Genomic DNA, 72,089 nt, shown 5'->3' with positions numbered 1-72,089 from the left:
GTTTGGCTCCATGTCAAAAAAGATAACTTCAAATGACATTGATATTTGTTCACAATACAACACAGTCCTTGTAAAATCACTTGTTGTGACCATAATGAGTTCATGCTTGATCCTTGACTTCCTTAAGTCTTCATCTAATCACTAATGTAAAATTATTACAGTGTTATGGTCCTCCCTTACTTTAGTGATCAATTGCAAAATATTAACATCCAATTGACATTGATCTAACATTCAATGCCCCAAAAATAAACATAATATCATTGATGGTTTTACCTACCACATTAGGAATAAGGTTAGTACACTCTTCATACTTGTGAAAATAGGATAGTTCCTCACATAGGCCAAGTTTTTTATACATTATCAATTTCAATAAAATTTTATATAATTTCTCTGTAAAATATTGGGGACCAATCTAGAGGATCCCTCACACTTAATAGGGCCCATTACTAAAAGGACAAGGACATCTAGTTTATGCATAACAAGTTCTATGACATTTTTTCTTGTTTCATGCCAACATACATGCATCATCTATGCCTACACCCAAGTTTTCAAATTCATGAAATGAGGGAATTACTATCTAATCTAGTTGGATATCAATGACCACAAACCTATTCCACTGGCTCACAATATAATTTTCTATTTTGGTAGTTTTATCTACAGTTTTGAGGTCTTGAAATTCTGAAGCCATTGTTAGGTCTTAAATGGAATATTTTGGGGAAATGGGCACTCAATAGTCATAGATCTTTCCAACAACCTATTTTACACACCAAACAAAAATAATATGCCAAAGTTACAACCCTAGGAAGTTGACATTCCAACTTACCCCATCAAGGCTCACAATCCTTTTGGTGCTTCATCTCCTAGGGTTAGGTACTTGGATATCTAGGGTTTCTCATTACTTATTTATGATAAAAAGGCCTTTGAGCATCATTGTAAGACAATTCGACGAAGGTGTGTAGCTGTCAAAATTCTTCTCAGAGATAAGCTACCACCATTTGAGCTAATTTGTTTTCATTCTACATGTATATAGTTTCATCATTTTACATTTATTAATAGAAGTGAAGTTTCATATTATCTTTTTGTTTTGGTTATAAATTTGTATATCATTTCATTCCCTTCATAAATTCAGATCAGTTGTATCAAAGAATTATATTATTTATTTATTTTTCTATGCATGTCCTCAACGAGGTTGGGATATAAGGAGTTGGTACTTGAACTACTTGATCCCTTGCAAGACCATCCTCATCAATTGTGATGACCTCCCAGGGTAGAAGAAAAGAAATACAAGGGAGCAGGAGATCCTATTAAACTATTACTGAAAGGATCCTTCGAGCGACAAAGGAACAAGATGATAGATAATTTTTTTCTATATCCTTCAATGGATGCAAATAGGCGACACATATTCATCAAGTTGCCTCTTTGGAAGTGCCACCCCCTTTAGAGTAAAAGTTAATTTTGATATTCCTATATTTGAAGGAAAGATAAATGCATATGCTCTAGAAAAATGGTTTAATATGCTAGAAAGATATTTTTCAGTCCAATTTTTTTTCAAAAGAGAAAATATTACCTTTGCACTCCTTAAGGCCACCCCACATGTGAAGGATTGGTGGGAAACTTATCATGAGAAAAGGGCCACAGAGGAATCAAAACTATTTTAGTTGCACCCACTTGGGACTCTTTCAGGGATCTTGTTAAGGAACAATATTCCTCTGTTGGAAGCTACAAAAACTAGTACATGAGATGGACCACACTACAACAAGAAAGGGATCAAGCAGTTCCAGGGTTCAAAAATATATTTCATGCCCTATGCACAAAGTTGAGTATCAAAGACTCTAGGTGACATATTTTTGGAAAATGTAACTAGGTTCGGTCTTCGTAATGTCTATTATAATCATGATTTGATGTAAAGAGAAAAATAAAAATTTGTTATTATTATTTTGTAGCATGGGTTTCATGCTCAAGATCATTTTATTTATAGGTCAAGCACCCATTGAGTGCTTCTAGGGCTTTTTCATAAATTCTAGGTGTCATAGAAGTCAATGTCATATGTAAATACCCTATTGGGTATATTGTATCATGTCAAGAGAATTTATGTAAGTCAAATTGAGTCATAAAGACCCTCGAAAATCAGGTCAGCGTGGCTACAATAAGTCAACCTACAAAGCGACAAGTCAGCCTCATGAAAGGGTTATTCAACAACCAAGAGAAGACTATATATAAGAGTTGCTTGACCTCATTTGAAAGGGTATATAACAAGTTTGATAAATCAAGAGAAGGATACCTAGAAGGAGTGAAGAGAAGGAGACTAAAAGAAGAATAAAAAGAATATTTTGAGTTGTTTTAGGGCTATATCTCCCACATGTGCGAAGAGTTAGGGCATCATTGCAGTCAACTTTTGAAGACGAAATTTGGTATCATCCCAATCAAGTTTGTAGGCCGAAAAATTAAGGAAAGGAAACCTAAAGAAACAAAGGAGAGAACTCAAATTTTCCCTAAAATCAGTCACATGTACGAATTCTAGAAATTTTAGGTAAGCCAAAAATTGCAGTCCTGAAGAAGCAAGCCGAAATTCTGAAGAAAGGATGAAATTTGAAGTATTGGAGCAAGTTTGACTAACGTTGACTTTGTGAAAGAAAATTTCATCAAAATAATAGGTTTAATTGGTCTTGGAGGGGTCTTTGTCAAGGGTCATATGTCTTGGAATTCGTCATTTGAAGATTCTATAAGAAGAGAGAATTATTTTGGGTTTTCCTCTCAAGAGGAGAGGTTTTGGCCCTGGATAGCAACCTACATTTTGTGTCCTCTTGTCTATTTGATATTCATACGTTGGTAGATGTTTTATGATAAGAACAAAATAATAATTAAGTGAAAGAAGAAGCTAATATCAAGTACATAAATTTAAGTAAAAGAACATCACAAGAAATTATCAAAGTAAGAGAAATCGCCTAATCTAGCTACCCTATATTTATCATGGTATCAGAGCTAAGGTGACAACAACAAAGAAAGGAAACTTGAAGAAGATCATCCAATGGAAGAAGGATACACAAGGGTCGAGCACAAGGGGATCATCAAGGATAAATAAGAAGCATCAAGGACATCAAACCATCAAGGAAAACTAATATCATCAAGGAGGAAAATCCATCACATCACAAGAATCACATAATCACAAATCTTGGAAGAATAATAATACCTATAAGACCCATACCTTAATTTAAAGAAGGAATATACACTTGATTTATTGGGAAACTTTAACAATTCTACAATCATCAACCAAATGAAGCAAGGAAGAAGCATTGTCATCATCATCAAATTCAAGGTGATCTCCCTCTCATTAAATAAAGGATCACATCTCAAGCATACTTTAAGGAAGATCAACTCCCCATCTTGAAGAAGAAAGCATTGTCTTTTGAGGAAAGAAAATCATCAAGAAGGCATTCATCATTAAGGAGGAATCTTCAATTGTAAACATCATCAAGAAGGCATCAAGTTAAATATATCATCATCAAAGAAGGTATCTTCATGACAAGTAAGTACTTTATACTTTATGTCTCAATCTACAAACCAAATGAATTCTTTTTGCAAGGGGAACAATAAATTGGTTGGAACCTCGAACTACCTTGCATGGAAGAAGAGAAGAGAATTGCTTTAATTCTCATGGAGAATGAAGTTATTGAATATGTTAAGGGCTCAATCACCAAACCATCACAAGATAAATCTCAAGCTCTATCAAATTATATAAAATGAGAAATAAGGGCTAGATAACCTTCAAATTGAGCTAACTGAGTACCAATACCTTATTTCTCATTTTATAATGATTTGATAGAGCTAACTGAATTTGAACTAACTGAAATACCTTTAGAAGTCTCAAATACCTTGGAATGATTGTCCAAGACTTTTTGGAGTTCTAGAGAAATAGATGATTTCAATGTTTGATCCTCCAATGAACATAATTGTGCAATTATGTCCCGTTGTTCTTTATTTAGAAGCTTTGTCATGCCATTAGAGCTGATGCCTACTCAGTTAGCTCATAGCTCATCTTATCATCCTCAATCTGATGGGCAAACTGAGATAGTAAACAAATGTTTGGAAGGATATCTTCGTTGCTTTGTATCTGATAAACAGACACAATGGGTCAAATGGTTGCCTCTAGCTGAATGGTGGTATAACACTTCCTTCCATACAGCAACAAAAATGACCCCATTTATGGCACTTTATGGGTACCAACCACCATCAATCACATCATATTTAAGAGAAAATTCTAAGGTTCAAGCAGTGGAACATCACATTGAACATCAACAACAAGTCCTCCAACTCTTAAAGGATAACCTCGTGTTGGCACAAAATAGAATGAAACAACAGGCAGATCAACATCGCAGTGAAAGAAGTTTTGATGTAGGTGATTGGGTATTCCTACGGCTACAACCATATAAGCAAATGTCCCTAAAGCAAGCTAAGAAGGATAATAAATTATCACCAAAGTATTATGGTCCGTACAAGGTGTTGGAAAAGATTGGTACTATGGCATACAAATTGGAGCTTCCTGCAGCTTCTCGATTGCACCCAGTTTTCCATGTTTCATGTTTAAAGAAGGTTATAGGCGACAAGCTCCCAATTCAAACAATATTGCCAGAACTTGACGAGGAAGGAAAAATTATATTGGAACCGGAAGCAGTCATAGAAACAAGAACTCGACAACTACGAAATCGATCAATTTCAGAGTATCTTATCAAGTGGAAGAACTTATCCGCTGAAGATTCCACATGGGAGGATGAGAATTTTATGCAGAAGTATCCAGAACTGCTCAAGTGTTGAGGACAACACTTTTTTGAAGGAGAGGGGCATGTTGGGTCCCTATAATACTAGTGATTACCCCATTACTATTGTAGTTATACCCCTTATTTATATTGTTGTGCCCCTATTACCCACATATTGTTATTTCTGTGCCCCATAGAATCCCTCTATTATTATTTTTGTGGCTTTATATTATTATTGTTAGGTCGGCTGGATTATATTGTGACTCCTTAGACTCCTATATATAGAAAGGAGGTTTTGTCATTTGTATCATCCAAGAATTGTTCATTTATGTAATGTAAAGGAGGTTGCCCCCTCGAAGAGGCTGAATTCTAAGGCGTTGATCTTTCTTTTCTATCTTTTCTTGAGCTGGTTTCATAACATCATTTTATTCCAGGAATTATTCCTCCAAACATCAGGCCTTATAGATATCCCTATGCCCAAAAGAGTGAAATTGAATGTATGGTTGTAGAAATGCTAGAGGTTGGTATAATTCAACCTAGTCAAAGTTCTTTGTCTGCTCCAGTAGTATTGGTTCACAATAAGGATGGATCATGGCGCATGTGCCCAGGTTATAGGGAGCTCAACAAGCTCACTATTAAAGATAAATTTCCCATTCCTGTCATTAATGAATTATTGGATGAATTACATGGAGCAATTTACTTCACCAAGTTGGATCTTCATTCAAGATATCATCAAATAAGAATGGAGACTGAAGACGTTCCGAAAACATCATTTAGAACTCATGAGCGTCATTATGAATATTTGGTCATGCCTTTTGGCCATACCAATGCACCTTCTACATTTCAAGGTTTGATGAATTCTGTTGGAAATAATACTTAGAGTGGGGGTGAATAAGTATTTACAAATCAATAACTTTTTCATTTCCATAATCATATTTATATACGCTACTTCAGTGAACGGAACTTGCGTGTGCACGCAACTGTTATTAAGGAAACCAACATATATCCAATGAACTTATGATTCAGTTAATTCATCACATGTTGATCTTTGCATCAGTTCTTTTTTAAACATTAAAGAGTAACCATGTGTAGTAATAACAAAATGAACCATCACACATAAGCAACACACATGAACACCAAGATTTAAGGTGGAAACCCAATGTGGGTGAAAACCACCTGTTGTTGTCGTCTTTGTCTTCTTTCAATAATAAGAAAATATGTTTACAATCTTGTACTGGTGCAGACTCATACCATTACGTAGGCACCCACCTGTAGAAGGCTACAACCTTCTCTCATTCTCCAGCTTCTTCTAGAAGGGAGCTACAACCCCCTAGTTCTTGTACTAGCCAATATGTTTACTAATATGTATGCTCCGACCTATAGAAGGCTACAACCTTCACTCGTTCTCCAGCTGCTTCTAGAAGGGAGCTACAACCCCTTAGTTCTTGTACTAGCCGATATGTTTACTAGTATGTAGGCTCCAACCTACAGAAAGCTACAACCTTCACTCGTTCTCCAACTGCTACTGAAAGGGAGCTTCAACCATGTGATCAAATCACCAGCCACGACTAGCAGGAAGCTTCGACTTCCTCACTGAAGGCTCCAACCCTCAATATCCTCCAGGGACCATGTTTCATGAATTTTCAGACTGGATGCTCCTGGTACACAATACTACAATATGAAGGCCATGTTTCATCCAATTTTCACACTGGACCTATTAGTAACATTGAAGCTCAAAATCAATCACCACTGCAATACAACCATCAAATACATCTACATCAACCAATCACTGAAACCCAATCATCAATCTCTAATATAATTGAAACAATCAATCACTGAAACCTTTGAACCTCTGAATCAAACAATCATTGAACCTCTGACACAACTAAATCAACCATTCATTCAAACTTAATCAAATTCAACCAATCTACTGGAACATACAGATTACTGTAATCAGTACACAGATTTGAACCCAGAACACTGCATCAACAACCAGAACTAACTGTAACCTCAAAAGGCATGTGCCAGAATGTGTACACTCCTTCAATGAGAAACCCTAGGTGTATACGCTACTTCCATTTTCCCAACCTGCGTATAGTTCTAAATACACTAATCATAAAACCTCTGAACCACAAACTGTACCAATTAGTGACATTCTGAAGATCTACTGTCATATTACAGAGTTCTAAATAGATAGCAACAAGGATCACCCTTCTTTCTCAATCAATCAATCAATCAGACTCAATTTCCTTATTCATTCAGTTCTACTTTAAGATCTAAGAAGACGTCATTGACAAACAGCAGTAAAACAACAACACTAATCTGATAGATCAATCATCCCTGAACATCAAGCTTTTCTTTTGCATACGCTACTTGGAAGAGCCGAACCAACATGTATACGCAACTTCATCAAAGTGAACCAGTGTATAGATCTGCAAATACTTACTTATAACTTCGTTGCAATTCCAGACTTCAGACATACCCAGATCATCACTTATAAAGGATAAAACGTGCATTAGCAATCAGATCTAGCCTATCCATTATCAAATCTCATAATAATAAGTCATTATGATCTTGATCCATCATTAGATATCATCCATCATCAAACACTCAGGTCCATACTTAGTTCAGATCAAGCAAAGCATCAGAAACCCATAACATGCATATTTTCTTTTGATCTAACACTTCATAATATATTCATTACTTGTACATTTAGCCTTTGATATTCTCCTCCTTATATACTTAGATCCTTTGTCATTACCTTTGACCAAAACCACTTAGGACCAATACCTTGGACCAAATACCTAGGGTCAATACCACAGACCAAATACCTCGGACCAAATACCTAGGGTCAATACCACGGACCAAATACTTCGGATCAAATACCTCGGACCAAAACCTTGGTTTTTCAATCATGTACACGCTTTTCTTCCTATGGGAGTGTGTGTATACGTATACGCTCTTTTTGTTCCATGGACTAACGTGTATACAATGTTTTGACTAAGAGGACCTGTGTATACTTCTTAAACTGCTTTTCATCAACCTTTTCCTTCACCTTCTTTCTTCTGATGAAAAGACCTTAGTTCCATCTTCCTGTTCTTCTGTACCAATGCCTTGTTACCTTTGAATAGACCTGTTACACTCTAATTTGCCATATTACTTTTGAAATGATTCCTTTGAAATGCCATGCATTTTGTCACATCTGTAAACACAACTACCATGCATTTTGTCACATCTGTAAACACAACTACCATGCATTCTGTCACATCTGATATCTCTCATGTAGATTCATCTAGTTACCATATACAAGTGAGTTGTTCTACTACAAGTGGGTTGCCATCAAGTACAACACATGCATCATAATGCCAAAAATAACCCCCTTTGGACTTGATGGCAACCATGTTGGTGTTAATTACTGCAAGCTGTAGAAACTATTAGATATAGCCAGCAACACCAAAATACTCTCCCCCTTTGACATCAAGGGCAAAGGGCGGACCAAGATATTCTCCCCCTTTGATATCAAGGGCAAAGGGTTGACCAAAATGAAGACTTTCATATCTAAACAACTGAATATTGATCATGCTCCCCCTAGGCACATGTTGAATTCTCTTATTAAACTCCCCCTTTGTACATGTTGTGATGCACTAAACCATCCATGCTCCCCCTGAGCACATGCAGAATCTGCAAAAATATTTTCCAAAATAATAACATGACTCTATAACTCAATTATGTGAGTTTGACATTCCTATCACCAATGACTCATACATACATCAATCTCCCAACCAAGTGGGGATATACCAATTGTTTATACATGACTGAAATATAGAAATTATTACATCATCCTTCCCATGCATAGTGGGGGTACAAATTACATCATATGACCAAAAAGGACTCATCAAAATACTATGACAGACAGAGACAAATTATTACATCATGGGTCTTTATATGACCTTTACATCGAATGATATACATGACATTTATAACAGAGACCAAAGATCTAAACAAGACTATGATAGTCATCAGCAACTATCATACACCATATATGATCTGCTCCTTAAGCATCTGTTAGCAACATCCAGACTAGCAACATGTATATGTCCATCATCAGTTTTCAAGATATGACAAGGTAAATATCATCAACCTGTGACAAAGTATGCCGCATATAGATATCAACTCATCCTCTTGATCTCATCAAGATCAACTTGCTTCATTTCCTTAGAAGAAAGAGCCTTATCATAACCTTCCATGTCCAAACAGTAACACAAAATCATTCACATCATATGTATGTGAAAACACCATAGTCATTATCTATAATCATAACATCATCATCAAGAACTGCATGATCTTTCCACAAGAGCCCTCAATATATCAACCATGTATCATCACTAGGGAACATCCCACATTTGATAAGCATCAACCATGATAATCAACAAGTGTGAGTATCAAACTTATCATCATAAAGTAAGAAGTCATCATCATTAAGCCATGTCTCTGAATATCCATGTCTTCAAATAGCCATGCCTGCAATAACACCATTCTCTTGGCCAACCAACAATATTTATCAATATGCAACTTAAGTAATCATCCATGTATCCAACATACTGTATATCCATCAAAGAGATAGCAATATGTATCTAGCAAACCATGAGCTCATAGTCATTTGTAAATCTTTCTTGATACCATCAATAACAACAATCCTCAACCATGTGAGAGCAAAGAACTATAGGAATATTGCATCATAACTATACCATATGAACTTTATGCATCTTTGAAGGCGTGATGACAACAACATGAAAGAAATGAGTGGCTCATCATCAAATAATGAAGTTGTGTACTCAAGCTTTGTACTTCTCCTTGTCCTTATGAAGATCACCATGTAAGCATCATATATGTACTGTATGCATCATCAAAAAGTCATTCACAATCACCCATAAATCTGATTTGAATAACAACTATGTAACCCCAAGCAATACAAGTATCATCATCATAGGCAACTCATAACCGCAACATAGCATGAGAAGCATAGGATTGATGTCTTCATAGGTACTTTAAAGGATAACATTCAACATGAGGTTCGTCTTTGGGAACCTAATTCATTGGAAAGGGCATTTAGGTGGGCAAGAAAAATTGAAAGCGAAATTATGGAAACAAGGAATCCCACCACTCATGACTATAATTATGGAAGTGTTTCTTTTCCTAGCCTTCCACAACCTACAAGGTTTACACCACAACAATTGGAAGAAAAAAGAGAAAAGGGGCTTTGTTACAATTGTGATAGTAAATGCACTAAAGGTCATAATTATTTTACATAGAGTATGAAGACGAGGAAGAAAATGATCAATAAACATCAAAAGAAGAGGATATACGCCAAGACCCAACCCCAGAGAAAGAAGAAATGAATGCGACCATATCTTGTAACATTGGCAATAATTACCAGTGCTCAAACTCTCAAGATAGAAAGACGTATCAAGAAGAAAAAAGTTCAAAAATTGAAAGATCACATCGAGAAAGAAGAAATGAATCCAACCATATCTTGTAATGCATTGGCCGGAATTACCACTCCTCAAATTATCAAGATAGAAGGACATATCAAGAAGAAAAATGTTCAAGAAGTGAAAGGTCACATCGAGCATCAAGAAATGAATTCGACCATATCTTGTGAAGCATTGGAAGAAATTACCACTCCTCAAACTCTCAAGATAGAAGGACATATCAAGAAGAAAAAGGTTCAAACAGTGAAATATCACATCGAGCATCAACAACAAGTTCTCCAACTTTTAAAGTATAACGCCACTTTGGTGTAGAATCGAATGAAACAACATGTAGATCAACATCGTAGTGAAAAAAAAATTGATGTAGGTGATTGGGTACTCAAGCAAGCTATTTATGAGAAGGAAATGTTGGCAATACTACATGCACTTAAGAAATGGTGACCTTATCCAATGGGAAGACACTTCAAGGTAAAAATGGATCATGATAGTCTTAAATACTTTTTAGAACAAATATTATCTTTAGAAGAATAGAAAAAATGGGTCACAAATATGTTGGGTTATGACTTTGACATCATCTACAGAAAAGGGAAAAAAAAAATTTGTTGCAGATGTACTCTCAAGAAAGGATGAGGATGTGGAAGCATTGTTTTGTGTTATTTCTATTATCCAACCAGATTGGATATATGGAAGAAGGACAAAGAAGTGTGGCCACCCGTTACACCAAAAACTACAATCCGTCCTCTTTCTATAACTTCTTACGAAATTCCAATCTAATACTCAGAGAGAAAGTTATGCCAATTTTCCCAAGGTCACATGTTTGAGATGTAATTCGGGAGCCTGCAAAAACCATAACTTTCATGGATCATATCTCTGAAAATATAGCGAGACAAGATTTGAAATTCGGACCCGAGGATCATCGAGATTTCGGCTCAAATGGATTTTTTTTTAGCTTCTGAAACGTCGTAGAAAAAAATTTATAGTGAAAATTCCATGATGACCTGTTTTGGAGCAGCGAAACCCTAGAATCCAAAGCTTTGATACCAAATATTATGAAACCAGCACACAAAAATATAGAAAAGGTAGATAAACGACTTCAAAATCAGCCTCTTTAAGGAGACAACCTCCTTTAAATTACAAAAACAAACAATTCTTCGATGATAAAAATGACAAAACCTCCTTTCTATATATGGGAATCTAAGGGGCCACAATATAATCAAAGCCGACATAACAATAATAATATAAGGGCACAACAATAACAATAGTGGGCTTCTATGGGGCACAATAAAACAATATGGTGACAATAGGGGCACATTAATTACAATAAGGGCTACAATGACAATAGTAATGGGGGAATCGCTAGTATTATAGGGACCCAACACATGGAAATCAATCCCATTGAGCTATGACATAAGAGATATGGTCATCTACATTATAAGGTCATCCCTTTTCTTATCCAATTGGTTCATGGCATCCCCAATATGAAGTTAGATCATGAAGGTGTGTGAAAGGGATGCTCTTTGAGAAAGCATACAAGAAATCCATTTCTGAATAGAGAAACTAGGTCTAAAGAGATACTAGACCTCATTTATTCTAATGTGTGTGGGCCTATGTCTAACAAATCACTTGGAGGTCATCTCTACTATGTAACATTCATTGATGACCTTTCTAAAAAGACATGGCTCTACCTTCTCAAAACAAAAGATGAAGTGTTTGAAAAGTTCACAGAGTTTAAGTCCAAAGTGGAAACCCTAATCGAAAGAAAGATAAAAACTTTAAGGTCCTACAATGATGGGGAATACACTTCTAAAGAATTGATTACATATTGTACGAAATCAATTATTGAGAGGGAATTCATTGTTCCCTATTATCCCGAACAAAATGGAGTGGCCGAAAGGAAGAATAGGTCAATTGAAGAAGGCATTCGAACAATGCTCCTTGATCAAGACCTACCAAAATTCTTATGGGGAGAAGTAGCAATGACAATCGTGTACATTCAAAATAGAAGTCCTCATATAAGTCTTAATAATACAACACCCGAAGAAGTATTCATAGAAAAGAATTCGAGTATGGATCACCTCTGAATCTTTGGAAGTCTAGCATACATCCATGTTCCAGAGGACAAGCAAAAGAAGTTGGATTCTACAAGTATCAAGGGAATATTCGTTGGATATAGTCTCTCCTCAAAAGCATATAGAATCTACATTAAGGAAGGAAGACATATCGAAGTAAGTAGGGATGTCATATTTAATGAAAATCAAGGCTACAAGAAATCAAATGATATTCCTATTGATTCTAATGACAAAGAAATTCTAATATTTGAAGAAGAAGAAGATCATCATGAAAACCCTACTACAAATCAAGAAGAAGGACCAAGTGAGCCTATTTAATCTATGGTCATCCCAACCACTAGGAAAAGGCTAGATTGGTTAAAAGCTACATTAGAAGATGTTGAAGGACATGAAGTTGCGAAAGGAACCTTCAGGGAAAGTAAGAGACCAAAAAGATAATTTGGTTATGCTGCATATATGACAAAGTTGATTGAAGTCTAACCATCTACATTCAAGGAAGTTGCTCATCAAGAAGTTTGGAAGAAGGTGATGTAGAAGAATATCAATCCATTATGAAGAATGGGGTTTGGGAAATCAACCTAATAATAAATCGGTTGTCACCTCCAAATGGATCTATAAGATCAAACATGTTGCTGATGGAAGTATAGACAAGCATAAAGCTAGATTCGTTGCAAGGGGTTTCTCTCAAAAGGAAGGCATTGATTATGAAAAAACCTTTGCACCGATAGTAAGGCACACTACCATTAGATTTATGGTTTCATTGGCTGCTACAATGGGTTGGAATATCCATCAAATGGATGTAAAAACCGTGTTTCTAAATGGGACCATTGATGAGGATGTATATATTGAACAACCCGAAGTCTTTGAAGTTAATAGCAGGGACTCTCATGTTTGCAAACTTAAGAAGGCCCTATATGGCTTAAAGCAAGCACCTAGGGCATGGTATGTAAGGATGTATGCATATCTACTTAGAATTGGGTTTGTAAAGAGTTCCGTTGATCCAAATCTCTACATCAAGGTCGTGAATAATGAGCTCGCCATTATTCTGCTATATGTGGATGACCTATTCAATGTGGAGCGAAGAGTTCAAGAATGCAAGAAGATGTTGACAACTGAATTTGAAATGAAGGATCTAAGATCGATGCACTATTACCTGGCTCTAGAAGTATAACCGAAACCTAGGGAGATATATTTGGGGCAAGGAAAGTACATTATCAAGTTGCTGCAAAAATTCAGGATGATGGATTCCAAGCCGATGGCTACTCCTATGATCACCAATCTCAAGTTGAGGGACTTTGACTCTAGTCTCATGGATCCTACCTCCTATCGTCCATTGGTGGGCTCCCTAATGTACCTGGTAAATACTAGGCCGAATATATGTTTTGCAGTAAACATTCTTAGTCAGTTTCAGTTGGAGTCTCATCGTGATCACTGGGTAGCTGCCAAACACATATTGAGGTATCTTCATGGCACTATATATCACTGCCTAAAGTACGATAGTAAGGAAGTTAAGCTAATTGGTTATACAGGTTCTGATTGGGATGGCAGTGAGACCGATGGAAGGAGCACAATTGGAGGATGTTTTAGTGTAGGAGTTGTTATGATTTCATGGATGAGTAGGAAGTAAGATCTTGTTGCTTTAAGTAGTGTTGACGCAGAATATGTGGCTGCATGTGAAGTAGGAACGGAGGCAGTTTAGTTAAGGAAGCTTCTAACAGATTTGTTCGAGAAGTCTTTCAGTCCTACTATGATTAATTATGACAACCAAAGTTGTATCAAGATGTTTGGAGATACTGTGTTTCATGCCAAAACGAAGCATATCAACAATAAGTTCCACTTTATTAGGAACCTGGTGCAAGATGGGAACGTAAAGTTGGAGTATGTCTCGATAAATGAACAAGTAGTAGACATACTAACAAAGGCTCTTCCTAATAAGAAGTTTGAGTATTTGAGAAGCATGATTCGTTTAGAAAATATTGTTGATTATATTGATGATAAGAGATTGGAAGAGATTTGTTGAGGCTTTGCGAGTGAAGCATTGCTTGGGAGGACATCGGACAACACTTTGTGTTGATGTCTAGGTCCCAAAGTAGGGAGGGTGGCGTGGGTCGTAGAGATCTAACCATGGATACACACCTAGGTCCCCAGGTTAGTGGTTAGCAAGTAAGCCTGATGGTACCTAGAGAGGTTGAAAGCTTGAGTCCACCTTATTCCCACTTGGGTAGATTGCCCTAATCAAGAATCTAGTATGTGGTATTGTGGTGCCTAAACTGTTGAGAGACCAATAGAGAGATTGCCCTGGTCAGGAATCTAGTCCATGGCATTGCGGTGCCTAAACTCTTCACTATTCATATAGTTTGAGATCTTCCATTGTATTTGTATATTATGAATACCTCCCTATTTAAGAGGGAGTATCGGAAAATGTAAATAGGTTCGGTCTTCATTAATGTATTTGAGTCATCATGTAATGTACTTGTCAAAAGAATAAAGAAACTAATTTTTATTATTGTATCAATGACTTATTAAAGCATGGTTTTATGCTTGGGACATCATTATATTGGTCAAAGTCCCCATTGTGGACTCCTAGGATTAATATTGAGTTTATAGAGTCATTGTACATTTAAAGAGACCCTTCTTGGGCTTTTGAATCACGTAAAAAGGTTTAGTATTGAATCAAAAGTAATTTATGTAACCTCCACACCAAGTTGGCCTAGAAGAGATCAAGCCGGCCTAAAAACACCAATTCGACCTCACTTGGAGCTTATAAATAGAAAGAAGTCGAATTCATTTTGAGCATCTAATCTCAAGCTAGTTCGATATCTCTCTAAGGAAGCTGGAGAAGTGCAAAGTGGGAAGAAGAAGCTTAAAGGAAGTGCGAGTTGGGTAAAGTATAAGGAGACAAGAAAATCTAAGTTTTGGAGCTACTCTCTCTCTATTTCGTGCTTTAGTTTGGAAGATCGAAGTCTTCCAAGTATTGTTGTTGCCAGTTGTTGCCTGATGTCGTAAGTTGCTGCATAGTCAAAGTCGTTGTGAAGAAAGTGTTGTTACAAAGGGGTCAAAGCTCTGGAAGGCTACCTTGGTGTGGAGGGAAGGTTTGGTCTTTGTCTAGGTTGAAGAGTCTCAAAGAATACTATTGAAGGAAGATAATTTTTTACTGAGTTTTCCCCTCAAGGGGGGTTTTACCGTGACATAGTGCCTACATCTTGTGTCTATTGTTTCGTGATCTTCATACACACTTAATATGGTAATTTCTTGATGAAAGATAAGACAATAGAGAAGTAAATGAAGCCAACAAAACTCACAAGTAATTATCAAGAAAGAGGAATCAAACCCTAATCTACTTGCATTGATTTCTCAACACTTTATCCATTGTGTGAAGAGAAACAAGTTGAAGGCATGCAAGGTAGAAAGTTTTGTTTATATGCACTACAACTTGAGATTGTTGATTGTTGCAAAGGAAAGATAGATAAAGCATACAAGACTTGGGCACAACAATTCCAAGTGGCCTAATTTGGAAGATGGATAATTAGTTTTAGAGCAATTGGACATTGATCTTTTTATTGATGGGTTTAATAGTTATCATGTTGAGAAGTCCTCCATCAACTACAATTTAACCAAGACTCCAATACCTTCTACTTCATGTTAATCTTCACAAACTACACAACTAGGTGCCAAGGGTTATGGAGCTCATGGTGCCAAGGTTCATGGATCTTGATGGTTGTGCCCAAGATGAGCTTGCACTTAGACTACATCAATGGAAAATAAATGTTTCTCATGGAAAGGGGAAGGAAAAGTAGATTGCCAAAAAAAATGTTTTTCTTTTCAAGTTTACTTATCATAAAATTAATCTCCACAAACAATGAGGGCATCACATAGCTCATGGTGGTGCCCAAGATGGGCTTGTTCTTAGATCACAAGAAAGGAAAACATAAGTTTCTCATGAATGGGAAGGAAAATTAGATAGTAGAATATTTGTTTCTCCTTTTTTCATCCATTTACTTGCCATAGACTTCATCTCAATTTAGTGTTTCAACCTTCAAATTTTAGTTTCCATTTCTACCATCTAGTTTGTAAATTAGGCAATACCTTATCTTGTAAACATAATTCTTTAGTCTTGATGGCCTATTTCATTTTATAAATTCAGTCTACTTCCCAATATCTAGTCTAAAACTTAGTCAACTTGTAATTTCTATATGATTGATGTTATTTGTGTACTTATTCATTGATACTCAAATGATTAACTTGTCGTGGATGACATTTATTACTCCATATGCATATGAATTATATAATATAACATTAAGTATCATATAATAAATGCTCCAAAGATATTTCACTCATGGTGTTTTTGGGAAATGGCACTCACACCACTACTCTATTGCCTTGCTCTAGAGACACTAGTAAGCATTGCTTTTTATGTTAAAACCATTATTAAATTCTAAAACTATTGCCTTCGCATGTATGCACTAAATTTCTTTATGATTTGTGTGGGTATGCTCTCATAGAAGTAGAATACTTTAGCAAGTACATGTTAAATTGTTAAACAATGATAAAACAAGTGCATTGAGCCCTTTCCCCCCCTTTATACCAAGTGAATCAATGAAGTTAGGTCACACTATCAAGTGAAGTACATGTTAAATTGTTAAACAATGATAAAACAAGTGCATTGAGCCCTTTCCCCCCCTTTATACCAAGTGAATCAATGAAGTTAGGTCACACTATCTAGCAAGCATTGTAGGGGGGAAGTCTTTGTAAACCCTTGATTGAGGATCTTGATTAAGGTTTTAATCCTTTAATTGAGGGCTTCAAACCTTGAACAAGAATCTAAAATCATAATCAAAAGTTTAAGCAATTGAGGATTTAAAAACCTATAAACCTTTTCTACTAATGCAAGTTTTCAGGGAGCTATAACTTCTAGTGGGTAAAATCAGTTCATCTGTTGAAACAGGCCTTGGTAGTATGGGGTTAGTGCACATGACATATATCAGAAATTTAATAATAAAAAAATTCAAATGATTGGCTGGAGCTGGGTTAATTACATGCAATGAATGTCCCTAATTCAAAGACTCATTATTTACAACATGAATGGCCAGGTTCTTGAGGTTTGCGGACCTTTAACACTGACTTTAATGGAAAAAGGAAGAATGTAGAAAAAAACAAGGCTTTAAGGCTTTAATAACCTGACCAAGAGAATTCAAGTTTTTGACCTTGAGATAGAAAAATATATAAAAGTAGAAACAGAAGTTGTATGAATAAATTTTTGAAACGAACAGAACACCCTTAAGGTTTCTTAGTGGAAATCACAAGTGCCAAAGTACAGAGACAAATCTGTAATTTGAGATTCAACATGCTGCTATATACATTTGTCCCACTGGAAGAAAAACACAATGTAAAATAATAAAAACACAAAAAGGAAAATTACATTGGTCCCCGTAGAAAAAAACACTATGTAAAATAATAAAAACACAGAAAAATTACATTTAGAAGAAAAACACAATGTAAAAAAAATATATAAAATAATAAAAACGAAAACGCAATATAAAATAATAAAAACGAAAAAATAAAAAGAGAAAAATACCGACTGCAATTTAACTCAATTCTGGAATCAATAGTTTTAATTTTAATTAATTTGTCCTTGGAAAGACTTCATAAATTGCATAATTCTTCAACTCCAAGCCTTTTGAACCCTTACTCTGTCTTGTCTTCTCATATTTATTTTCTTCCCTAACCGTCAAAATCAGTTATAAAACTAATTCGTATATGGTTAATAAAACTGTTTCTTCCCTTTAAAATTATTATTTTTTTATAAAAAGAAATAATAAGGGGTCCTTTTTTAAGCTATTACTGAACCATTTTAATATAACATATTTATAAGTTATATGTATATATATTAAACCGCCTCTTTTATATAAATATTTCTATAACATATTTATAATCTATATATATATATATATTAAACCGCGCTCTTTTATGAAACTATTAGTATTCGAAATGAATTGAAGAATCGTGCCGGCCCGGCTTTCCTCATATGCAGAATGAATTGAAGAATCGTGCCGGCTCGGCTTTCCTCATATGCAGAGAACCACGAGTGGTTTTCTGAAAACTAAAACCAGCTTTGCGAGGAGCCCCTGTGGGGTTTTAAAAATGACTGGAACCCGTGCAAGTGTCCTGCCGTTGATCTGGTGCTTGGGTTGTTTGATGGAAACCACCGAACGCGGGACCTTTCCCAACGTTAAACTTCGACAGAACTGGTCCCCCCGCATTCCGTTGATCTGGACGCAAAATAATTTGGGCCGTAGATCTTGAGTCCTCCATTTACTCAGTATTTTGATCACCTTTCTCAGCTGATCATTTTATTCTGGCTGTACACGGCTCTCTGAAAAGATACATAGTTCGGAACTTACATGTTTCAGGGGCGAAGCTTTCTCGCATGTACACAGAAAGTGTTTTTCCAGCTTATGCGACCATTTAAACCATTACAAAGACAGCTACTATAGAGGCTGCTTCATGGTTGACAATTTTTGTATAATCGAACAAAAATAAACATGCTCTGTTTGACAATGAATATGAAGGTCCTCGGTCCGGTCGGAGTTACATACATGATCAACAATAACAAATTCAAGATTAGCTTCTAGCCAACAAGTATCCTGTCCATGTCTCCACCTTGCATTCCTTTTTCTTGGACTCGCATGGCATTTACATCCTCTTATAGTGATTTCTTCGCTCCTGATATTTGTGCCCCCTCAAGAAAAAGTCTGCATCGAATGAAAATTACATGTATCCTCACAAGAACAAGAGTTTTGACCAAGAAGCACGGACCCTTCCGTACTGCCTGATTAGGCTACAACTGCAAGCACACGTGCTGTACATGAAGCAACTAGATCATGGACACTTTCGAATCTGTCAGAGCATCCATCAGCTTTCCAACAATTCATGACAAATTGCTTCACTAATAAATGGGCTCTATGTATGCACTCAGAACAGCACCGGTAGACACACTGCACCTGAGAACTGGGCAAATTACTATCTTCTATTTTATTTATCGCGTCTACATTACCACCATTTGTGTCTGCTGAGGCACCATGTGATTGTAGAATGCCTATCTCAGAGTCATGAAAATGATGGTTGGTTGATAATGTCTCTGAGCATTTGATCTCTGACTGGATTTCATAACCATCAAATGGATCAGCCTTAGATACTGTTCCATTGATCATCCTGCAAAACCTAGCCGGCCTTGCCACAGTTGCTTCCTGAGCACATTTTTCAATAGTGTCACCTGAGTCCACATTATTCTGGGCTACAGAGGCTCCGCGCAAAGAAAATTTGTTGGGGTCACAAACTGGGGGAAAGATCGGCCGACAACATTCCTACAAAACAGCATTGTTTGCTAACAGAGATCTTGGACTTGATATCTCTGTCCCAATTATGCTTGTAGCAGGACCATAAATACCAGGTTTAAAAACATTTGGGCTTGAAGTGTTGCCGAAAATAACCTTTTTCGTTATTTAAATAAGAAACTGGAAAAGGATCAGAGGTTGCTTGAACATTCAATTCCCCACGACCAACAATGTTAATATCAGTAAGCCCTTGGGAGTTTAACTCTGACCTTTCCTCGCACATGAAGAAGGATCCACTACAGGAATGCAGCAATGTTTCCAAGCTCTGTGTGGCATATGCCCAAATGTTAACCATGTCCTCCAGAGAAGTTGCTTGTGCTAATAGAGGGAAAATTTGGCATTTATCTTTTCCATTTTGAATCTTCTTTTTTATTTTTTTAACTAAAAGCTCCAAAACCTTTCTTATATCACGTGAAACTTCGTTCCCAGTATTGTATAAACCCTTGAAGGCAAGCAAGCCCATAGCAACCAAACCTCTCACTACAGAAGTGACCGACATACCTTTATGTTCAGTACTGCTGTCCCCTGATGCAACTTGTGTTGAGCTGTTTGTATCAAGAACACAAGAATTAATTGGCCAACGCTTCCATGGCCCATCTGTGGTTGCACAGGGACCTTCATTCATCTTTGGTGTCACCCAACAAAGTTCAGCGAACTGTATATAGTGGAGAAGTTGGTAACCACAAGCCGCAATTGCTAGCTACATGGCTGTTGTTCCTTTTCCAGATCCCCGGTGAGAAGACTTTTGCAGCATTTGGCTTTGGCCACTGTTGCTTCTAATCATGTCTATCTTTCAGATTTAAATGTTCTGACTCAATGTTTGATAGAACAGTGTAATCCTTAGCACCTATTGAATAACATTGACTTCCTTTATGAAAACCACCAACATCATCCTCAGAACAGATATTCTTTGGTTCATCCAGTGAGGCATATTCCCTCTCAATACATGTCTTGGAAGGACAGTTTATTATATTTTTCCCAGCTCTTTCATCCAGCTTTCCACAAGACGAAGCAGTTTTAGATTTCCTCAGCGATATAGCATCACCATGAGATATGTCATGAATAAATTGAATGTATCTTCTCATTAAAGCCTTTGTTATATTCTTAGCAGATTGATCAAATAACCACTTATAATCTGAGGTAGAAGGTCGTTGCACAGAAAAGCAAGGTACATTCTTTTTCGATGCAAGTGAAGATGCATCAGCGTCTTGGTTCATGAAGAAATTTCTTATCTGAAGGGGAAAAGCAGTCCCTGGTAGCTCACAAGTAGCCAGAAATACCAACGGCACATCCGCAGGTATTGAATCCACTTGCTGAAGCAGTATATCCATGCTTGAGATCCAGCACTCTGGCCTGCACCTCCCTGATTCTCAGAAATCTCATTAACCTTTTCCACTGCCCAAACCTCAATTTTAGGCATATAAATAACATATGGACCAATATTTATCCAAATTCCTAGTATATGGGTTAGGCATTGAATTACGTCTCCATGTCCTTCCTGCGACATTGTGGATAAGTTCAACTTTCAAATTTCAACATGTCCTTCAAAGCCATGAATAATGCAGGAAGGTAAATATTTTTGCCCAGCCTTGGGAACTCCAGTAATCAAAACCCTAAAACTATTTACCATGATGTATATGTTGACCATAAAATTCTACTCTGCCACCATCATCCCCTTCAATCTCACTTTACAACAAACCCTTTTGACGTGCACACCCAGGGATGAAAAGGGGCAGGGCATTTCATAACTCTGCATTGGATAAGGCTGATTGCATTCCACTCCAATGAATCTGCTTACCTGTATGAAAAAGAGAAAGACCTTCCAACCAATGAGGAATTGTTCCCATGGCCTTCATGAATCATTACCATCATTACGGGTGTAGAACTGCAGCATGAGTGCCCCTGCATCTAATTTCAACAGAACCCTTTTTCTTTCCAAGTTTTAAAGAAGCAGAAAGCTCAACCATAACGATAAAACACGACACAAGCTTGAAGAGGAATATTGCAGCATCGTATATTAGGCTCACAGTCAGACAAAACCATTTCATCAAAAACTTGAGTAGCCTTTTTCGGTAATCCTGCATTTGCAGAAGCACCTATCAATGATATCCAGGTGACTACGTTTGGAGCAGGCCCAGGAGCGTATATTCTTTTTTTTTTAAACTTCCATATTCATTGCCCACATTTTGCCTTTAAAGATTTTGCTACAACAATCCCATTGATGGACAGTGGTAGACTCAATGCCTGTAGATTTATCATTGAACCATTTATCCAACGGCACATATTTTTTCATTTTTGATTCATAATGTATTTTTAATTTATTTTTTTCTATAACTTATAAAAATAAATAAATAAATCTCCTAAGAATAAAAAAATTGAAAGACACTTCAAAGCTCACTGTCCAAGGGTGTTTCTCAAGGGTACTTTTCTTTTTTGGTTTTACATTAAGGGGTGGGGTTGGAAACACAAATGTGTATAAAATGTAATTTCAATTATTAATTTCAATTATTAACTAGCCACCATAATAAAAATAACTTAAATTTCCAAAAAAGAAGTGGGATATACTATGTTCTAAACTTCTATGTAGATCGTACATATTGTTGGGAACAAAGGTCATCTATTAACTTTTCCATAAATATGTAAGATATAATTAGATGCGAATTTGACACATTAAATGACATTAATATTTTTTGGAAAAAAATATCACTAGAAAAGAGACAATTCCCTACAAATTGTATTTTCTTTAAACAACAAAATTCACAAGGCATATATGAGTTTCGAGTACTTAAATTTAAAGAATATTTAAAATGTCAATTTTTTGTCACCAAATTTCACTAGAAATTGAAACTTGTGACTTCACCCACTACTAATTGTTTTCTGTCTCTTAGTGTCATTCTTGAAGCATAACAAAAATCAAAATATTGTAACAAGATGAGTGTGACTGTTGATGGTTGAGGCTCAAGAGTGGACAAGATGAGCACGGTAGAAATATGCAAGAAATTAACAAGGGAATAGTTTTCTCTTATTTGGATCTAAGATTATGGCTCTGGATGTTGTTGTATGATGACCTTCTTATGGTGTTTGAAAAAATGCATCGTTGACGTAAATACAATTGAAAGACTTTCTTCTAGAAAAAACTAAAAAGTTTTTCTTTTGTAGAATTTGAAGCATTGAGAATATTTGGTCCACTGAATTTTGAAAACCATTTTAAGAGTATATAACCTAAGCTCAACTTGTGATAATAGTTTTGGCAAAAACTTTGTAAACTTGCTCAAAATGCTTATTCGTGATCCTCTTAAGAGTTTAATTTCTTAGTAGAAGTGAACCAAATGAGATATTTTGACAATGGAATACTTAAAGATGAATGGAAATTATTAGCCAACTTAGTTGAAAAGATTAGATTTGCAAGCCAAAGATAAGTTAGATAAATAGCTATAGCAAAAACTTAGAATGCCATGTAATGATCATTTGTTTTATGATGGGTTGTATCCTACTCCACCTTGAAGGTGTGAAATACCTTTGCATAAGATAAGACAATTTTATTAATGTCAACAAATGACCAAGGAAAAAGTCAACGGTATTAGAAGGTACAATCAGTGATCCATGGATTATGGACTACTGGGTATGTCAATGACACTCCTAGAAACTAAAGAAAAACTAACATAGTAAAAGAGATACAAATGTCAACAAGCAAAAGAGCAATGCTTAATCTAAGGCAAAAACAAAAAATGTAAAACCCTAATAGTAAAAGAGATACAAATGTCAACAAGCAAAAGAGCAATGCTTAATCTAAGGCAAAAACAAAAAATGTAAAACCCTAATAGGCACGATGCCCTGGCTCAACCCAAAGATGGAAGTAGAAGTAGAATTGGGATAGGTGGCAGAAGAAGAAAAGGCATCCCTATCATACTCCATCACTATGATGAGACTAAAGCAAACCTTGATGCTGCCCTTTGGGAATATTCCAAGTAGGCTTGCCTAGGTGATCCAAGGAGGAGCTCCAGGGCAAAATGACATGTCTCTTGTGACATTTGGGGAAAAGGAGAAGAAACTCATGATGGAATCCCTAGTGCTCAATCAGGGTTAGGGGGTAGACTTTGAGGTCTCATAGAGGTGGAAGACTTATGTCTCATAGATCTATCACCAACATGTTCTAAGGCCAAGGATTCTACCCAGTACTTACCATCTCTAATAGTGGAAATATATTGAAAGAAAGAAGTTATAAGCCTGACAATATTGGGTTTGGGATAGCGAAAGAACATTGCAAGCGAACTCCCAGGGTCTCAAAGCAGTGAAACCTTCCTCGTATTTCATAGTATATGAAACCTCTAAACACAGAGTGCTCCTTGGACTCAATCTCTGGAGACAGCACAGCTTGTGGATCCTCGTGTAGAAGACCTTATTTATGTTGCATTGTTGATATGGTCGTGCACGTGAAAACTGGGGAACATTCCCGCTTTGTCAGACTTCGAAGTGAATTTCTTTGCAACACCTTAAAAATACCCCACTGACATGATTTTTATGAGCTATCTTCTTCACAATCTGGTTTATGTATATGGGATGCCATCTCCTCCTTGCTAAAAATCCATCTCTAAATAATCTGTGAATAATGTTCCCTAACAACAGAAATCACTGGAGTGGCTGCCAATTGTGTGAACAGAGATCCCTTCAACTCCTGTGCTTGCCATTTGATTTTAGATAAAGTTTAATCTTGACAATTTCAAAGATAGATGCATATTGAAAAATGAGCAGCTGGAAGAGAGGTGAAATAAGTTGGAACAGCTTGGAGCAAGAACCTGCAAAACACATCAATTAAATTACCAAGTTACAAAGTAAAGTACGATTTTTTTGGACTAGTCATTAAACAAAAACAATCAGCATACTTGTAAAGGATTGAACTAAATTATTTATGGCACTCGCATGTCATTCCTAATGAATGTGCAGGTCTTTGCCATCTTTATGTGTGTGAGAACAAGATGAATTGTTCATGCTAACCTATACAAGTTGCAATAAACCGATATATTTAAAGGTTGGAACATATGAGATGCTTATGAGCATAAACTGTAAATACTCAAGTACAAACTTTCATTATATTGGAGAAAAGAAGCTACATATGGATCCGGATATGTTTGCCAATTATTTTCAATGTTTGATTTCTTAAGGAGTGCAGAGGATACTTTTCCAAAGAAGCTTCCACAAGAATAGAAGAAAAGTGTCTTTGGTGAGACATAAGGTCTGGGTTTTCGATGCTGAGACATGAACAGAGCAGTGCCATTGCGTGTTTCCAAGATGAAATGTGCAACAGTTCTGGAAAAGACTTACCAATTCAAGGAAAAAATAATCTTGGTTACTGTAAATCTGAGAAAACTGCTACTTCTAATACATATAAAACGAGTAATACTAATAAATGGATATGAAAAGGATCTGACCTACCTCTGCAAAAGTATATTTTGATAGAGTGGAGTCCTTGTATGTTTATCAAGCCTAGATGCATAATTATTATTATTATCATTATTATCTAATTTTAAGGTCACGGCCAAGCCAGACACCAAATTGGTCTGTGAGATCCCCTTGTTTGTGGGACAAAGGACCCACCTCCGCGCAGCGGTTTGACTGCTAAATCTACGAAGACGTACATACTCTACCCCCCTCTGGTTTTGAACCTGTGACCTCTTAGGAGGAAACACATGCTCTTAACCATTAGGCCCATTCAATGAAGTTTCAATGAATGCTCAATGCTGAGATATTACAGTCTGCACCTGTCATTATGGTGGGATTTTACAAGGAATCCATTAGAAAGAGTATTTTTTAAGTTAGAATCTACAGCACAAATACCTTCTACTGAAATGTGCAACAGTTCTGGAGAAGACATACCAATTCAAGGAAAAAATAGTCTTGGTTACTGTAAATCTGAGAGAACTGCTACTCCTAATTCATATAAAACAAGTAATACTAATAAATGGATATGAAGAGCAACTGGCCTACCTCTGCCAACTTATATTTTTGATAGAACGGAGTCCTTGTGTAATAAGTCCACGCACGTTGACCACGTCTAGATGCATAATGGAATTTCAATGAACGCTCAATACTGAGATATTATCAGTCTGCACCTGTCATTATGGCAGGATTTTATAGGGAATCCATTAGCAAGAGTGTTTTTATGTTAGAATCTACAGCACAAATACCTTCAACAGGTCCCAAAAACTCAAACAAGCGTAAAGATCTAGAAAGTCATGAATGCCCTTAACAGTAGATTGAAAATAAAGAAAATAACTCTCCTTTGAATCTTTTTTGGCTTAGGCCATACGTATTAAAATTTTAAAAACAGAAACTGATCAAAAGCACTTTCTTTTAGCCAGGAATAATACATAAAAATAGAATCATCAAGCTGACCTATGTAGATATTACATCCCATTAACAGTATCTACATTTCATTGGATAAGGACTTACCCAGCCTATCATTAATGATGAATACACTGGCTATCCAAACATCGAATAATCCCACTGCAAGGCTGATAATATACGTAAGATTGATCTTGTGGAAGCATAAGTGCATTGCTCATTTAGTCATTTAATTCAGTATCACCAATAATCACCACAAGAGCACTGTCCAGCCTTGAAATGATGAAAACTATTCACATCCCTTACAATGATTTCTCTTGCATCAATCATGGAGATGAACTTGATGGCAGAGTGGCAGTCATTGCAGACTCGAAGATTCTTGAAAATCTTGATAGATGTCCCAGGAGATGTGTTGATAAGGCCAAACGCAATGGCCAGTCTTTCAGTGTGAGACACGAGAGCTTGTTGCTTCTGCTCCTCTTCTACATCATGAAGAACACAGCTTGTGTCAGGAATATAACCTTTATCCTTCATCTGCCCAGACAATGTTCCCAACTTTGCGTAAATTTCCTTCATTTGAGGGTGTGATCTGTCTCCTACACGGAAAGAATGTATGTTATTACTAACTTCAATCCAGCTGCGTGCTGGTGCCATCTTAATGTTCCTATCTTTCATCATATTTCTAACTTGTTCCTTCTTTTCCCATTTGCCAGCAGCTGCAAAGATGTTCGAGAGGAGCACATAATACGCAGGATTTTTAGGATCCAACTCAATAAGGTATTCTGCTATAGTCTCTCCTAACTCTATGTTGTTCTGGATTCTACATGCACCAAGCAAGGATCCCCACACAGCAGCATCAGGTTTTATTGGCATTCTATTTATAAACTCTTGTGCCTCATCCAGACGCCCAGCACGCCCAAGAAGGTCAACCATGCAACAATAATGCTTTACTGAAGGTATGATGTGATAATATTGAATCATGCTATCAAAGTACCACCAACCATAATCCACGAGGCCTGCATTATTGCATGCAGACAGAATACCAAGAAAGCTCACACGATCTGGCATGATGCCAAAATGTTGCATTTGTTCAAAGAGATTGAATGCCTCTTTGCCACATCCATGCATAGCATATGCTGCAATCATAGCATTCCATGAAACTGTATTCTTTTTAGGCATTTTGTCAAATACTCTGTGTGCATCCTCTATTCTCCCACATTTGGCATACATATCTATAAGTGCACTACTTACAAAAACATTTGACTGAATTCCACCTCTAATTGTATCTTCATGGACCTCCTTACCATGTCGTAGAGCTGCCGAGTTGGCACATGCAGGAAGAACGCTAGCAAAAGTGACTGTGTTTGGTTTTATGCCTGTCTGTTGCATTTCTTGAAAAAGTTTTAAAGCTTCATGGAAATACCCATTTTGCGCACATGTTGCAATTGTTGCACTCCATGAGACCACACTTTTTCCTGGCATTTTCGAGAAGAGATGCAGGGCCTTCTCAATATTTCCATTCTCAACATATCCGTCAATCATCACATTCCATGAGACAGCATCTTGTTCAGGCATTTCCTGAAAGATCTTAAATGCCTCATCAACATGCCCATCTAGCGAATATCCTACAATCATTGCATTCCAAGAGAACACATTTCGTTCAGGCATTTCCTGAAATAGCTTCAGGGCTTCATTGACAAGTCTATTATGTGCATACCCTGCAACCATTGCATTCCATGAAACCACATTATGCTCTGGGATTTTGTCAAACACTTTTCGTGCATCTTCTATGCATCCAGATTTAGCGTACATGTCCACGAGGGCACTCCCCACAAAGACATCACATTGAAACCCACTTCTTATAATATCTGCATGAATCTCCTTACCTTGTTGACAGGCTGCCAAGTTTGTACACGCTGGTAGAACACTAGAGAATGTAACGGAATTTGGCATCACACCTGCTTGTTTCATTTCCAGAAAGAGATTCAGTGCCTTGTCAAAACACCCATTTTGTGCACATAATGCAATCATTGCACTCCATGAAACCACGTCTTGTTGAGGTATTTTCTCGAAAAGCTTCAGGGTTTCATCAACGTCTCCATTCTGTGCATATCCCAACATCATTGTGGTCCAAGAAACCCCATTACGATCAGGAATTGCATCAAACACTTTCCGTGCATCTTCTAAGCTTCCACATTTGGCATACATGTCTACAAGGGCACTTCCCACAAAAACATCAGACTCACAGCCACTTTTAATTATGCATTCATGAACTTCCTTACCCTCTTTGGGATCTGCCAAACCAGCACATGCCGGTAGCACGCTAGCAAAGGTGATATTGTTCGGCTTCACACCTGCCAACTGAATCTGTTTAAAGAGTTTGAGAGCCAGATCAAAATCCCCATTCTGTACATATCCTGCAATCATAACATTCCATGACACCAAATTCTTTTCAATCATTTTGTCGAACACTTGCCATGCACAATCCATACTCCTAAATTTGACATACATATTTACAAGCGCATTACTCACGAACATATCTGACTGGATTCCACTTCTAATAATGTGTTCATGGATCTCCTTGCCATGTTGCAGAGCTCCCAAGTTAGCGCATGTTGGAAGGATGCTGGTTAAAGTGAACTCATCTGGTTGAAGGCCTGATTGCAGCATTTGGGCAAAAAGTGTCAAAGCCTCTTCATCATGGCCATGCTTGGCGTAGGCTGAAAGCATTGCCGTCCATGAAACCACATTTCTGTCAGGCATTTCGTCCAGAACATGCTTTGCATCAACCAAACTCTTGCACTTAACATACGCAACCAGAAGGCCAGTTACTAACGACACGCGAGGTTTAAATCCTGTTTGGACTATGTGGGCATGAACCAGCTTAACCTCTGGTAGCGTTTTGGGGTTTGTACAGCTCTGCAAGAGAGAGGCATAGGCTGATGAAAAGTGAAACAACTCCTCGGGATTTCTGGCATCTCCGTGTGAGGTAGAGCTGAAAATTCCTGCATTTGCATTGCTTAGTAACTCGTAATGTGTATTTTTGGTGAAAGTGAGGAATGTGGAAGTTGAAGTCCATTTGAAGTGGTGAAAGGGTTGCAGATACCTGTGTCCAACTAACACAGCAATCTGCTGCTTCTTATACTTCCATACTGCTTGTGCCGTTGCCATTGATAGTAAAAAGAACAGAATGCTACATTACGTCCAAAAGCAATTCCACACATGGATGCTCTTGTTGTGATTGTATATACTACTGGCACAATTTCATGTACCACGCCAATAGGACCATTTTCTAAATCATGACAAGTTCGTGTTTGACAATTCCATTCTATGTTGCAGGCCTAGCTGCAATATAGCGCCTTTCGATTTAGTATCGTGCTCCATGGGCTTTGTAGGGTTAAATGGTGATTTGATCCTGAGATATCCATAACGTTAGATGAGCATTTTAGAGTTAAATAGTGATTTGATTTTGAAATCTCATTAATATTATCATTTTCCCTAATATTATTTAACATCCAAGGCATAGCATCTTCTTTCATTTCTATACGAGCATTATCACACAATTGCATCCAAGGCATAGCATCTTCTTTCATTTCTATACGAGCATTATCACACAATTGCAATGCTTATTAAACATCAATTTACTTCAGTGCTTTTAGAAGATAACAAGTGTGTTGGAAGTTATTTTATTTCTGTTATTCAAGTTTGAAATTATGTTTTGGAAAAAATTGCATATAATATTATAGTTTATATCACTCAATGCTAAATTAATAATAGTCAATTGACAAATCAAATCTAAAGATTTGCTTTGGCATAAATGAGATGTGAAGTGGATAAATTAATTGATTGTAGGGTAAGGACTTGCATAAATTTTGGTGGGTAGTAACCACTAGTAAGTCTACACATATAGTTTTACTCCTACATAAGTGTTGAGGTGTGCAAAAAGCTCCAACATTATTCATTAATTAGAGATGCAAATTTATTTCAAGGAGAAATAGTTCTCCAACTACATCGTTTGTTAGTTTTCCCAATGAATTGTTAGTTACATATTTACAACCAATTACTCTTTACCATAATCTTAGAGGCTTAAGGTGTCTAACATTCCCCCCTTAATTTGAAGGGGTGTTTGTGAGCCCAAGCATCACTATGAACTTTTCAAAAAAAAAAATTCCAAGTGCTTTCGTGAAGATGTCTACAATTGGCTCAGTCATGGATCAATGCTTTAAAGGAATAGTTTTGGCCTCTACATGGCATCGAATCAAATGATACTTAGTGTTAATGTGTTTGGTTCAATTATGGAATCTAGGATTCTTGACCAAATTGATTGCGAGAGTATTGTCGACAAGTAGAGGAATGTAGTTCTCTTGTTTCTCATGCAAGTCTGTAAGTATTTTCTTGAGCCACACAATTTCCTTTGTTGCTTCTATTGCTGCCACATACTTTGCCTCGGTTGTGGAATCTATCAAAAATGATTATTTGTATGACCTCTAAGAGACAAATGTTAAGCATGGACTCATGAGATGTCCTAAAGTTGATACTCCATTTTCCTTGTCCCCCTCAAAGTTTGAATTAGAGTGTTCAATAAGATTGAAGTCATCAACCTTGGTGTACTTTAGTCTATAATCTTGAGTTTTCTTTAAGTTATTGAATTTGAATGTTTGTGATTCATAATGATCAGAGGAAAGCTTTTTCAAATTAATCACATGTGTTTATTGGTGTCAATGTTTCGAACCCTCAATTGTGGTTCATCATCAAGACATGGATGGAGGACATGATCTAACATAAACTAAATAGTGTCGAGATGCTCTAGAGAATTCTAAGAAAAAACATAATGATATGTTGGAAAGTCAAATGCAACAAAGGGTCAAAGAAATTAACTAATTGATAAACGTTTATATATATATATATTGATTGAAATGTTAGAAAATATAATATAATAAATATAAATAAATATAAATAAAAGTAAAAATAATAAAAAAATTAGTCAAAAATAATATAGGAATAATAACTTAAAAAGAAACTGAAAATTACAATGGAATATATGGAAAGAAAACCTTAAAAAATAAAAAAAAAATACGTGAATAAATAAATAAATAGATAAAAATAATTTGAAATACCCTATAATAATCAATATATTGAAATCCAAAATGAATAAAGGAAAAAATGAAAAATAAAATAGAGTAAAATAAAATAAAATAAAAATAAAAATATATTTAAAATAATTCATAGAATATATTGACTAATTCAATGAATCAAAGTAAATTTCAAAAATAATTTATCATATATATATTGAATTGATAATATAAATCAAATAAAAGACAGAGAAAAAATAATAAGAAAAATCTACAATTGTATTAATAAATGGAAATAACATAATAAAATCAAGTAAAAAGTTATTAATTAATAGAAATAAAATAAATTAGGAAAAAAGTTAAACCAACTTAAATAATAATAATAAATAAACAAATAAATTCTCCCGATCGAGATGAGTGCGGTGTCAGAGGCGCCAGGCCCGAGTTTACATGGATGGTACAATATAATTTATTGCAGTCGCACCCCACATGCTCAAGGCAGGGAGTGCAATGTCCTCTGCCTTGAATGCATGGGAGGTGGGTTGGCAAGGTGGCAGAGGGGGACTTAAGGGAAGGTGGTGGAGTGGGAAGAGTTATTCGACGTGCAATGGAGGTGAAGGGTATAGCGGTGAAGGCAGGAGCTGCAGAGCGGGAGGGAGGCGAAGCAAACAAGTCTGCGAGCAAGCGTCAGCTCTCAGGTATGTAGATTGGTCCTAGCCTTGTTCAATTCATAAGTTCTGGATGGGTTTTGGGGGAAATTCCATGAGGTGGTGGGAGAGCTACTGGGGAGGAGGGAGAGGCGTGAGGCCACCCCAACGAGGCTTAACCCCGGTAGGGAGGAACCAAGGAAGGCAAGGGGGAGCTTTGGCTCGGCTTTGCGCTACCTTAATTTTGCTTTCAGGCAAAGGTTGGGGCTATGGGATGATGGATATTGAGCGAAGCGTAAAATCCTGCCCTGACCCGAATGACCAACCAGAGGGCATAGGGGTTAATGGGCAAGCCTCGCTTGGGCGATTATGAATAGTTGAGAATGGAAAGGGAGTGTTGTAGGCAGGGAGATGGGATGCAAGCAGGGCGAGATATGGGTTGAGCGAACCTAAGCAAATGGCAATGCATAACCATACAGGAGTAGGTAGAGATCTTGGCTAGCCTGAGAGGCAGAGAGGCAAGCAGAAAGTGGCCAGGACATCGTCGGCAGAGGCAAGGCTTTGCGGGCATGATAGCATTAGAAACACCTGGCTCCAGACGGGGCTGAGAGCCAGTTTATGGCTACATGGGGGTAACCAATTCCCTAATAGTAGCAAGGGCGAGAAGCATGGAAACAAACCAGGGGAACCCTGCTCTCATCCCACTTCCACTGGCCACCTATGGGCACATCGATATTGATGCTTCCAAGTAACTGACATCCTTTAAAAATCCCATGTGGACCTATGAATTATGTCCACATAACCTCCAAAGTGAAGCAAGGTTACACCCTTTCATAATTTCAGAATTAAAACTAATTAAATCCCTGTTCACTTAACTTAATAAACCCCCATCAAATTATCATAACCCAAAACAATAGAAAACCTGACTATACACCCGATCAATGAAAAACAAAGACATAACCTGTCAATGAGCCCGGTCCCACTTCGATCGAATCCGACCAAATCTCAAATAGATTTAACCGACGTTGATAACATATTGGGTCCGACTTTTCCACTAACTTTGACCACTCTTACAGAGCCAATAAGGAATATAAATCCTTGATGTATAGATTTTTGGGTTCGTTTTTTAAATTAAAGTTCGATCACTCTATGACATGATATCCATTGGATATAAGAGGCCATCAAATCTATGGTTTGTGGGACTTCAACTAGCACATGATTTAAAAGCGAGCTTAACCCCTGCAATCAACTATGACCTAAGAGTTTGAATATGAGATCGACGGCTAGGAGCGAGTGCGGGGCTTCAGCCACGATCAAGAAATCCGTACACTCCTACCCCCGCAATTGTTGATCACCGTCGGATCTACTAGCCAACGGACGGTCCTGACTTATTTTGGGGTTTCTTCACAAATTATCAGTCAACTCAGTCTTTTGATGTTTCGGGTCTATTTCCTGTATTAAACTGCATGCACATTCATTAGAGAACACTTATGATCTTCTCACAAATAGATCATCATTGATCAAACCTGTGATCAATGATGATTCATTCCTTCATTCAATATCTGTCTGCTAATCTGGTAGGGATAATCCACATCAACCAGTTTTCTGTGTTATATACAAAACACACACTCTTATCCTATATTCTGAGCATCAACGAACACAGTAATTCTCAGATCCTCAATCCAGAGACTAAAAGTTATAAACACACTCAATACTAAATTACACAAAGAAATACACAATCCACATTGTATTCATATTGATAAATATTTACAGAAGAAATAGTCGCACTCGACTGTTTCAGTTCTGCCCTTACTCATCCATCCTATCTTTCCATTTGAACCTAACCCCCTCCCCTCATTCTAAAAGATTACAATTTATACAAAACGCAGATTCATGAACCCATTTAGTTCAGATCTATAAATCTCTCATTCTTCCTTAAAGAATCTCTTCACTCCACTCTTTTCTCAAAAAAATGCTAATAAACTTTCAAATCCCTCATATCCTATTCAAACTAGATAATCTAATTTCTTGGCCTGATCTCCACGCAGGGAGGATCAATCAGCTACTTATACCCATTTCTGCTTAGATTTTTACAACAAATAAAACACTCTCATACATTTAAATTATTAAAATTAATTAATCTCTTGTCTTCCAACCCTTTGTTAGCCACAACATGTGATCATACCATCACACTGACTAGGTCTAAATGCTCCTGCATCAAACTCTCAAAGTTTTTTCATGACCTCCTTGTCATGTGTTTCTTCTGTTGATCATCCAGTATGCCAAACTTTACTTTGTAACTGGTTATCACTTTCATCATGCTGTTGATTCATTTCTTCTACCACCGTCACTTCTGTTCTTCCAGGATTCCAAATCTTATGTTGTTGTTGTCCACTTTCCTTGCTAATACAAATTTATTTTGTTAATTTCTCTTCCTTGTTGTCTTTCTTCTTAACTGACTTCATCTTCCACACTTTCTCAACTTCCTCTTTACAGTTTTTTCTTAGCTGAACTCCACTGACATCTGTCTGATGTACATCCTCCCTTACCATAGAAATTATGAAATTTCTGTCCAGTTCTTCTTCACCTCTGTCATTTACAAACTGTTGCTTGTACTCTACAGCTTCCCTTTCATTATCATTAAAGATAATCTTTCCCTTTATCTTATCAGGTTCATCTAATAACTTTTCAAGTAATTTTAATCTTCCCTCATCTCCAATAAGCATATCATTTGCATATGACTCCTCTTTCCTATATAAAACTGAATTTCTGCGACAATTATCAGATTTATAGTTACTATGGATTTCTGTCTCCACAAATAACTCTGCCATCAAGTCCTTATACTGATCCTCTGCAAAATTTATAAAACTATCAATAAATTTCATTTGAGCACTTTCCTGTTCATTACAAAATATTCCATGTTTGGACACAAAAATGCCATTCAACAATTCAAGAATTAAAATCTCCTGAAATATATCATTGTGAAGTATCCTTTCACTAGTGATCCACAAAAACAAAATTCTGGTTTTCTAAAGCTTCTTCATGGTTTACAGATTCATAAAAATAATCCACTTTAAAATCATAGAATTCCTGAACTTATGTATTTGTCAACATCATCATGCATTGCTTCACATTTTCCACACTATCTGGATTTTCTACTGAAGATACTTCATTCTGGTTATCATCACAAATTTCCATTTGTTTGTCTTCAACTTCCTTAATCATGACAATTTACCTATGAATACCATCATTCTCAACAATATTAAATACATGCTCAAAATATCCTTCTATTTCAACTATTTCCTCAAACAGTTTCACTTCTTCATCGACATGCATAAGCACATTGTCCAATTGTTGTCCATCACCTGTCAAACCTGAAAATATACACATCACGTCAGTTTCAAAAATACAAGGCTCTTCATATGAACTCTCATTGACCAAACCTTCATGCTCCTTTGAACTATTCGGATAGTTCACTAAGTTATTGAGAAATTCTTCCTCAACATCTTTGATTTCCTTTTCATCAAAGAAAACTTCTAGGACTGCAGCTTCTTGACTTTGCTTAACAATTTCATCATAAGTCTGCATAACATCCCCCTGTCCTTCACAATTTTCTCCAGCACTTAATTTATCCAAATAAGACAACAATGTCTCCTTCTCTTCTATGATAAGACTTTGATCTTTCAAATATTTCCTTGACTTAACTTCTTCAGTTGAGTTCTCTGTGTCAGCTTCGCTTCTCTTCACTTCACAACCCTGCAATGCATTAGCTTCTCTCCCTCTGTCCATTTTCCATTGGTTTTCTATCCATGTTAATATTCCTTCTAACATGATCCAATAAGTTTTCACTAAGAGAAGACACAACCATTTATTCATACCTTTTAATTTTCTCCACCAATCGAAGTCTTGAAAGTCTTCTTGCATCTCCTTTTCTGTTTTTCTTGTCTCTGCCTCTTTCACAGAATCAATTTCATTTGGATGCATACCTACAACTTTACATTCACACAAATAATTAATCCCGAAATTATGAGATTTTCTTGCCTGTGAAGATGCTACCAGCACCTTTCTTTCATGTTAATCTCTATAGATCATCTCTTCATCACTATCATCACTGTCATCACTGTCTCCTTCCACAAGGAGAGGTCCTTTCTCTGGTTCACAAATGTATTCTACTCCTTCATCCTCAACTTTTTGAAGCATTAATTTCTCAGCAAACAATTCTCTGACATGCCACTTAACTCTTTTCCCCACATAAATTCCTCGTTCCAAATCTTCTCTGATTCTTTTATGTACCAACTTATTCAAATGACTGAGTTCTGCCTTCATCTCAGCCAACTCTATGTCCATTTCTTCTTTACTCATTCTTTTGAGTCCAACTGCTTTGGCACTCTTTTTTCTCTATCTGTGACTTTCCTCTGTACCCCTATTATGACTATCAATAATCAATTCCATTTCTTCCTCTGGTGAAAGTTCCTTGTTCACTAGTGAGCTGCAACTAGCCCTTTCTTTCATCTGTTATAAGTCTCCTTCATGCCTCACCAAACTTTTCTGAGTTTAGCCTTTTGGCATCTGTTGGTTCTTTCCTCAAACCTTTCACTAACTAGCAATTCTACCCAACACTCCTCTTGCTGGAATTGTTATCTTTAAGACAACTCTACCCACAATCACAATTGTGGAGTTGCCTCAACAACTTCTACCCAATCACAGCTGGAAGTTGTTCTCAGCTTCTCTTTAACAGTCCTTGCTCTAGGCTGTTGCATCTTCAATTGCTCACTTCCTTCTTTCATTCAGTAATTTCATTTACTGTTGGTACTGTCACCTTTACTCATATGAGAGTTCTTCTTGCTTCATCTTCTTTAGCATAGCTCATGTGCTATGATGCTGATACAATTCATTCTACCTTCCAGAAATTTTGTTGCTTCCATTGATCTGTACAATCTTATCTCAAGATACATCAAAGTACCTTTCAAACCTGCAAATTTTCCTTCAAAGATGTCTTAAAACTAATTCTCATTCCATCAGTTAAATCTTTGCGAAATGATTCATCTGTTCACTATTTCATTTAAACTTCTCCATTCAAAAGACTCCATACAGTCAGCAACTATTCTTCATCTTACGATTAAGATTCAATTTTAATTTCACCTATATTTACAAATTCAGGATACACTACAAATTCCTTCTAATAATCTGTTGTAAGCAAATCCTGTCTTGCTTCTACAAATTCCAAAATTCATTCCTTGTAGTGGTTCTTCTTTCAGATCTATTAAACCCAATCTTTGTTCTTTCAACCATCAATATCATTGTCTTCAACAATACTTTAAGCAATCCTTAATCATTAAAATTTTTCAAATCATTTAAATGATTTCAGTCATAGCAATCCACTCTTCTATTTGACTTTAAATTCAAAACCTTCTACTTCAATTTTGCTTTCAAATCAAACCAATCATTCAATCAATTTACATGGAAATTTCATTTGTTTGAAAGGAAATTTTCACTCCCTTGTTGTTCTCCAAACATCCAAACAAATCTCTCTGCTGACAGAGGATTCACCTTTTCCCTGTTCTGATCTCAGTGTCCTTTGCATTAAATTATTTTGAGCTCTGATTTTGCTTTGATTGTTCTAACATGCAGATATCTCCAATCTTTAACATTACTATACTTCTATGCAAAATCCTTTTATGCTCTGATACAAAAAATTGATGGTACCAGGTAATTGACATCCTTCAAAAATCCCATGTGGACCTATGAGTTATGCCCACATAAACTCCAAAGTGAAGCAAGGTTACACCCTTTCATAAATTCGGAATAAAAACTAACTAAATCCTTGTTCACTTAACTTAATAAACCCCCATCAAATTATCGGAACCCAAAACAATAGAAAACCCGACTATACACCCGATCAACGAAAAATAAAGACATAACTTGTCAATGAGTCTGGTCCCACTTCGACCGTATCCGACCGGATCTCAAATAGATTTAACCTTTTTTGATAACATATCGGGTCTGACTTTTCCACCGACTTTGACCACTCTTATAGAGCTGATAAGGAATATAAATCCTTGATGTATAGATTTTCGGGTCTGTTTTTAAAATTAAAGTTTGATCACTTTATGATGCAATATCCATTGGATATAAGAGGCCATCAAATCTATGGTTTGCGGGACTTCAACTAGCACATGGTTTAAAAACGGGCTTAACCCCCGTAATCAACTGTGACCTAAGAGTCTGAATATGAGATCGACGACTAGGAGCGAGTGCGGGGCTTTAGCCACAATCAAGAAATATGTACACTACTACCCCCACAATTGCTGATCACCATCGGATTTGTCAGCCAATGGACGGTCTTGACTTATTTTGGGGTTTCTTCACAAATTATCAATCAACTATGTCTTTTGATGTTTCGAGTCTGTTTCTTGTATTAAACTGCATGCACATTCATTAGAGAACACTTACGATCTTCTCACAAACAGATAATCATTAATCAAACTTGTGATTAATGATGATTCATTCCTTCATTCAATCTCTATCTGCTAATATGGTAGGGATAATCCACATCAACCAATTTTCTGTGTTATATAGAGAACACATACTCTTATCCTATATTATGAGCATCAACGAACACAATAATTCTTAGATCCTCAATCCAGAGACTAAAAGTTATAAACACACTCAATACTAAATTACACAAAGAAATACAAAATCCACACTATATTCATATTAATAAATATTTACAGAAGAAACAGTCACACTCGACTGTTTTAGTTCTGCCCTCGCTCATCCATCATAATATCTTTCCATCTAAATCTAACCCCCTCACTCATTCTAAAAGATTACAAATTATACAAAATGCGGATTCATGACTCCATTTAGTTCAGAACTAGAAATCTCTCATTCTTGATATGGAATTGATCTAAGACAAACAATTAAGGTATTACAGACTCATGTGCATGGATGTGCCTATGTTATTTTATGCAACGGATCGATAAGATTGCGAAATACATAGGAACTAAAGCAGTTAGAGAAAACATAACAGGCAAACATGTAAACACAACAAGTTTAATAAGGAGTTCACCCAACACTCCTGGACTACGTCTCCCGGTCCAGCCTTCAGTGGTGGCCTATCTATTATGTTTTCAAAAGCAGAGTTTTTTACAACAGTGAGCTCAATTTGAGTCTCACACAATAGATACATTTCAATAGGACTGTACTTGGATCCCCCAAGTCTTTGGAGTACACAGACTCTCCTTATTGAAACTCGACCTCTATTGGTCACCGTAGTATGAGCCCAATCTGAGACTCACACATGACAGGCATATACAGAGGAGTTCGCTTGAACCTCTCAAGCCTTCTCTAGAGCACACAGACTCTCTGACTCTCTCTGTCTCTGTCTAGCTCGATGCTGTCTTTGCTTTTGCAGGTCATCTCGGCTTCTTCTTTCTACTCTCAGCATTCTTCTTCTAACTAACTCTACTCTTTCTTTGTCAGTTCGTGGCTTTAAAGCCAATCTGCTTTCTGACTGTTCGTTTTCGCTTCCCAGCTTTCTAGTTCCCTTGCCTCTATCCGTCTGAATCCCTTCTTTCTGTGTTTACAGTCACTGCATAACGCTTCACAAGGAGGTGGCCACCTATTCTATAATGGATGAGGGTGTCAACTCTTTCGAACATGTTTGAACGGTCGTTATTTCCATTTGCTCTAAGAATGCTAGTGAAACCGAATCTTTTGCCAACTCATTGTCCATGTCGGACTTCAAATCCCATGTGATCTTGCTCTATAACCTCGTCAAATCTAGTCACCCATCGGGACGCATCCCCGCCGTTGATCTGGGCCCCCCAAATCCTACAGTTGTCGCTCATATCGGGCGGTTGAGTAGCTCGATGGTTACTCGCCCGATGTGAGCAGTTTTCTCTCTCTTTCGCTGGACTCATGGCAATCGATGTGTGGCATTGGGCGGGACTTGGTTGAAACCACTTACCGCCTCGAGCCCTTCCGATATCCTGCCAGTTTTGTGGAATCCCGCCCCTGATGGAACCAAAACATTTACTTTTCCGCATTTCATAGTATTTCGGGTCCGGGTGCTCAGGGCTTCTCTTCACTGAGAAGTTTTCCCTGTGATCGCATATCGGAAACTACCTCCATTGCTCCAAATTCATCCCTGCAATTTCTGGTTGGTGCCAATGCGGATTACCATGGTTCGTCGCTCTGCGCGCTAGATTGACAGCCTTTGTTGATCCATACTAATCGCCATTCGCAAATGTCGTGAGGATTCCTCCGATAAGATTGATCTTTTAAGGCTTTAAATTTTTGGCATGGTTTTAAAGAGTTTATTAAACTTAGAGAGTGTTCTAAGATCCAATTCGAATCACAGCCTTCCCACTGAAAAAGCTTTTGGACCACCAAAAATTCGGTTTTTTTAAGCATCAATTAAATTAGGATACAGTTTCCTTACTTGCTCAATTCCTGTCCATCTTGCACTGCTTGGTTTCGAACCTTTGAGTCCAATCCCGAGGTACTCAACATCCCCTCTACGAATAGTTCTCACCTTATTGTCCAGAACTATATCTTCCTGCAACTCATTGAGATATTCAGGCAACAGATCATCAATAGAAAGCAACCGACTCTACTCTTCGGGATCTTCGATCAATGAAGGTTCAAACGGTCTCAAGCTTTCTGCATTAACTACTGAATAGATATGCACGTAAGCTGGCAAATCAAGGCGAAAAGTATTCTCACCAATTTTCTCAAGTATCTTGAAAGGTCCATACCTTATTGGCTTCAGCTTCTTGCCTTCACCTTGCATTCTGTCCTTGCTGATATATAGCTAGACTTGATCACCAACGTGAAAACTATGCTTAATCTGATGCTTATCATGCCTTTCCTTGTACTTGGCTTGGCTCTTTTCCAGTTGTTCCTGTACCGCCTGGTGAATCTCTTAGATTTGTTCAATGAACTTGCTCGCCTTGTCCACATCACTATGTCCATCAACCTCTATGTCTTCACCAAAGACAAAATCCAAGGGAGACCTTGGTATGAAACCAAAATAGGTGTCAAAAGGAGATCTCTGTGTAGAAGAATGTTTAGCACGGTTGTAATCATGTTGCACATAACACAAATGTTCATCCTAAAGCTTGGGATGCTTGTTGCAATAGCCTCTGAGCAACTGGATCACTGTCCTATTGACCACCTCTGTTTGGCCATCTGTTTGCGGATGAAAAGTTGTGCTCTTCTTCAGTCTGGTGTCCATCAATTCCCACAGACTCAACCAAAATTTCCCAACAAATCGGGTATCTTGATCGGATACAATGGAAGTGGGTAATCCAAAATGAACCCATACATGCTGAAAGAACAACTTTTTTGTTTGTTCAGCTGTAATCTGTTTGTTACAAGGTATTAAAATACACATTTTGCTGAACCTATCCACAATAACATATAAATAGTCATGACCTTTTCTAGATTTAGGCAGTCCCCCAACAAAGTCCATGGAAATACTTTCCCAAGGATGAGAAGGAACTGGTAATGGAGTGTACAAGCCTAGTTTTCTATTGTTGGGCTTGCTTTTAGCACACATAGTACACCCTCTTACATATCTAGAAACTGTCTCATTCATTTTTGGCCAATAACAAAATCTTTGCAGTTGTGCAACTGTTTTACTTACACCAAACTGACCTAATATTAGAGAAGTGTGTGCTTCTTGAATTATCTTTACTCTTTCGGTTTAAGGAATGCATAACTTTCCAAAATGATGCAAGAGTTGGTCCTTAACATGATAATCCAATTCTTCTACTTGTTTGCCATGACTTAAAGTTGCATATACATCTTTATAATCTATATCTTGAGCATATTGTTCAATGTAGCTTTCATGCAATACTGAACTATGCTTAAGTATAGTAGATGCATTTATGATTGGTCTGGACAACCTATCTGCAACTTTATTGTGTATGCCCTTTTTATATCTGATGACAAGATGAAACTGTTGTAGAAAACCCATCCACCTATAGTGTCTTGATTGCTGCAACTTAGTTTGTGAGTGCAAATATTGAAGTGGTTGATGATCAGTATGTGTAACTGTGTCTTTGCCCATTAGGTAATGTTTCCAATTTTTCACACTCTGTATAATGCATACAATTCTTTATCATATGTGTGATAATTAACTACTATAGAATTAAATGTCTCAGAATGATAACATATGGGTTTACCATGCTGCATCAACACTGCTCCCATGGCATAGTCACTGGCATATGTTTCATTCTCAATGGGTCTTTGAAGATCGGGCAGTGCTAGTACTGGTGCTGTACTAATATTTTCTTTTAGGTGTCAAAGGCTTTCGCTATTTTCCTCCCCACTGAAACACCTTGTTCAATCATGTTAAAGCATGTAAGGGAGCTGCAATCAAGGAGAAGTTAGAAATAAACTTTCTCCAATACTGTGCTGCTCCTAGGAAGCTTCTAACTTTTGTAGCAGATTTGGGTTTAGGCCAGTTTACAATGACTGCAACCTTAGAGGGATCTATCTTCAATTCACCACCCCCTACAATATGACCCAAATAATTCAAAGATGTTTTGCCAAATTCACATTTTGATAGCTTAACACAAAGATTTTCTCTTTTCAAAACATCTAGAGTCTGCTTTACATGCTTCAAATGTTCTTCCCATGTTTTACTAAATATAAGAATGCCATCTAAATATACAATGACAAAATCATCAATAAAAGGCTTGAGTACATCATTCATTACTCTCATGAAAGTAGCAGGAGCATTAGTTAAGCCAAAAGGCATAACCAACCACTCATACAATCCTTGCTTTGTTTTGAAAGAAGTCTTCCATGCATCTTGCTCTACAACTCTGACTTGATGGTAGCCACTATGCAAGTCCAACTTGGAAAAGTAAACAACTTCTTTCAACTAATATAATAGATCATCTATGCGAGGAAGGGGATAACGATTTTTGATCGTTTCTTATTTAGTGCTCGGTAATCAATGCACATTCTCCATGAGCCATATTTCTTTCTCACCAAGACAATTGGAGACCCACAAGGTGATGTGGTAGGTCTTATGAACCCTTTCTCGAGCAGCTCCTGTACCTGCTTCTTTATTTTTGCATTCTCTAAAGCGGACAACTTGTACATTCTGATGTTAGGCAATGGAGCATCTTGCTGCAAATTAATATCATGTACTATTTCCTTTTTGGGTGGCAGACTGTTACACAGTAATTTGTCACCATCCCTGTTACTCCTCTTGTCATACCTTGGAGGACTCATTCCGGGAGTTATAAGAAGTGACAAAGTCTAAAAACACTTGCATTATGTTCCCCTGAGTATGTACTTCATGTTCCCTGAAGACACCTCCTCCAGATTATCCCTGAAAAATGCTCTTTTTCCATTGGCGCAAGTCCACAGTGTCTTACCCGCGCCAATCATGGAGATCCTCAAAAGAGGGCGCGACCATTGGCGCTCTGTCTTAGAGCAGCAGTCGCGCCAACCAAGTTTGGTCATGCTTTTTGCCTTAAAGCACGTCCGGCTGTTGTTTCCTTCATTACATGGAGCTTTTTTGAGGATAAAAAATCAGTCTTATGTCGAGCTCTATCCTATCTCCATCTTTAATGGCTTTTGGGGATAATGCTAATCCACAATAGGTGTCCCGGTTCATCGTATCCTCCTTCCTTCTTCATCTATATAAGATTGTCCTTATGCATTGACAAGCTAGTGATAGTCATTAGTCATGGAGTGCTAGATGTTGAGTTCTTGAGTTCTTGGAGTAATGTTAGTGAATGCTAGAGAGGTTATGCTGCCGGAGAGGAGATGCATTGCAAGACACATATAGTTACTCGCCCAGCCAGGAGAGGTTCGACGTCAGAACCATGGTTGTAACTTTTCCTGTTTATTATTAATTAATGAGCGACTGCTATTATAGTTCCAATCTCATTGTCTATTATGGTGATGTGTTGATTTATTTCCTTTATGACTGAAATATAGTTATGCCTTGGTAGCTTTTATGTTGGTATCTGTCTCTTCCTTTGCATGTGCAGGTGGTCATTTATGATCTGCTGGAGCGAGGGAGCGGGAATATCAACTCTGCTTCAATCACAGCGTTGGACTCCAGGTTGGTCTTCTTGATTCACCTTTGATGCATAACTAGGAACTTGCGTAGCAGCATGGTTTGATTGTGGCTAGTTCTGTTTTAGGCTAGTGGGATCGCCTCTGTCCGCAGAGGGGATTTACCTACCCAACAATTTGGCGACTCCGCTGGGGAGAAGCTATTTGATTTTTGTCTTGCATGTTAATTTTCTTCTGCTTGCTTGAGTGAATGAGCTTTCTGAGTCAGTTTTGAGTTTATTCTTTACTGTTTGACCCATCTGAGCACTGTCAGCCCGACCTGAGGTCGTATCATTTATTTTTCTAGCTGGCAAGCTTCATTGGCGCGGTTATTACTCTGACAGTCGCGCCAGTTGGCGCATGTTGCTCAAAAGCAACTCGCGCCAATCCTGTGGTAGCGCAAGTTTCAGGCTGACAGTCGCGCCAGCCCTGTAAATTTTGCCTGTGTGTGGGTGGAAAGCTCTTTCAGTCTCTTTTTATATCTCTTACAGCCTCTGGAAGTGTGTTGAACCTCTGCTTGACTGGTTTTAGCCTTTATCCTTCAGCTGTTTGCTCATTTCTATTGATTTTCGTCTCAGCCCTAGAACATCTAGTGACTTTGCATGTCTAGCCTTCTGTGGGAAGTTTCGGTCTTTTGATTATCCAGTCAGCTTGTTGGTTGTGTTCTGCACCTATCCAGTGATTTGTTAAAGCTTGATCTTCTATACTCTGAGTGCTTCACTTCTAGCCTCTTTGGATTTCACTTAATTTCATTCGAACTTAGAGTACATGGTTCAGTGAAAGTCTTTGTGTTTCTCCTTGCTTGCATGGTTCATTTTTGTGTTTCAGAATTGGTTCTATTTCATTGACTGAACTTGGATTGTGCATATCTCTTAAGGTTTGTTTAAATGCATCATGCCATCTTAAAGGAAAGAAAAACAAAAAAATCTTTTGCATCATATTAGTTAGCATTTATTGTTATTTGTTGCTATTAAAAAGAAAAAGAAAAAATTTCATTTCTTGTTATTAGCTGCATTAGGATCTTTGTTGTTTGTTGAGTGATCATTTCGTTTGTGAAAAGACATCAACCCTCCTGTAGATAGAATTCATCGAATCAAATGGTATAATTTTGGCATATAGTTTGCATTTAAGAAGTTTTTGAGATATCACATACGGTAGGACCAAAAAACTGAAACATAATCGAAGATAAACTTTAAAATGAACTCAATGAACATAACAACACATTGGAACATAACGCAAATACTCTAGAGGTCTAGGTTAGAGACGTGTTCCGACGTCTTTAAACTTGGTAGTTTATCGTCGAGTGGTTGGGTGATTCCTCCACGGTGAAACGATAGGTGCCAATACGGACTGTGCTCCCACGTACCGTCGAGTATATATTGGGAGACCCCTATAGGAATAAAGCCTTTATCCATAGGAAGCCGTGTCAGCCGCCCTACGATTCGCAATGCAGTGAACACAACATTCACGAAGATTGACCACCCGTACCCTAAAAAGTATTCTGTGGTTTTGCGAAAAGTTTGGCACACCCTCTACCTAGAATTCCAGAGCAGTCACTTTTGATCCTTTTCGGACTCCCTAAATGAAAAGGTGCTTGTGAGCGTCTTGTCACTTCGTGCTCATTAAATATTCGAAGGAGACTAGAGTCATCTTTTATCCTTTTCTCGACTCTTAAAAAATGAAAAGGTTAAGTTCAGTGTCTTAAAATTTATTGGCCACGATAACATTTACCCAATTAGATTTTGTTTGCGTTAGCCTGACTAGGATTATTTCTCGTTCAATGGCAGCCTTCCCGGCGCCCACCGGCCAAGGTGTTCCTCCTGATGGGAACCCTCGTCCATTTCCTTCTGTTGGAAATGTCGGTGTTCAGTATATCGCAACATTGTCTTTGCCTGGGTTGACCATCGGTTTACCCGTATGGTTGTTTTCAAACTCGGTGGTCTCAAGTGTGATGACTCCTGTTCCGCCACCACCTCCTCCACCCGAACAACACCATGTTGATTCTAAGGTGGACCCCTTCCCTTCTTCGCCCATTGCTGCGTCCTCATCTTCTACTTCGCCTGGTGAAACCGTGAATTTCAGTAACCAGGTGGCTAAGAAGAAGAAGAAGAAGACCAAAAAGAAGAAGTCTCCTAAGGGAAGGGTCGCATCTACCACGAAAATATCTGAAGTGGAACCACCTTCTGCTCCTCCGCGGAAGGCTAAGTCTCCTTGTCGATTATGCAAGGAGGACCATTTTCTTTCTGATTGTCCTGGTATTCCCAGGATCCTAGATATATGGTCCCGTGACCCGACTCGCCCCTTGTCGTCGCAGATCGACGATACCTTACTAGTTGGTAAGAGAAAAGGGAGGGTTCGTTTCCCTTGTCGACTTTGTGAAGGTAATCATCTCCTTCGCCTTTGTCCACTTGTGGATGAAGCTTCCCGTCTTCTGGCAAGTCTGTCGGCTCCCTTACCCCAACTACCCGCTGGATATCAGCGCCTTTTTGCAACTGCAGATCATCTCTCCACTAACCAAGTGATCAAACATGATTCCTCTTTGGTCCAACTCTCTCTTCCTGAACCTACCTGTGCTCCGCCTGCTCCAGACCAGTCCCTGGTCGGAACGAGTGTTGATTTATATTCATCATCTACACACCACTCTATCATCAAAGATGAACTACCTGAGTCCAAACCAAACGAAAGTCCACAGTCCCAGATTACAGTTGACCCGGTCTTTCAAAAGGTCCAGCTTACAAGTGACCCGGTTTTGCCTACAGAAGTTCCATCCTTAGATGATCCTACACCTGAATCTAAACCAGACAAAAGTCAAAAGGTCCGGCTTACAAGTGACCCGGTTTTGCCTTCAGAAGTTACCTCCTCAGATGATGTTATCACTGCCAAGAATGAAGATCCCACCGTCCAAATTCTATTTATCAACATAGACTCTAATGATCAAGTGAGCATCCCTCTCATTCCTTCGCACCAGGAAGAAATTCCATCAGAATCATATCCGGCTGTCTATCCAGTCCCACCTCCAAGCAACCTAGTTGTTTCCTTCAATTGGGATCAACTAGTCAATCCTCGATTACCAGCCTCCATACCATTTCGAATTATAGTCCAAGTCTACCGCATGGTTATGGCTGGTACAATTATTGATGAGGGATCTCCTGTGAGTATCCTTTCTTCAACAGCTTGGGAAGCACTTGGTTCCCCACTGCTTCTGCCTGAGATGAGAAACCTTACAGGTTTCCATCGAGAAATCACTCGACCTTTGGGAGTTCTTCCCAATGTACCTATCACGTTAGAAGGGAAGACTATTCAAATGGGAGTCATGGTAGTCCAAGGTCCGTTAGATTACAATTTACTCCTTGGACGAGACTATATTTATCGCATACGTGCCATTGTGTCCTCACTCTTCAGAGTGATGTGTTTTCCGCATGAAGGAAGGACAATCAAAGTCGTAGACCAACTTTCATTCCCCGGTTCACACTTCACATATAGTCATCTACCATTCCTAAATGGTCTTATTTCCACAGGAAATGCCCCAGCCTCCACTCCGTCATTCTGATGACGGCAGCTGGCCCCCGGAGGCATGCATCCTCCTTCAAAATCGAGTCTTTCCAAGTAAACCTTCATTCCATCCACTCCGTGAATGCCATGAAGCTTGGGGGGCATGTATCTCGATTTTGCATTATCATGCTGGGGGCATGCAACAATTTTTTTTTTTAACAAGCAAAGTTCTCCATGGTTCAAGCTTGTGTAAAAATGAACCCATACCTGATTTACATCCCGTGATTGCCTTTTATCTGCTAAATTCTGCTAGATGAGCCTTGGTTGTTTCATTCCATCGCCACCATCTCTTTGGCCGATCATATGCTTTCACTTGGTTGTTTTTCCTTTCCTGAGGAACCGTAGCAATGAGTGGTTTTATTAGCCAACCTCTTAACCTTTACATGTTTCGAGTAAGTTCCACCATTACCGGAACCAGTTGCTATCCTTTATACCATTCGTTCCTTCAGGACGAGTTGCCTTTACGCTCTTTTCTGACTCGTAAAATATGAAAAGATTGCCGAGTATTTTTCCCTTTTTGACTCGTTAAAGAAAATAAAAATGGAGGTCCGCTTTCAGCTCTTTTCTGACCATTTAAAGAGGAAAAGATTGCTGAGTCGCTCCTCTTGACTCGATAAATGGTAATAAGGGGCGGTCGTTTTAAGTTCTTTTTGTCGACCGTTAAAACATAAAAAGATTACCAGGTTTTTGTCGTTTCAAACTCGTTAATGGTTACGAAATGACGTGGTTTTGACCACTTTTTTACTTTTTCAGGTCGAAATCACTAATTATGAAAAGTACTCCTCGATCGTAATGATCGGGTGGTTCTTTCAGGTATTATTTTATACTTTTTCGGGCCCGAGAGACACAACTTTACGAAAAAGGACATCCCTGGAGTTTCCTTTTCTGTTGTCTTTTCAAACTCTCTAAACATGAAAAGACGCCGAGTTCTTCCTTTGTCAGACTCGTTAAAACTTAATGACATCGGATTTTGTCACAACACAAGCATATGCTATCCCCATCAAGCTTGTTAAAAATAACTGGGGTACTCGCCAGAAATGGCGGGGGGGGGGGAAAGAAAATTTTTGAATCATAATTATTACCATAACGGCAGTATGTCGCTCTTGAACATGGCACTTTTGCTTTCGTGTCCAGGGTGGGGATATCTCATCTCATATTTTTCACTTGCTTCCATGGACTTGGGTACCTTATTTGACCTCTCATCCACTCATTGCCTCGTCATCATGACCTTTGATACATTGATGTCAAATACTGCCAATTCCGTTAATGTGCCGCCGATATGTTCAAGAGAAGTTGACCTCTGCAAAGAAACAACCTCCCTCTGATAGTTCGCACAATCTTGATTCACAACATTATCTCTGTCTCGTGTCGATGATGTGGGAAACATTATGGCTCACCTTCGATCAAGGTCACTTCCTGTCGACTTCAACTCATTATCCAGGAAGTTGATCTAGAGACTCTTTTCCGGTGCCTTGGAACCTGCATGCCTCAATGGCAGGTTCTTCGTGTTCGATGTGAGGTCTTCATCATTGGCCTCCGATCGAATGATTCTACGGGCGTTCAACTTCAGATCATTAATTCACGCGCTGTAGATTGTACCTATAGTACCTTGAGGGCCATTGTCATTATTGGTGGTACCTCTCGCGTCTGTTAACAGTTTCCACTATTGACTGGTAATCATACGATGTTCATACATGTTCGACTTCAGCTCATATATTCACATGCTTGAACTTGTACTCTTGTTCGGGTCGAGATGGAGCGCAAGACCCTGGATTGTGTCTGTTGTAATCCAGGCGTGATTCTTGATACTTGACTCATTCACTGGATGGCTGCGACCATGCCTGAGTCAATTCATTGATCCTAACCAGATGGCTGCGTCCATACTATGGATCTAGATTATTTATGTACTCTCTTATGGATGGCTGCGACCATACCACGTACATCATGTAATTGAACTATTAGTCATGTCTCTTAATACAGATCCTCAGCAGCAGTAACTATATGTGTTCTTGTGTGTTCTTGTAAATCATTTCACCCCTCTCCACCTCTCGGACTTCATGCTTTAGGGGGCATCTGTTACACAGTAATTTGTCACCATCCCTGTTACTCCTCTTGTCATACCTTGGAGGACTCATTCCGGGAGTTATAAGAAGTGACAAAGTCTAAAAACACTTGCATTATGTTCCCCTGAGTATGTACTTCATGTTCCCTGAAGACACCTCCTCCAGATTATCCCTGAAAAATGCTCTTTTTCCATTGGCGCAAGTCCACAGTGTCTTACCCGCGCCAATCATGGAGATCCTCAAAAGAGGGCGCGACCATTGGCGCTCTGTCTTAGAGCAGCAGTCGCGCCAACCAAGTTTGGTCATGCTTTTTGCCTTAACGCACGTCCGGCTGTTGTTTCCTTCATTACATGGAGCTTTTTTGAGGATAAAAAATCAGTCTTATGTCGAGCTCTATCCTATCTCCATCTTTAATGGCTTTTGGGGATAATGCTAATCCGCAATAGGTGTCCCGGTTCATCGTATCCTCCTTCCTTCTTCATCTATATAAGCTTGTCCTTATGCATTGACAAGCTAGTGATAGTCATTAGTCATGGAGTGCTAGATGTTGAGTTCTTGAGTTCTTGGAGTAATGTTAGTGAATGCTAGAGAGGTTATGCTGCCGGAGAGGAGATGCATTTCAAGACACATATAGTTACTCGCCCAGCCAGGAGAGGTTCGACGTCAGAACCATGGTTGTAACTTTTCCTGTTTATTATTAATTAATGAGTGACTGCTATTATAGTTCCAATCTCATTGTCTATTATGGTGATGTGTTGATTTATTTCCTTTCTGACTGAAATATAGTTATGCCTTGGTAGCTTTTATGTTGGTATCTGTCTCTTCCTTTGCATGTGCAGGTGGTTGTTTATGATCTGCTGGAGCGAGGGAGCGGGAATATCAACTCTGCTTCAATCACAGCGTTGGACTCCAGGTTGGTCTTCTTGATTCACCTTTGTTGCATAACTAGGAACTTGCGTAGCAGCGTGGTTTGATTGTGGCTAGTTCTGTTTTAGGCTAGTGGGATCGCCTCTGTCCGCAGAGGGGATTTACCTACCCAACACAGACCTTTAGGTTCTTGAAATAGTATATCATATTTTGAAACAACTTTTTCTAAATCAGCTTGTTGTTTAGCATTACAGCCTTCAAATACATTGGTTTTATCAGGTTTCCTTTCCTTTACAACCATCAGTAAAAATTGCTTGCATGAATTTACAATTCTTTTCATCTACCCTAAGTTTATGAGAGTGTAATTATTCTTGAGTTTATGAGCTCTTACAGTATATTCAATTCCATCTTTAACGAGTTGATACTTGTTTTCAGCTCTATAGAAAATGGCTTTTCTATCATACAAGTAAGGAATTCCTAAAACAATTCCACATATATCCAAGGGAACAATATCTAACTCAACCTCATCTACAAATGCTGACCCAAAAGAAAACCTAAGTTTACATTGTCTAGTCACTTGTAGCTTTGCTTTATCACATAACCAACCTAATGGATATGGCTTTTTGTGAGGTGTGGTTAGTAATCCCAGTTTCTTTACAATTGCTTTAGAAATTAAGTTTACTTGTGAGCCACTATCAAACAAAGTATCAATCTTTTGATGCTTGGAAATAACTCTAATATGAAAAATCTCATGTCTTTTCCTCTCATTTTCTTCGTTATCAATAGATTGTGTAGAATTACTAGTAGATGCTTCAGAATTTTTACCTTTTATACCTGTGGCTGTGATTGTTGTTTCATCCCCTGAGTCTGACCCCAAATCCTTCTGAATAGCTGCAACAGTCTTCTTCTTTTTGCCATCGTACTTCTTGGGTTTCAGCTCCAGATGCAGAATCCAACAGTGTTCATCATCATGCCCATCCTTCTTGCAATGAGTGCATGAAGGTTTGGTCCTTTGTACAACATTTGCCTTCCTCTCTTTCCATTTCTGTTTTCTCTTTTCCTTTTTCTTGTTTGCAATGGGTTTTGATGTTCCCCCAACTTTTGGGTTCACATTCTTACCTCTAGCCTCTAGATGTGTAGCCTGAACAGATACCTCATCTATGCTAGTGGGATTAAACATGAGAATGGTATGTCTTAAATAACTATGTAGACCACCTATATACTTCAGCAAAGTTTCAGGTGAGTCTAAAGAAATGCCTAGAATCAAAGCTCTTTTCCTAAATTCTTGGGTGTAACTTTGTACACTTTTCCCTTTCAATTGGCAAAGAGTTTGCCAACTCATCATAGCTTGCTGCATATAAACTAATGGATAGAATTGTTTTTAATTGCAGAAACAAATTCATTCCAGGTAGAAAGAATTTTACCACGCTTCTTTAAATCAGCTTGTGTCCTGCCTTCCCACCATACCAGGTTGATGCCTCCAAGGCGTAGGCTAGCCAGCTGAATCTTTCTCCTTTCTGAATCGATGTTCTACACTCTGCAATATACATCAATTTGTCTAATCCAGTTATCTAGCTTTTCTGCATTCAATTCTCTGTCATAAACTATAAAATCAAACTTCACATCTAATTTAATCAAAGAAGATTTCTTCTTTTTCTTTTTAGGGCTTTCTTTGTGTGAGGAAGATGATGATGGGGGAGATGGTGGAGAGGGCTTCTTTTCTTTTCCTTTGCCTTCTGGGTGGGCAACTAGAAGAGGTTCTTCTACTCCTTTATCTTGTTTGGAGGTTGATGACTCTTCACCTCTACCTTTCTTAAATTCTCTATACATTTCTTCTACCATGGCTCTCATGGTCATGAAACTGTCCATGAACTGGGAGTCTGATTCCAAGGGACTTTCTTCTGACATTTTCCTCTTAGGATAGACTCTTCCGATTTCTGGGTTAGCTTCGACCAACTCTCCTTCTCCTAATTTAAGCTTTGATCTAGTTATCATTCAACAAAAGAATCTAGCACAAGCTTGTCTAACCTTAGTAACCTAGAGCTCTGATACCACTTGATCTGGAATTGATCTAAGACAAACAATTAAGGTATTACAGACTCATGTGCATGGATGTGCCTATGTTATGCAATGGATCGATAAGATTGCGAAATACACAGGCACTGAAGTAGTTAAAGAAAACATAATAGGCAAACATGTAAACACAACAAGTTTAATAAGGAGTTCACCCAACACTCCTGGGCTACGTCTCTCGGTCCAGCCTTCAGTGGTGGCCTCTCTATTATGTTTTCAAAAGCAGAGTTTTTTACAACAGTGAGCTCAATTTGAGTCTCACACAGCAGATACAATTCAATAGGACTGTACTTGGATCCCCCAAGTCTTTGGAGTACACAGACTCTCCTTACTGAAAATCGACCTCTATTGGTCACCGTAGTATGAGCCCAATCTGAGACTCACACATGATAGGCATATACAGAGGAGTTCACTTGAACCTCTCAAGCCTTCCTTGGAGCACACAGACTCTCTGACTCTCTCTATCTCTGTCTGGCTCGATGTTGCCTTTGCTTTTGCAGGTCAGCTCGGCTTCTTCTTTCTGCTCTCAGCTTTCTTCGTCTAACTAACTCTACTCTTTCTCTGTCAGTTCGTGGCTTTAAAGCCAATCTGCTTTCTGACTATTCATTTCCACTTCCCGGCTTTCTGGTTCCCCTGCCTCTGTCCGTCCAAATCCCTTCTTTCGGCGTTTACAGTCACTGCATAACGCTTCACAGGGAGGTGGCCACCTATTCTATAACGGATGAGGGTGTCAGCTCTCTCAGACATGTTTGAATGATCGTTATTTCCATTTGCTCCAAGAATGCCCGTGAAACTAAATCTTTTGCCAACTCATCGTCCATGTCGGACTTCAAATCCCATGTGATCTTGCTCTATAACCTCGTCAAATCTGGTCACCCATCGGGACGTGTCCCCGCCGTTGATCTGGGCCCCCCAAATCCTACGGTTGTCGCTCATATCGGGCGGTTGAGTAGCTCGATGGTTACCCGCCCGATGTGAGCGGTTTTCTCTCTCTTCCGCTGGACGTGTGGCAATTGATGTGTGGCATCGGGTGGTACTTGGTTGAAACTAGTTACCGCCTCAAGGCCTTCTGATATCCTGTCGGTTTTGTGGAATCTCACCCCTGACGGAACCAAAACATTTACTTTTCAGCATTTCATAATATTTCGGGTCTGGGTGCTCGGCGCTTCTCTTCACTGAGAGGTTTTCCCTGTGATATGCCATTAGCGACTTGTCGCTAATCGCATATCGGAAACTACCTCCATTGCTCCAAATTCGTCCCTGCAATTGTCAGTTGGTTCCAGTGCACGTTACCATGGTCCGCTGCTCTGCGCGATAGGTCGACGACCCTCGTTGATTTGCATTGATTTCCATTCGCAACTATCATGAGGATTCCTCCAATAAGCTTGATCTTTTAAGGCTTTGAATTTTTGGCATGGTTTTAAAGAGTTTATGAAATGTAGAGAGTGTTCTAGGATCCAATTCGGATCAATTCTTCCCAAAAGAATCTCTTCACTCCACTCTTTTCTCAAACAAATGCTAATTTAAGCTTCCAAATCCCTCATATCCTATTCAAACCAGATAATCTAACTGCTTGGCCTGATCTCCATGCAGGGAGGATCAATCAGCTACTTATACCCTTTTTTTCTCAAATTTTTACAACAAATAAAACACTCTCATACATTTAAATTAATAAAATTAATTAATCTCTTGTCTTCCAACCCTTTGTTAGCCACAACACATGATCATACCATCACATTGTTGACTAGGTCTAAATGCTCCTGCATCAGATACCTTTACCTGTCGCAAACCAAGAACGACAGTAAAGCATGGTTAATGCAGTTATATTGTGTTGAAATTATTGATTTAGTGCAGCTAACAATGAGGGAATGTATACAAGTTACAATTTGACAGGGTATGGCTCCAGCAAGACGTGGTCGAGGCCACAGCAACAAGGGCCTGAAACCTCGGGTTACCAAGCGATCAAATAGGGTAGAAGGCAGCAAGGGTCGTAACCCCGCCAAGAAGTTCATAGCTAAGGCAGCTGCGACATACAAGGAGGAAACCGATGAGGGCATCCAAAAGTTGATCGACGATTAGGAAGACCAAGTAAAGAATGAACTAGAACCGGACGATGAAATAGAAGTTTGGAGATCAATGGTGCCTGACCCAAGAACCACTAGAGGGTAAATTACACAATTCAAGCACACCCTGTACCTGTATTTCCTGATGAAAAGTCTGCTAGGAAAAGCACTGGAGCAAATTTCTGTGGGGATGGTAGTTACAATGCAAGGCCTTCCCAATTACAAAAAAGACATGGAGAAGATCATGTTTCAGCTGCACAAACAAGACATTAGGATGGATCGGATTGACCATCACATCCCTTGCATAATGGAGCTCTTTGGCATGCCAGAAGCAACTACTGATGATCCTGCCCCAATAGCCTCAGACTCTGAGGAGTAGAATGTCAAGAAAGATTAGTTTTCTTATACCCTGTTTTTGTTTATGTGGATAGCATTTAAATTTCCAGATGCATATGCCAGTTGTCATAGTTTTACTATTTGTGGTCATGAGACTGAAACCTACCTAGCCCTGCTAGAAAGACTGAAGAAGTTATGTTTTTGGATGGCGTATAATGCCGATCGATGGCCAACAAACTCGGTTTCCCCTTGGGGCGAGTTGAGGCCACTGGGTAACTGTGTGGTGTAAATTGCCTTATATATATAATAGAAAATAGATGGACCTACTAAGCATTACAAAAAAAAAAAAAAAACAAATAAATTGAGCAAGGAGAATAAATGAAGAAACTAAGATGACAGGGCTAGAATCTAGCTTTTTCTTATCTTCCACCCCTCATCCCTATTCATATTGCTAGCATGTTTCTCAACTTCTATAACTTCCCTAAAATTCTTGTTATGGAAGTGATCAATTTTGGCAATGACTTTAGAATCTTTAATACAAATGCGATGTCTGGATTTTTCTGCATGCTCTGCTAAGGCAGAAGAGTGGGATTTGTTATGTTTGATGTCCGCGACATTCTCTTGAATTAAATACTGGATAAAGCAGCCAATTTCTCCAATGTATGGCACATCATAGGAACACGGGATTAAGTACACACCCTTTAATTCCTTAGGGTCCACATGGTCTTTAATTGATCTAAGGGAGCTACAGATGGCATTGAGAGGCTTAAAAGTGGTATGCACACTATTTTTCTTAAGAATGTGAGCTATCTTGTGAGAAGTACTGAGAATAAATGGAAGATGCACACAATTAATGAAATCAATGGGATCCTTCTTTTTCTTTGGTCCTTTGATGGCTTTTTGGAAAGCCCTGAGACTAAGGGATTTGTTATAGCCATTGTCTTCAAAAACTTTTAGGAGATGGTATTTTTCTTTTTCAAAGCTACACTCATCGAAAATCCTAAGGGCTCAGGTAGCCAAAGTGTTAAGGACACCCAATTTCTGAGTTGGATAATGATGAGAACTAGCATGAAGGTATTGCTTAGTGTGAGTTTTTTAGAGATAAGAACAACAAGGAACGAGAGGTTATTTGAGGACTCTTTTTGTAGGAGACTAATGTCCCTCACATTGCTTTTGCATGAAGAACAATGTAAACTTTGAAATGGGAATTGATATGATTACTCGTTTCGTTGAGGTAGCAAAAAAGTCAACCAATTTTGATAAGTGGTGATGCAGAATACACTTTTTTTTTCGGAACATATTTTTGACACTTTAAATTTTCTTATGTATAAAATATAAATATTTGTTTTTAAATGTTAGTGATTTTCATGTTGATTTTTAAACGTGTTGATGCAGCATCAACTTTTTTTTAAGACGACTTATTTTTGACACTAATTTTTTTTAATGTATTAAGTGTGGATATTTTTTTTAAATGTTACATTTTTTGACACTTATAAATTTTTTATGTCCATTTTTTTTTGAAATCATGATTACTTAACAATTTTTTTGGTTTTCTTATTTTTCTTTTTTTAAATGTTGATTACTTAAAAAAGAATATATATATATATATATATATATATATAGACAAAAATAAAACATAAAAAATGTATTAAAAAATTACCTCTTAAACCATAAAAAAATTTGGAAAAAAAATAATAATAAAAAACTATAAAATTAAGTAAGTAAAAATAGGCATATTAATTTTTTTTTTATGAAATGAAAAAGACTCCTATATACGGAAAGAGGGAGATTGTTGGATGAACACTGGGAGCTAGGGTTGGAGTCGACAGTAGGGTTTTGAGTTTGGGTATTATGGCGGACCATGCAGGGGGGAGTGTGGCTCCCTCCTACAGTCAAGTTGTTACAGATCGAAGCAAGGATAAAGGAAAGCAACATTTTAGAAAAACTCTGGAATGGGTTTCAGAGGCAAGAAGCAAGGGAACTTTGGGAAGAAACGAACTTCAGGAACAAGAAGGAGATCAACTGGACACAAACAAGGAGGAGGAGAATGGAGGTAGCAGTGAAAAACCTACTTCCATAAGAACTAATGGGGTTTGCAAACCCAAGTTGAGCACCATTCCTCGGGTCATATTGAGTGATCTGACGCTTCAAGCGCATAGAGATCATATGACAGAACATGCGATCATATGCAAATTCATGGGGTTATGGCCGACGGAGAGGGCGCTACACATCTGGATAAGGAGTCATTGGAAGCCAAAGGGGGAAATACACCTTCATCTAGGATCTAAGGGCTTTTTCATAGTGGTGTTCATAAGCCTGGAGGATAAAGACAGAGTATTCGAAGGAGGGCCATATTTCTACGCTGCTGTAGGACTCTACATGAGGCCATGGATGATGAACTTTGTCTCAAAATGTGAAACGTTCACATCGATACCTGTATGGATTAGATTATACTCCCTTCCTCTGGATTATTGGTTACTAGAATCTCTGAAAACAATAGGCAATAATCTGGGACACTTTCTAAAGATCTCAGAGGCAACTTTGAAAGAAAAATATACATCCTTCGCCCGAATATGTGTGGAGATGGACTTATCGGGAGCCCTTCCAGAAGCAATAATTTTAGAAGTATATGATGAGGAATGGGTACAAACTGTGGACTATGAGCACATCCCATTCAAGTGCCGCAAATGCCATGAACACGGGCATTTATTCATAGACTTCCCAACAAATAATATGGAAGGAAATATGAAAACTACTGTGGATAAAAATCATGAGGGTTTCACCAAGGTTGGGGGCAAAGGCATGGGTGGTAAACATCCACAAAAGAAGATGAATGAGAATAGACATTCAAGGAATAATCAGTCTAAGATCCTAGAGGAAGAAGAGGGGATCAAGGAAACAATCTAGGATAAGGAGAAAATAATAAATGAGAAGGAAAAGGAAGATGACATGGAAGGTATCACAGTAAACAACCAGCAAAAGGATGATCTACCAAGTTGCATGGAGATAAGTAGGGATCTAGAGATGACTCCAGGTGAAGCAGGTACGGAGGATCATGAACTACAGGAGATTCTAGACAGGGAAAATCTAGATCTAGAAAAATTTCTGGAACAAGGGACGACCACAGGAGTAGACTCCTTGCCAAAAGAGGATTATGACAGAGTACAACAGCTCTTTCTATGGAGATCACAATCGAAGGGAGCTAGAATCAAAAGAAATCATGAAAGCTAGGAGCATAGTGGGGTCAAAATGATGGAGAATGTACAAGCACAATCTCCAAAGAACTCAGGTAGGAAAAGAGGAAGAAAAAGATAGAATGAGCTGCTGAACGAATGTGGAAAATTATTGATTAACTCAGGTAAGATGAAAGATCTTACTAGTTATTCTTTTACTAACCTTTCATAATGAAGCTCACAACTTGGAATATTAGAGGCATAGGTAATAGAAGGAAACAAAGAAATCTCAGCAATAGAATTAAAGAAGAAAAACTAGATATGGTTTTTATTCAAGAGACAAAATGCTCGATGGATAAGATTAGAGAAATTCACAATAAGTGGCTAATCAAGTATGAGTATCTAGAGGTCAAAGCAGACAACTCGGCATGGGGGATTCTCACACTATGGGATCCACAGAAATTTTCCATCCTGGATGTTGAAGCAACCAGGAACTATCTTTCTATGATATGTCAACCTGTAGGTGATAAGGTAATATATATGATCACAAATGTTTATGGACCTCAGAAGCAAGCAGATAAACTCCAACTTCTCATCTCCCTTGAGGATCTTAGAGCAAGACACCCAAATATGCCTTGGATAATTGCAGGATATTTCAATATGATAAGATCTATTTCAAAGAAGAAAGGTGGTATTAGACATTTAGGAAGAGACTCCATGGCCTTCTAGAACTTCATAATGAACATGGGGCTAGTGAACACTGAAACAATAAATGGGACCTTCACTTGGAACAACAAGAGGGGAGGGGCTTCTCAAGTTGCCTCCAAAATTGACAGATTTATTATTTCAGAGGACCTCATTCTCATAGGCCCTACCATGACAGCTTCCATTCTACCCTTTGGAGGATCGGATCACTGGCTTGTATAGCTGGAGGCAACCTTTATGGGCACACCAAGAAATAGACCTTTCAGGTTTGAAATTGCTTGGCTCTCCCACCCCAAATTCACCAGTAACATTGACAAATGGTGGAGAGAGGATTTGAACATTCAAGACACTAGAATGTTCATGCTCTAGAAAAAACTCAAACACATCAAGTCTCGACTTAAAGAGTGGAACAAAAAGGAATTTGGAGATATCTTCCAAGCCAAAAGAGAAGCTAGGCATAAACTCCAGGAGATCAATCAGATCAGTATCACAAATGGATTTACCGAGGAGTGGCAAAAGCTTACTGACTCTTTGCAGAGAGAATGGGAAGATCGATGCTTGCAAGAGGAAATTTTCTAGAGACAGAAATCAAGAATACAATGGATCAGAGAGGGAGAAAGGAACACAAAGTTATTTCACAAATCCACCATGGTTCACAAGGCTCATAATAGAATCACAAAGCTCAAAGACTCTTAAGGGATAGAGCTTGTCTCTCACAATGATATGGAATCAATCCTGGTACAACATTTTCTCAGTATAGCAGAGGAGCCTCCGGAGGATAGATCCAGGTTCATCAACCTTTTCACTCAGTATATCCCTTAGTTGGTTACCAAAGAGGACAACCATAATCTTAACAGGCCAGTGTCGGAAGAGGAGGTCAGTGAAGCGATTAATGAAATGCAAAATGGAAAAGCCCCAGGCCTGGATGGATTCAATGTAGATTTCTTTAAAGCTTGCTGGGAAACAGTTAAACAGGATATACTTGAGGTTGTGGAAGACTCAAGAAAATCCAAAAAGATTCTGAGGGCTCTTAATGCTTCCTTCATAGCTTTGATCCCAAAATAGGAAAATGCCATGACTCTGGAGGGTTTCAGACCCATAGCCTTATGTAATGTGGTGTACAAAATTATTTCCAAAGTGATAGCCAATAGACTCAAGCCCCTTCTACCATCTCTCATCTCGGAGGAGCAAGCTGGCTATGTGGAAGGAAGACAAATCCTCAACAACATCATCCAAGCTCATGAGGTAATACACTCTCTCAAAAGCAACAAACAAGTTGGCATGATCATTCAATTGGACCTTGCAAAAGCCTATGACAAGTTAAGTTGGTATTATGTTAGAGCAATTCCAAGAGCCTTTGGCTTCGACCAAAATTGGATAAGATGGGTCATGGCACTCGTAACCATGACCAATTTTTCCATTTTTCTTAATGGGGCTCCATGAAGAACCTTTACACCTTCTAGAGGCCTCAGACAAGGAGATCCGCTCTCTCCTTTCCTCTTCGTCCTCATGATGGAAGGGCTAGGCAGAGCAATCAAAATGGCAAATGCTGAAGGACAGATACATGGAATCAAACTCACCTTGGATAGAGTAGCAAACACTCATCAACAATTTGTGGATGACAAAATGATGCAAGGCATCCCCATAGTCAGTGAAGCCCAAGCGATCAAACACATCTTAAATGACTTCGCTATGGCAGTAGGCACTAAGGTAAGCCTCAAAAAATCCAAAGTTTTTTTCTTTAACACTAACATTTCTATTCAAAGAAATATTACTAGAATTCTTGGGTTTAAAAGGGAACAACTACCTTCAAAGTACCTAGGCATACCTCTCACTGATAAACCTCTAACCAAGAAAGTGTGGGAGCCATTAATAAATAAACTTCAAGACAAGGTCAGAAATTGGACATGTAGGACACTGAATTTGGCAGGATGCCTTGTGCTCACACAGGTTGTCTTGCAGGCAATTCCCGTTTTCATGTTCTCAGTTCTTCTTGCTCCTAAAGGAATTAAGTAGCAAATCAGGAACATATAGAGAGATTTTTTGTGTGGCAGAGGAGAATAAAAAAAGAAGTGGGCCTTAGTTGCCTGGGACAAGATATGCAAGCCCAAAAGCCATGGTGGTTTGGGGCTTCATGACCCTGAAACCCTCAATAAAGTTTCAGGAGCCAAACTTTGGTGGAGATGGATTAAGGAGCCGAAAGCGCCCTGGGCTAAGATTTGGAAGCAAAAATATGCCAGGTATTGGCAGGAGAAGGATCACATTAGAATGTCAGGGCAAATCAAGGGCTCCCTTATCTGGAACCTTGCATGGGAAAATAAAATCATTGTTTAGCAACACAGCTCCTGGAAAGTTCGAGCAGGGAACCTTACACATTTTTGGGAGGATATCTGGCAACAGGAACCCAACCTTTATAAGGAGGAATTAACAGCTCTCAAGAGTGATACAGATAACAAAGGTTTACTTATGGTCAAAGACTTCTGGGACCAGGAAAGAAATGAAGGAAAATGGAGGAAGTGGAAGGATCTAGGCCACAGTGATGAGAGTCCTATGAAAGCCCAGGCAGATGCTCTCTCCCAGGAACTACAACATAGAAGGATTTTGGTATCCTCCTTACTTGACTAATTAAGAAGGGAAAACAATACTAAAGGCAACTTCAAACTCAAAGAAGCTAAACTAGAAGTATCAGGATTTAACTATTTGAATCCTGATCAAGTATGGAAAAAACTATGGCAGAGCCCCCACTGGATGAAAATAAAGCTATTCATCTGGCTAGTGCATCAAAGGAAAATCCTAACTTGGGAGAATCTCCTAAAAAAAGGCTTTATAGGTCCCTCCAAATGTTACCTCTGCGACTTATAGGAGGAGATGATGGATCACCTTCTCAACCTCTGTCCTTTCACATCCCATGTGTGGGACTGGGTGGCCTCAATTTTTAGACATACAGATCGGGATAACCTCAGCATATCCAACACTTTGAAGAACTGGAGGAAGAATTTCTCAGGGAATGAAATCATCAATAAATCCTGGACTCTGGTTCCAGGCTTTGTTATCTAGAATGTTTGGAAAGAGCACAACAGTAGGATCTTCAAAAACAAGGCAAGCACGCCCCAATAAATAATTGACCAAATTTTAAAGCAGCTCAAAGACATAGTAAGAAGTTTGGTAAGAACACTTCCTAAGGAACCTCCTCTGCCCCAAGAGGAGAGTATCATTCTTCAGTTGGGTCTTCAGTCCATAATCCCTCAGGGCCTAACCAAGGGAGTAGGACAAATAAATGCAAATAGTATCATTTGGAAGCCTCCTCCTTATGGTTTCCTAAAGGTTAACATAGACGAAGCTTCTAAGGGCAACCCAGGATTAGCTTGCTTCGGAGGGGCTATAAGAGATGAATAGGGTTAGGTAAAGAAGATCTTCCATGGGCATCTGGGAAAATCCACTAATAATATGGCAGATCTTATGGCATTAGAGCAGTGCTTAGAAATCCTCTTGGATTTGAATTCTCATAATGTTATCATTAAAGCAAATTCGGAATTAATTATCAGAGCGACTAAGAAATTATGTAATGGTTCTTCTCCAGATAAAGTTTCGAAGAATTGGAGGCTTCTGCAGATCTTTCACCGTATCCACTCCCACCTGCAAACCTTAAAAACGGTTCGCTTTGTTCATGTGAAAAGGAAAGCTAACATGTTAGTAGATTGTTTGGCGAATGAAGGAGTAAACAATATGGATAGGGATTCGCGATTTATTTGGGAGCTGTTACCCCCAGGCAAATTGTTGGAGGACTGTCTCTGTCAGGTGGACAAAGATATGGAGCTATGGACTAACAGGATGGAGTGAAACAGTTCAGGAGATAGAGAATCTGGGAGGAGGGCACAAGAACCATTCGTTGCACTTGATAAACAGCCAGCGCGGGGCAAAAGTACGCGCAGGTTAGTCAGCGAGGTGTCCAATGATAATACCATCAGCGGTTTATCAGGCGGGGTCTATACGGTTTCTGGTTTTTTGGGGCAAGGCTCCGATTCCATTCCGCGTGTGACACATAGCAGCGATAGGTGAGAGAATACCTCCCTCATCGGGCGGTTATTCTTCGCGCTTTTTGATCACCCAATATCCGCGTAGACCGTTGGATCTGTGTAGGGGGATCAACGGTGTAGATTGATCATGCAAGTTAGTTTGGTGTTTTGGGTCCGAAAAAGTCTAAAATCTGGACTAAAAGTTTTCTTTGGGTCCGTGCTTGATAGATTTTTGGGTGGGGCCCATTTAGATTGTTCGGTTGGCGGCACTTAAAACTTAATATGGTTTTTAGCTGAGCTTTGGTGGTTGTCCCGAGGTCCCTCGGTGGGTCTCTTGAGTTATTTTGTAATCTCGGTTCTATGGACATGTCTTCCTTGGAGGTCAGGGTTACTTTCTTTCTGTATACTGCTCACTTTTGTCTAGAGTGTTCGACTCTTCTCATGTTTTTGAGGGCGTGGCCCGGGTTTGGGCATAACCAGCTGCTTGACTTACAGAGCTGGGGCGGCGACATGTAAATTATGTACCATTGGCTAGATTAATAGAAGGTCCCATTCTTACTTGATAAAAAAAAGTAAGTAAAAATAGAAAAATTAAAAAAAGCATTAACAAAAAACTAAAAATTAAAAATTAAAAACAAATTAGATTAAAAAAATAAATAGAAAATTAACAAAAAAAACCAAAAAACAATTAAAATTTTAATATATATATATATATATATATATATTTAAATTAAAAAAAAAAACTGAAAAACATTTATATATATATATATATATTTTTTTTTAAATTAAAAAAAAGAACTGAAAAACATTTAAAATTTAAAATATATATATATATATATATATATATATATATATATATATATATATATATATATATATATATATATATGTATATTCGATTTAAAAAAAAAAAAACATTTAAATTTAAAAAAAAACCTTTGGTGCGGTCGGGTGGGGCACAAAAAATGAGTGTCCTCTTTATCTTTTTGAGCCACTTTGTATAGTTTTTCTTTGTAAGTTAAAACTACGCCAACTATGGAATTTAGTGAATGCATATTGCATCCAACAATAGTTGAACAACTTTTATTATTTAACAACAATTGTTCAAATAGAGATGAAAGAAATGTTACATTATAGAGGGATGGTCAATATGTTGAAAAATTGTAGCAAGGAAGGCTCAATTTGACTTTAGCCTTAGTCAAATTGAGTAAATTGAATTTCCACATCAACAGGACAACTTGGAGGCAATTAAATTGTGTGACATGGATCTTGTCACTCAGTTAGCTCAGTAAATTTGAGTTAGAGAGCTTGGAGTTCAGTTATGCATGTGTTATTGCTAAATTTTAGTAATCCAGTTCAATTATTTTCAATTGTATTCAATTAAATGACCTCTAACTATTGTTGAAGTCAGTTGAAGGTCAATGGTTCAATGGGACAACAATCTAACTTAGAGATTTGTTAGTTAACTAATCAATCAATCCAAAATATCTAGTGCATGCAAGGAATTTGAGTTCCTCGGGTGAAGTGGAGATGACAAGGAAGTGTAACAAGAGTTGTAAACTAGTTCTGAGTGTATAGGTGTTGCATGCAGTCAGTGATCAATCCTTGGGAATTGCGCAATCAATTTGGAGGAAATTCCTATCTTTAGGGGCCAATTTCCTCATGATTTGCACAAGGAAATAGGAGGCTTGGTAAGTAAAGAAATGGCTAAGCGTTGGCCAGATTTTGTTATTAAGCAGAGAGAACAATTATTCTTTTGCAAGTTGAGCTTAGAGTTGGAGCTAGAAATTGTAATAGTTTCTCTATTCATCTGATTAATGCAAAGAGGTTTGAGGGTTTTTTCCCATTTGGGTTCCCCTAGAAATCAATGTGTATTTGTGGTTTTTCTTATTACATGTCTATGCATGTTGTTCTAAATTGTGATTTTCATTCCATAGATCAGTAGAGTAGAATTGTGTCTCTTGTTTTCAGTTGAAATATTGAGAAATTGCAATTTCTATCAAATTTCTACATGCTATCAAAGCCCTGAAATCACATTAGAACCAACATTTCGAACTTGTCTCTTAAGAATTTTGAAGTAGCAACTTTAGTGCAACAATTTTTCTTCAGGATTAGTAGAATGTCTTTCAATGGACTGAGATTGGAGTATGCCTTGGAGGGTAGCTCGAATTTCATAGCCTGGAAGGATTGAATGGAAGCAGTGCTTGATTACAATGGTGTGTTAGAATATGTTAAAACTAACATTTCAAAACTCTAGTAGTTCGATGCATAACAATTAGCCCAATGGAAGAAGGATGTTACAAAGGCGAGAAGAATTATTCTGGAAGGTGTGAGAGACCATGTGGTCTCAAATCTCCCTGGAAAAGAGAAACCTTTTGCTATGTGGAAAACACATACTGAGTTATTCGAAAATAAAAATTACCTTAGAAAATTAGCCCTGAAATACAAACTTCAAAACATTAGAATGTGGAAGAATGATAATATTTCTAAAGATCTTTCCAGATTTACACAAAGTTTGAGATGAGCTTGGAGGGGTTGTGGTGAATGTAGTAGAAGATGACTTGGTGAGCTTAGATCTTCTAAGCCTCCAAAAATATTGGCACAGTTACCAGGACTCAGTGAATGGAAGGGAAAAATTACAGAATTAGGAAAGGTTGTGGTCCAATTTGGTTTAAGAAGAGTTCAGGAGAAATAACCGTGATGGAACTTCACCCAAAGTAGAGGATGATGATATTTTTTCCTTGATTTGAAAGGGGAAGAAGGGCAAGGGAAAGGAGACCTAGATCAAACCTGGATCCAACCAAAATAATGGCAAGAATAAAGACTTGAGCAAGATAAAATGTTTTGATTTCCATAAATACGGGCATTGTGCAACAAAATGTCCACACAAAAAGTTTAACAAGAAGCCTTCAGGAGGAGCAACAAGTGAACCACTAGCTTCACAATTCGAATTAGGTTTCACCCTAATAAGATGCATGGCCAACACTGTTATGGGAAGTGTGTGGTGCCTTGATTCCGGTGCCTCATTCCATATGACAGGGTGCAAGGAGTTTTTCAGTAGCCTAAAGGAGAAGGAGCTCCATATGCATATCGAAATGGGGGATGATGGGAGGTATAATACTACAGGAATTGGTAATGTTGCCTTTGAGAGGGAGAAAGCCTCTCCTCTTTGCCTCAAAGATGTTATGTTTATACTTTCACCAAAGAAGAACCTGATCTCTGTAGTAGTATTGGAGGATCATGGTTGTTATGCAACTAACTCACAAAGCATAAGAAAAAATAGATCAACGACTTAAAAATTTTCCTCTTTGACGGGGAAACCTCCTTTACATTACATAAATCAACAATTATTAGATGATACAAATGGCAAGACCTCCTTGGAATAAATAGGAGTCGAAGGGGTCACAATATAATTAGAGCCTACAAAATAATAATAATGTAAGGACACAAAAATAAAAATAATGGGCTTCTATGGGGCACAACAATAACAATATGGGGGCTACATGGACACAACAATAACAATAGGGGCTACACTAACAATAACAATAAAGGGGATACACTAGTATTATAGGGACCTAACATGCCCCTCCCTTTCAAAAAAGTGTTGTCCTCAATGCTTGAGTAATTATGGATGGTTTGGTATAAAATTATCATCCTCACATGTGGAATCTTCAGCGGGTAAGTTCTTCCACTTAATGAGATACTCTGAAATTGATCGATTTCGTAGTTGTCGGGTTCTTATTTCTGTGACTACTTCAAGCTCCAATACGATCTTTCCTTCTTCGTCAAATTCTAGAAATAGTGTTTGAACTGGGAGCTTGTCACAGATAAACTTATTTAAGCATGAAACATGGAAAACTGGGTATACTCAAGAAGTGTAGGCGGATCCAATTTGTATGCCATAGTACCAATCTTTTGTAGCACTTTGTAAGGACCATAGTACTTGGGTGATAATTTATTATCCTTCTTAGCTTTCTTGAGGGACATTTCTTTGTATGGTTGTAGCCCTAAAAATACCCAGTCACCTACACCGAAACTTCTTTCACTATGATGTTGATCAGCTTGTTGTTTCATTTGATTATGTGTCAGAGTGAGGTTATTCTTTAAGAATTGGGGAACTTGTTTTTGATGCTCGATGTGATCTTCCATTGCTTGAACCTTAGAATTTTCTCTTAAAGATGATGTGATGGATGGTGGATGATATCCATGAAGTGCCATAAATGGGGTCATTTTTGTTGCAATATGGAAGGAAGTGTTATACCACCATTCAACAATAGTTAACCACTTGACCCATTATATTTGTTTATCAGATGCAAAGCAATGAATATATCCTTCCAAACATTGGTTCACTATCTCAGTTTTCCCATCAGATTGAGGATGATAAGATGAGCTATGAGCTAATTGAGTACCAAGACAAGAAAATAATTCCATCCAAAAAAATCCAGTGAAAATGGGATCTCTATCACTTACAATAATCTTTGGGTTTCCATGTAGCTTTTGAATTGTTTCCATAAATGCAACAACAATTGTAATGGCTTTAAAAGGATGAGATAATGCACAAAAGTGTGCATACTTGGTAAGTCTATCAACTACCACCATGATGAAACTCTTTCCTTCGGACTTGGGTAAACCTGTGATAAAATCCATTGATACCTCCTCCCAACATTGACTTGGAATGGATAAAGGTTGTAAAAGACCCAATGTCTTAATTGTCTCAACTTTATTTTGTTGGCAAACCAAACATTCTTCCACAAACTTCTGAATATCATATTTAAAGCCATCCCAAAAAAAATCATTCTTGACCCTGTGATAAGTTTTTTAAAATATTGAGTGCCCTCCTAAGGGGGAGGTGTGCAATTCCAAAATAGCCTTTTGTTTGAGTTGGGAATTCTTGCAAAGATATAAGCGATCTTTGTACCATAATGAATCATTTTTCCAGATAAATGTATCATATGTACTAGGATCTTGTTGCAAGTTTTGAATGAGTGTCCACACCTCTTCATCATTCTTCCATTCATCCCTTGCTTCATTTATCGAATCAAGTTGGTTAATAGAAATGGCACAAAGCAATGCTTCCACTTCCTCATCTTTCTTGAGAGTGCATCTTCAGCAACATTTTGCTTCCCTTTTTGTAGATGATTTCAAAGTCATAACCTAACATCTTGGTGACCAATTTTTGCTGCTCTTCTGAAGATAATATTTGTTCCAAAAAGTATTTAATACTATCGTGATCTATTTTTACCTTGAAGTGTTTTCCCATTCGGTAAGGTTGTCATTGCTTTAGTGCATGTAGTATTGCGAACATTTCCTTCTCATAAATAAGCTTGTGTAAATACTTTACCTTGTTTGGACGACTTTAAAAAACAATGGATCTTCTTTCTTGCATTAAAAAACAATAATTCCATTTCTTGAGGCATCACATTCCACAATAAAGGTTTTTGTGAAGACTGGTGTAGCTAAGACCGGTGCTTGGCATATTGCCTCTTTAGGATGTTCAAAGGCCTTAGTTGCTTCTGGAGTCCAAGAAAATGCATCTTTCTTCAGTAATGTTGTTAGAGGCATTGCTATTCTCCCATAATTCTTAACAAACTTGTGATAATACCCTGTCAACCTGAGAAATCCTCGAAGATGCTTTAGGGTTGTGGGGACTTTCCATTTCTTAATGGATTTAATTTTATTAGAGTCTACCTTAACACCCTCATGGATACAATATGACCCAAATATTCTGCCTCCTATACTCTAAAGAAACATTTGGAGGTTTTTGCATATAATTGTTTCTCCTCCAATAGTTTGAGCACCCTGCCAACATGTTGAACATGATCCTTCTAAGACTTTTTGTAGATTAGTATATCATCAAAAAACACTAACACAAATTTTCTAAGGAAGGGTTTGAAAATGGAATTCATCAAACATTGAAATGTGGAAGGTGCATTAGTAAGGCCAAAAGGCATGACAAAAATGCATAATGACCTTCATGAGTTCTGAATGTTGTTTTTATAATGTATTCAGTCTTCATTCTAATTTGATGATATCCTGAACAAAGATCCAACTTGGTGATGTAAATTTCTCCATGTAATTCATCCAACAATTCATCAATGATAGGAATGGGAAATTTATCTTTAATAGTGAGCTTGTTAAACTCCCTATAATCCATACACATACGCCATGATCCATCCTTCTTTTGAACCAATACCACTGGAGCATAGAAAGAACTTTGACTAGGTTGAATTATACTAGCCTCTAACATTTCTGCAACCATACATTCAATCTCACTCTTTTGGGCATAGGGATATCTGTAACACCTGATGTTTGGAGGAACACTCCTTGGAACCAAGTGATAACATGATCATAATCATGAATAGTTGGCATGCCTTTGGGAGTCTCAAATACCATGGAATGAATGTCTAAGGCTTTTTGGAGACCTGGAGAAACATATGATTTCGATGTTTAAACCTCTGGTGAACATAATTGTGCAATTACACCCAATTTTTCTTTCTTCAAAATATTTGTCACTCCATTAGAGATAATTATCTTCCCTAGTTTCCCTGTGATACCCCTTAATTCAATTTCCTTTCATTGCCAAACAAATTTCAAGAAAAGTTTTTGAAAACTAAAAGCTATTGTCCCCAAAGATTGTAACCATTACACTCCTAGTACAACATCAACACCATGCATTGGAATGAAAAGCATTGGACTATTCAATACATATTTCCCCATAGTTAGCTTGATATTATGACACTTTCCCAAACAATTTATAGTTCCTACATTTGCAACCATCACCTGACACTTTGGAGTTGGATATAGAAAGCAATTTAATTCCTTGGCTATCTTACAATGAATAACATTATGGGTACTACCTGAATCAATCAACACTATTACCTTTTTCTTCTTGATATATCCTTCTATCTTAAGAGTTTTAGGAGTGGTAATTCCTGCCAAAGCATTACAAGATATGGTCGGATTCATTTATTCTTTCTTTGGGGTTGGTTCCTGGTGTATCTCCTCTTATTTTGATGTTTCTTTTTCCTTTTCTTCCTCCTCTTCACAATCTATGTAAAATCATTTCTTCTCAGCACGCTTATTACCTTTAGTGTATTTGCTATCAAAATGGTAACAAAGCCCTTTTGCTATTTTTTTCTCCAATTTTTGTGGTGTAAAACTTGTAGGTTGTGGAAGGCTATGAGCAACAACACTTCCATCTTTATAGTTGTGATAGGTAGACTTCCTTATTGCCATAAATTTTCTCTCAACTTTTCTTGCCACCCTGAATGACTTCTCCAATGAATCAGATTCCCAAAGGCGAACCTCATGTTGGATATTATTCTTTAAAGTCCCAATGAATACATCAATCTTATGCTCCTCCGGAATATCATCTACCCTAATATTCAATTTTTGGAAGTCCTCAATGTGCTCCGCCATTGAACCCTTTTGTTTGAGACTTATCAATGGGCTAAAGAAGTTGTTGTTCTTTGTATCCTCATAATGTTCTATCATTTACTTTGTAAAAATTGACCAAGTGACAAGTGGTTTATGAGAAAAAAAAGCCATCGATACCATACAAATTGATTGGGTTCTAAATATAAAGATGCAATGTGTACCTTTTTTGTGTGTTGCACATCATGTAGATCAAAATATTGCTCCATCTGTAGTATCCATGTTACCAGATCCTTGTCATCAAACTTCCTCATTCTTTGGAATGAGGTGGTTCTTAAACCCCACATTGGAGTCTCTAAAATAATAATTCATATTCCTTTTATCCTCATCATGATTTTCATGGATTACCTTGTCACCACTAGGAAGCCTTTCTTGCAACAACTTTCTCAACCCTTCCAACTTGACATTAATCACGTCCATGTCTACTTTAAAAACCTCCACGTTTCTTTTATTTTTTCTTCTAAACCATCCATCTTAGATTCCAATTCATTTTTGGTTACTCTTTGCAAGAGCGAAATTTGTTGCACTTGGTCTTGTAATTTTGATATATCATGTTGCATTTCTTCCTCTTCTTCATGCGTCATAGTAGATATTTTTGATTGCTTACTAGGTGTATCCATTTTTTTCATTTCGAGGAATTTTGGTATAAAAAATGATATTTATGCTTTACTCTACCCTTTGAATCACTTCAAACAATTTTTTTAAACAAAAGTTATGCAAATTTCTTAAAAAAATACACACCCTTTTCTTGCTTTTAGCAGCATGATATTGAAATTGTCTTATCTCTGTAATTTCGGTCTCCCAATGATCCAAGGATCTTTTGCTTATAGATGTATGAAAAGAATCACATGTGAAAATTGCAACTTAACACAAAAATTTAATGTGCACACAAGAAAGAAGAAGAAAACACATAAAGGCACGACAAGAAGACAACAAGACTTGATAATGGAGTTCGTCCAACTTGGACTACATCTCTGGGCCCTGCTCGATCAATGGGGAGGCCTTCATTCATTAAATAGCATGAAAAGAAGAGAATACATTCATCAATTTACATAAAAAGAGGCTTATACCTCCATTCTGGAAAATGGCTGTGAAATTGAGACCTTAGATGGAGAAATGGACAACAACACTATGCCCGTAGCATTGAGAGGGGCTGAAAACATATAAGATTTGCCCAATTCAGAAAAAATGCACTATCGGCCCTCCTGTAAGCTCTCTTGCCTCGAACTGCGTGCCGAAAATCCCCTTTTGTGCTTTCTTCATTCATTGGGCTTTATAATTATGGTTTTGTTGCAATGCCGCTGAAATCGGGGGTTGTTCGATTAGAATAGAAGGTTGTTCTAACGGATGGATCAATCGGGCGCGATGAATCCACCCTTCCCTCACAAAAACCCTGAAATTGGCCTTTTTCCATTTAAACGGATAATACACAGAAAACACTAAGAAAATCGAAGTCCCGGACTTCAAATTTCCTTAAATTGGGCTTATAGACCCATCGGGTCTAGCCCCCATATCAAAATCGGCACATCGCCAGTTCAACAGTCTTGTTAGCGGGGGATTTGTAAACCGCCGATCGCCGATTGCCAATATCGACGTCGACTGATCGCATCGACATCCCACTCATACAACAGCCCAGGGTTCTAGTTCTGTGGATCGCTGATCGCTCTAATCGCCGACCGCGATCGCAAGTCAGCTTTGTGTGGTTCCGACCGCTCCATCCTAATATTGCCGATTGCTTGCCCCTGATTGCGATTTAGTCGGGGATCACTGATTGGGGGTCCTCCGATTGTGATTTGCATTTTAAAAGCTTTAAGCCCATTTTTAGGGAAAAAACCTCATTTTCCAAAGGAACAAGGTGACCTTCTTTTTGCCATAACTTCATCATCCAGACTCGGATTGGAGTATCATTTGCACCATTGGAATCAGGGTGACGAGCACTTCGATCTGATG

The 72,089-nt window shown here is 38.0% G+C and overlaps 1 protein-coding gene across 4 annotated transcripts; it reads right to left on the bottom strand.

Moving 5' to 3' along the window:
* Window positions 1-24,017: 24,017 nt before the first annotated feature.
* LOC149249641 (pentatricopeptide repeat-containing protein At1g08070, chloroplastic-like) lies at window positions 24,018-29,477 on the bottom strand. Of its 4 annotated transcripts, none has more exons than XM_089458747.1 (4): window positions 29,158-29,477; window positions 26,160-29,056; window positions 25,695-25,819; window positions 24,018-24,505 (listed from the first exon to the last, which is right to left on the bottom strand). In XM_089458747.1, exon 2 carries the CDS (start codon window positions 28,812-28,814, stop codon window positions 26,292-26,294), a length of 2,523 nt encoding a protein of 840 aa, XP_089314873.1. In that variant the 5' UTR covers window positions 28,815-29,056; window positions 29,158-29,477; the 3' UTR covers window positions 24,018-24,505; window positions 25,695-25,819; window positions 26,160-26,291. The 4 variants fall into 4 exon arrangements, with proteins under 4 accessions (XP_089314873.1, XP_089314872.1, XP_089314870.1 ...); XM_089458746.1 differs by having other exon boundaries at window positions 26,160-29,046; XM_089458744.1 differs by having other exon boundaries at window positions 26,160-29,477.
* Window positions 29,478-72,089: the final 42,612 nt, after the last annotated feature.

This window comes from Pinus tabuliformis, chromosome 7 (assembly GCF_031772625.1).
Source record: "Pinus tabuliformis cultivar Carrire ecotype Pingquan chromosome 7, CPIR1, whole genome shotgun sequence".
Taxonomy (NCBI): Eukaryota; Viridiplantae; Streptophyta; class Pinopsida; order Pinales; family Pinaceae; genus Pinus; species Pinus tabuliformis.
This window is presented reverse-complemented; position numbering and strand designations above follow the sequence as displayed.

What these genes read in the sequence shown, in the direction of transcription:
- LOC149249641 (XM_089458744.1), bottom strand. Translation starts at nt 29,222, where the DNA reads ATGGCAACGGCACAAGCAGTATGGAAGTATAAGAAGCAGCAGATTGCT.